Genomic DNA, 72089 nt, shown 5'->3' with positions numbered 1-72089 from the left:
ATTTAACAAATAGTAATTGTCTCACTAGCGTGTGTGATTGCTTTTATAATTAAGCTAAGGGGATCTTAATAAACCAGAAAATACTGTCAGAAATGGTGGGTGATTTCTTTTTTTCATTGTAATGACAGAACAAAACTCATGAGATTTTACATTGAGAATTAATGTCCCATGTGTGAAAATCTTACAATGTCTGGGATAAGTTACAGTTGATGGCCCAAGTCCTTGCAACCCAGAGTCCATCAAGTCAGAATCCTTTCGAGAGTCTGCTGTCTTTAAGTGTGAAGTCTGCAAGGCTTCTTAATCAAAAAGCTGCAAGAAGCTCAAGTTTTTTCGTGATGGGATACAGGAGGCAGACTCTGAGACTTACAATTTTGGTGCCTTAGGATGATTCCAAATCAGAGGAAAATGTTTGATAAACGTAATTTACTGATTAATGAGCCTAAAGGTTTGGAAAATGTGCTTCTCACAGGAAGGTCACTGGTCCAAATACCCTCACCATCTGAGAAATCCGGGTGGTGGAACAGAACTGGAAATGACTCCACCCACTCTCAGCAATTGCAGTTGAAATGGCCTTTTTTTTAAATATAATTCTTTGGGCATTTTTGTGTTTAGTAGATAGTGGAGCTAGGCACAAAAGGCAGGAAAGAGAAAGGGGGATGACATGCACATACACATGCGCATATTACCTGTATGGAAACTCTGACACACGTTTTGGACATACTGATAAATGACAATTGATGGCAGTGGAATAAAGCAAAATGTTCCAATGACAATCAATTCTTTATGATCCATATCAAATTACACAGACTTCTAATGATCATATCCCAGAGGAACATCAAGATGCTGCCTAGTTAACCCAAAAAGCATCTCCCTATTTGCAATGAACTTTCATCATGGGTTCATAAATTGTATGTCCCAATTAACTGCAACAAATTCAAGGTGTTAAGCAATTGAACTGACTGTCACAGGGTAATAAAAGAGATTGCAATTATGGTGCGTAGCGATGCATATCTATACTGATGTGGAATATAAAATTTTACAGGACATGACCACATGACACGCGCCATGACCACCACTACCAGGATGTCCTTAATTGGCCTTTTTATTATTACATCCCACATCTGGAGAGTTGTAGCCTACTGTGTTAACTGTGTGTTTTTGTGAGTGCATTTATAAGTGTGCCTGTCCACCAGAACTGTTGAAGATAGATCCATGAAACTTAAAATGCTTAGAATGCTGAATGGCCCATGGGACAAATTTCAATTAATGGCATAAGCCCAAGTAACCTGAAGGGGACACTATAATTAAAAGATCATATAAATATATTAAAAGGTCATATCTGAACAGTTTCAAAAGGCTGTTACTTTCTCATTCTGGGTCCAGTAATTATGAAACTTGATACACAGACCCAGATGACCTTGCTCTACAGTTTTACACCATCACATTCTGTCATGATAGATTTTTGACCATTCTGAATTTTATAAAACCAGATATTTCCCAAAGAATATTTAAAATGTTCACGTCTCTGCCAAAATGTCTACATAATATTATTGGACTGATGTACAAAATCCTCCCTAAACTGGCCCAATTTGCTAAGCAATTTGAATGCTGTTAACCACTTGAACTGGCCTTGAACAGGCCTAAAAGCTTGTCCAATCATGAAACCTGAAACACAATGTACCTGTGTGTTGACAATGGGTAAGAAACTATGTCTGCATAAGCATTTAATCCACTGATAGGGAGCACCATATAGCAACTATAAAAAACAAATCTATTAATACGGTCAATTACATTTTATCACATTTGCTACACATATTATTGGGCCAAATCTTAGTTAACAAAACGTTTGTCCTGCACTCCTGATTAGTGTTATATGGGGCCTATCACTTAATGGCTTACAACTCAAGCTGGGTTTTGGACTATCATCATAATAATGGTAATTGTACATCAGGACTTGTTTTTAATGTACATAACAAATTCCATGCTCAAGTTACAAGATGTTCAATATTTACAGGTGTGCGGCTAACTGATTCCAATCGACTGTTGGAGTAGAGTGTTATCATGTTTTAACAAATTTAATTAGTGTTCCAACCTGATGGATGAAACCACTAAATCATTGAAACTATTGTGATCGAAAGCATGTGTGAATGTGCATATCAATCTTGTGCAATACTATTGTAGAAAAAACATTGCTCCACCAGAGAGCAGTGGTGCTCCAGGGACCACCGCCATTGGATCAGCCAGAGTTAATCTCTGTATTTTATATACAGTATCTATATTTTTCTTACTCTAATGACAAAGAAGAGGTTCACAGACTGTCGCCTCTAAAGTCAATACTGGTAATGGTTGTAAAGACATTCTCATTATTCCTATGAAAGCATGTAGCCTACAGCAGTCAAAATCAAAATGGCATTCAGGAGCACACAGAAACAAGTATTGCAATATAGAGCATCCTTGGTGTATGTATTTGGAAATTGCAATGTGAAACTGTAATCTACCTTTGAAAGGATAAAGATGTAACTGTATTACATAAATGCTGAATGTCTTACTAGACTCATGTCTCTTTTAAATCAAACCTCAAATCCATTTGTCTGCATCCCTTTATTTGGTCTTTAGTGAGCACTGCCTCTGCAGAGGACAGCGGAGTCCTCCGTTTGGGTTTTTTCCATTTTGTGTGCTAATTGAGAAACAGTGCTGCAGGCGAGGTGATAGAGGGTGACAGACAGCAGCTTTTGGGGGGAAACTAACATCTCTCTAATAATTGCACAGGAGGGAAGCAAGGAAGGAGAGTGTTTGTGTTAGTCATGTTCAGTGAAAGGAATGCTATATCCTTTCCTATTTCATTGCAAGTACAAAGTCTTTTAAGAGAGCCACAGACAGGATGTGTTGCAGAAGGAAATTTGAGGTAATAAACCTCGGCCGTGTCCTCACAACATCACACTACTTGACAGCAGCCAAGTGAACATGGAAATAGAAGAAATCCCACAAAATGAGTGCAGAGTGCTCCACTGAGCCCTGCAACATTCACAGGTAGGAGGACTATGCCACTCCTCTGGGATGTTCTGCGAGGCTGTCTCTGTCTGCAGTGCCACTCTCATTTTCTCTGACTCAAGCCCCTATCTGTCCTTTCTCTAGTGGGACAGCAGAGTATGGAGTAGGCTAATATTGAGAGCTCAGGTCCCCTCTGGCCTGTTATGGCTCTGCTGAAGTTAAGACTAATATCTCTTGGTCTCAGGCACAGGTAGCTCTGCATTATATAACTACTTACACCCAGAAGGCTTCACAGCTTTTGCCAAGCAATTATGTTAATTGTATAAGACTGGTCTTTCCTGTACTAACATATATGTATATACAGTATACATATATATATATATTTCTATATACGTATATATAATTAAAAGCCGTTCTTAGACTGCAACACCCATGGGCCCTGTAGTGAACCTGGTCGCTGAACCAAAATTACCCCCCCCACCTCATAATCTTCAAAGACTCTCCTCCTCAGCGGGTTTGGTGGTGGTTGTTGGAGAGCCTGGAGTGTCTGTATGTTCAGGGTTACAGTTTGTATGCTTTGGAAAACGCATTCAGGGTGTGCTGCATCACCTGGCATCAAAGATCAGCCAATAGCAGATGGCAATTTTAGTAGCATGGTTTCTACCTTAAGATGTCAGGCTGGAGTTAAGTTACTCTTTAAAGGTGGGATCACGTGGTTTCATGCTGCACAAATTAAATACACTAGCAGACTCAACAGCAGAATAGAATTTGGATTCAGACCTTCAAAATAATCCCAAACGGGAGTCTTGGGATACTCACTTGGGATACCCAAGTATTTTTGACATTAGTTGTGCAACAGCGATGACAATGACAACGCTGGCACGTCCTCCAAGAGCAAGATGTGCTCACAAGAAGGTCTATATCACCATCTCATGGTACATTCAATAAAAATATAGCCAATAAAACTCCACCCAAAATGTATTCTCTTTTTTTTTACCCTGCACATTAACAAAAAGATAAAAACTAAAAACTCTTCACACACATTTTTATTTTGGTTAGTTTTACAAGTAGAAAAGTTTTTTTTTTCCACAAAGTCGACATTTTATTTTATTTCAGTTTATGACAATGTTTTTTAACATCTAGTTTTTGTCTTAGTTTTAGTTTACTAATCTTATGTTGACACAATTCAAAAGTGGGGCAAATTCAACATTTCCTCAGTGCAATTATTACGTGATGCGATTACATCTACATCGGATCCCCAAGTTATGCTGGAGAGGGGTATTTGCAAAATGAGTACTTGGTTCAAACACTTAATTTCACAGAATTATTCTGCTTCTTCAGGACCCACCTAGTATTTATCCCGTAGGCTATTGATATGGCTTTATACAGACTTACATAACTGTCTGAATATTGCGTCCATGACTTACCATAATGTTCTGTCTGGGGCACACACACTACATCTCATTTTTGAGTTTCATTCAAAATGATATACTGTCTAAAAAAAAGCGACACCTTCTCTTGATTGATTAATTGATAGCAAAAAAATAAATGATGGAATTGTTTGAAGGAAAATTGGATCTTTGGTTGACAATATAACACCTTAACATGCTAAATCCTCCATATTTTAGAAATATTTAATGATAAACCTTTTCAAAATGGATAGCATTTTGGAATTATTATAATAATTTGTTGTTCCTACTGTGACAAAACACATGAGAGCTGCCCATTGGCCCGATGCTTAACATGACCCCACTGGTGTATCCAATCAAATGTGGCATAATAATATTAATCAACTGTAATATCCGAAAGTGAAGTTTTATGTGTTTTATCATTACAAATAGGATAACAATATTAAAGGAATGCTGAGTGCTGCAATGCAGCTTTGATTGAATTCAGTCCAAGGTTTGCAGCAGCGTTGAAGGGATTCTCACTCTGTAAAGTCTGTTAGTCAGCAGAAATGTCCTAAAGAGCCGGTGCACTATGGGAGCTGCATGTGTGACACCATCAACAAATGCCACTCTGTAGTGTTTCACAATGTTCATCATGCCCACTTACTGGTAGAGATCAGGTCATGATCTATGACTATCTGCTCATAACATCAGTTTCCATTGTCATTTTAACTATGTCAAATCCTATAGTTAAAGTCACCCAGTCCATTTGGAAAAATGGCACTGCCTCATCTTCCTATTACTTCGATGTATCCAGCAGATATAAATTCACTGCATGTTGCTTTGAATGTAATAAAACCAGCAACAGAGAGTAACGCTGATACAGGAGGAGCTTCCTCCTCCTCCAGCATAATTGGCTTTTGGCAGAGCTGTCTTCGGGATGCAGTGGTATCTTCCCCCTCTCTGCCCAACATTCTGCCACACTTACTATAAATATGACCCATAAGCGCATCATCACGCAGCTTTCCTCGGCTTGGGAGGCTTTTGAGAAAGGTGTTATTTCTCAGCTGGCATGTGCAAAGCACATTACAGTCAGGAGCCATTCCCACACTTTCAAGAGTGGCAGAGAGGGAGAGATGAAAAGTGGGAGAGAGAAAATCAGGGAGGATGCGGCTCCCTGAGGACGGTCATGGATGACACCTGTCTGTCTTTTTCTTTTAACTTTCCTGATACAGAGTTTGACAGGCTTTCTGGCCAGGTGACACTGAGGGTTGACTAAACTCTGATGCAGCAGTAGCATACAGTAAGAGTCCTGGATACAGCATTGCTATTTTCTGCTCTGATATTCCCACTCATATTTTATTCAGACCTGGGATGCTTCAGCACAAGAGATGTGCAACCATGTAGGAAAGATGGATGCTTGCCTTTTTTATATATAGCCTATACATTATATGCTGTATATATGCGGGGCTCTTGGTCCATTGTCTGATGGCCTAAAATAAGACAATGTTAAGGGTGTGTGTGTGTGTGTGTGTGCGTGTGTGTGTGTGCATGTGTGTGTGTGTGTGTGCGTGTGTGTGTGTGTGTGTGTGTGTGTGTGTGTGTGTGTGGTGCAGAGGGGGGAGTGAGAGAGAGAGAGTACTGATGATATCTATCTATTACTACTTTGCTGAACATGTTTGCTAACAGCCCTCTGCGTTGCTGCCAAACAGCTACAAACATTGCAAGTTCAGCAGAGTCCACTCTGGCTCCAGTCCAACAAGTCAATCCGAAATGTGCTTTCCCCCTCGACTGGAACAAGAATTGACAGGTCAAAACTGATGACTGCAAATTCCCCTTGTTCTTGACCTTGCAAACACCCTCAGCTGCATGACTGAATTCCAACCAAAGTTACAAAAATGGATAATGCAGACTATCATCAGTGAGAGTATACAAGCAAATATTTTCTGAATGATTAACATTGTATTCAAATTATTTAATCCTCATGCCGCTGGTAAACTAAAATCAGCATCATCTGCACAAAGGGCCATTAAGTCTATGACCAGGAACTTATCTGTAGTGTCAGAGGAGCTATAGTTTGGTCCTGCCTGGTGCCTGTGTGAGATGCTTCTTCTCTCTGACATACAGTAATTCCCCAGGAAGACCCAGTCGGCAGATAGAGCTCTGCGGCAGAAATGTGTTCGCCCCGCCGTCCGTCTGGTTCGTATTGATTGTACTCTCTAGGACAGCGGTGATTACACAGGGATTGCAAAACAGAACAGGAAGGAGGGAGAGAGGCAGGGAGAGGTGGGGGTGAATGAGCAGAGATCAGCTTTTTTTTTTTTTACGTAGCTTAACGTGACTGCAACATAGAGCAAGGGTGGTACATTGATTTGTGGATCCATGTGTGTATGTACATGTGCGTATACCATGTGTGCACACCCTCTGTGCATATGTACATATATTTCTGTATATGTGTACTTACATCCATATTTGTGCGCACATCTGAATATCAATATATGGTGTATGCGTATTTGTAAGGAGGCAAATACCCATCTGTCCATGAGCTGGGGAAGAACCACATATTATCTGTCATCCAACAGCTGCAATGCAGCCATGTCTGGACTCCAGCTTTGTCCATTTGCATTCAGGCCAGGTCTGATGATGGAGCTCCAGCCATCAGCGTCCCCACACCTCTACATAACACACAGCGTCCAGCTACTCAGCACAATGAACTTCTGTACAGTAGGTGTACTGTGACATCTGTTCCATATGACAGAGCAGACCTGAGAAGACCCGAGCCTATAAGAACAAGCTGCACTGTGAGTTGAAGCAGCACAATTCATCAAAAAAACATAAAAATGAATATCAAAATTGATCCAAATCACAGGGCATTGTTTTTAGCACTGTTGAAAGCTGAAAAAGAAATTGTTTCAAAAACTCTGGCAACATGTTGCAATTCATATTGCAATCACACTATTCAATAAAAGCATCTAGTGCAGCATCTATGAATAATCTCTGAGGCATTCAGTGTTCTACTTTGATTTTAATCTCAAAGGAGATTGTAGCAGCAGACTAGGAAGGCCCATTCAGCACTGTAGATCAAATACATCCTCAATAAAACACAGCTGTAACTGAACTCAACACAGCATAGGCCTAAAACTCTGATTACTCTTACTCCACAAGAGGCTTAGAGAGGTCACTTGTCTGCTATACTGCACCAGTCAGTTAAAGCCAGGCAGGGTTTTGTATTCTCTCTCTCTATCTCTCTCTCTGTACACCTATTTCTCACAAACACATACACAATGTAATGTACACTGAAAGCATAAATCTCTTTCCACCTGACCTTGTTTATAGAGTCAATGACCGCAAATTGTCATAGGGCTTTAAGACTAGATATTATTCATGCATTCAATATACCACAGGAACAGCATGGACATCCAGTGCTTATAAGGGTATAAATAGGAATAGAAATAAAGGCAGGGCACAGCAGGGAAAGATACAGGGAAAAAGGAAAAAGGAGTGCAATGACAAGAAAGAACGGAAACAGGCAGAGAGAAGAGTGAAAAAGGTTAAGTGGATCGTGTGAGTAAAGGTGCAAAAAACCCAAAGATGTATTTTCTGTATGGCAGGGAGGTGTAGTGGAGAATCAAAAGAGGTAGCTCCTGTAAGTGGGAGAGGTTCTTTGTGTATTTGTGTGTGTGTGTGTGTGTGTGTGTGCGTGTGTATGTGTGTGTGTGTGTGGCATGAGTCTGCAGATAGGAAGCAGATGGGGCTGTAGTTGAGCTGCTGTGCCTGAATGATGAGCAAATAAAAACAAGCAGACAACCTCCTCCACTGAGATGGATGCTGCGTCAGCAGGCGACACATACACAGCACACTGATACAGGACTCATATGCATGAACACAAACGTGCACATGGACACGTGCTCACAAACACACATGCTCATACCTCTGCTTTTTGGCTCAAAAATCCTTACAGAGGACCCTGGGATAAACAGCCATGATTCCAGTGCCACACACACACTATAATCCCTCAGCTGCTTACTGCTTGTCCAGATGATAGTGTGTGTGTGTGTGTGTGTGTGTGTGTGTGTGTGTGTGTGTGTGTGTGTGTGTGTGTGTGTGTGTGTGCGTGTGTGTGCGTGTGTGTGCATGTATGTGCACACTGCTGTTGACCTGACAATCTGAAGTTTCATACTGGCTACTGATGATTGAAATCAAACCCATGAAGTGGGTGAAGCATCCATCTACACCTACATCCCCTGATGTTTTGTCAGTCCGTCTTATGACAGGTGACACACAATGCTAGCTCAGTATAGCAACTGATCGCCATCAAATTGTTATGCCTGAACACAGCGTGACTATGTGCAGGGCCATTTAATTGCAGCCAAAATCAAATTAGTCCAGACACTAAACAGGCCAATGCAATAGAGCAATGTTTCATACGTGCTGTCTGGTTCCATTTGGAAGGCGACTGCTATCACGGCATTTGTATGCTACAGCCTTGTTTCTGCAAAAGTCAGACTTGCTGCAGAGCCTGAATCCCCACAGAGACAACTGATCCATGTATGGGCTAACAAAGCTAGGTTACAGCACCAGAGAATAAAGAAAAGCATCAACTGTTAAAACACTGAACAGTTGAGTTGGCTGTAAACCATCGGCTCAAGTCCAAAATGATCGCATACACAAACTCACCACACACCAAAAATGTTACACAACAGTACTGAGAATCTGTAATGCTCAGTATCAATGCAGCGGGCTGAATGGCTGTATTTTAATAACAGTAACCTGGCTACATTGGATAGGGCACATTCTCTGATCTCTGTGAAGTAGCGGTTCATTGATGGAAACATTGAACACTGTCATAAAACTTTAATTGGCTCCAAAATAATTGGTCTTTTTCAAAACCATTGATCTTGGCCTCCCGCTAGGTGAGTCCTTGCATGTGACGTCTAGCAGAGAAAGATTTGAGATTGTGTAGAACATTATCCTGGGTTTTTTTAAAACCATCACAATGACCCAGGCAAGTAAACATCTCTGCATAGCAAAGAGGAACCAAAGTCATTATCAAGTCCTGAACTACACAAAGATAATTGCTTAGTTCTTGTTTCACATTCTTGGCAGTCCTGGTCGTTTATCATTATCGAGCACCTTGGCACACAATCACAAGACTTTTGTTTCCTTGGCAATAAGCAAGCTAATTCCTACTAGACTTCTTCAGGTGGAAGTGAGTCAACAGTGCTCTTGTTGAACAAATCCCTACGCCTCCGTTCCTTCTATTCTCATGCGTTGCATTGACTCGGTGTGGAAGAGGGAAACAAAGAGGGAACAAAGGGACAGGTGACAAAGTCCCGGTCCTAACAACAAGCTCCTCTCCACAGGCCATAGACTCATTAGCATGAGCAGAGCTTCCTATAACTGTAGGTTACCTGAGGGCTTTTCTGGATTAAATGCATCAGAAGCCTTTTTATTTAACCTTTACTTATCCGGGGAAAGCCAGCTGAACACATTTGCTCTTTCCCAGCGATGCCCTGCTTTACATTCACACAGTTACACACTTTCCCACCTGGGAGTTGCCTGATACAACCACAGTCTTCTGCTGTTGGCCACTGAGCAGCTCCACTGGAGCAATCAGCGGTTAAGTGCCTTACTCAAGGGACACATTGATGGTAGATGTTGAGATGTAGGTGATGTTGTTCAATTTTCCCAGCCACATTCTCCCAGTCGCTCCAGGATTCACACTGATGACCTTTTGGCCACAAGCCCGCTTCTCTAACCTCTACAGTCTGTCTCAGAGTCAGGATGACACAAACTCTGCTTAGTGTGCTACTAGAATTGTGTGGTAAGACACACACACACACGTAATCTCTCTGCCTTGTCTCATTCAAGGTAGAAGCTCTGTCGTTAGAACAAAAGAGGATGTTACGTTGCATGTCTCTCCTTTGAACAGGTTAGTTTTGTGCCGCACCACGCCTATGATTCCTGTAAATAAATCTTGGCAATATTCCACAAAGAATGCTCAACCCATGCTCTTCCACAAAACAAAAAGAAATCAATGCATTCATTAGGGCAATACCTCATGTATCTAATAACATCGTAGGATATAAAACAAAGTGATTCTCTAAGAATAGATTGCAAAACATTATATTCCCTGATAACCAGCATGTCGGACGCTTAAAGAATGCCTGGCCAGCACCCAAACACCTATACTCCATAGGCGTGGTACTCATTTCACAAATGTTGCTATTGCTCTATGAGTGGAGGGGTGTGACTCTGGCAAGTTAACATCCTGGGGTATATAATAAAGTTGTAGTAGCTCATGGGGCTAACCTCACTAATTGCTGTCTATTTCAGAACATTTCAGCTTTTGCATGTGTACAAAGACGCTCAAAAATCATCCCAGCAACACTACAGTGAACGAGACAAATAGACAAAATAGAACAAGTAGCCTATTGACTGTCACAGTAAAAAAAATATCAGGCTCCGTCAGAGATTATTCATAAATGATGATTGGCACGACTGTGATGAGATTTCGTCGGTAAAAACAAACACTCCAAACACTTTGCACGGAGGCTAATTACACTGTAGTGCAAAAGATCTGAATCCTGTTGACTCAGCCAGAATAAAATGCCAAGTCACCATGGTAACAAGGGATGCAACACGCTTGTGTAAGGGGAGATGGAGACGTATGGACTATTCACCACGAACAAGCATCATCGCGGACCTTTTGTTTAAAATACAGTGCTAAAAATGAAAAAACGTAGGTTATAGCAAGATGGATATCCCGACAGATTCTGTAAACCGCAACATACTCCCTTGCCAAAGCCTGGACTACTACAGGTCACGTTGAAGCTCCTTCAAATTATGTAACTGCATTGAATTACCAGTGGTAGCATTACCAGGCGCTGACGAAATCAAACTTCACACATGATGGTGTATTGAATGCCGCTCCTTCAACTATAAACATGTCGTTTGATTTCAGACTCCCCCAATGCTGTTGCACCAAAGAAAATGTCATTAACCCCCAATATTAATCTACAAAGTTGTACGAGATTTCACTCAATATATTCTCCGATGCTAAAAAAAGAACTAGTAATCCTATAATCAATTCTGGAAGGATACTAGACAAATCTCACAGCAAAACTCCAGCCCAACTCCCTATAGGACTCTTATAGAGGCATTATGGTGATTTTTGTTCGAGTCAAACAGGCGCATAGGCTATCTTTGAAAAATATCAGCCGTCACTGTCCACCCACATTACCAGATCTGGCAAAATGTTATAAGAAGAAGGTTTCGAAACAGCATGGATGCGCCTACCTGTCCTCAGGTTGAAGGAGATTCGGGCTTCAACCAGATATGGGGTATCGCTCTTGGACCGGAGTCTCCTTATCGGTCGGCGGTCTGTTCTGCTGTCTGGAGTGGTCGCCATCAATTTGAACCAGTGTCCAGTGGTGACTGCTGGCCGACTGGGGCACACCAGACGCAAAGCCACGGCCACTCACTGGGTGGTATTGATGGGGAGGAGGGAGAGGAAGAGGGAGGGAGGGAGAGAGAGGGAGAGAGAGAGAGAGAGAGAGAGAGAGAGAGCGAGCGAGCGAGAGAGCGCGTTGGTGGCCCTAACGAAAAAGAACTAGCAATCCTAGAAATGAAATTATAAGGATTCTGTACCAATATTACACCCTGTATTATGGGAATAGCCTAAAATTATTATAGCGAGTATAGCCTACAATAGGAGACAAACAATATAAGAACGATATGATCACCATAAATTCACTATTGAGTAGCCATACCACAGACACACAGTGAGTTCATATATATTGAGCTATATTGATACCACAGGAGGCAAAAAATACCAAAAAGTACGACAAGGTCACTAAATACTCATTTCTGAGTAGAATAAATCCCTGTAGAAATATTATAGGAGCATAATAGTGATTTATTGTCTGAGCCCTATACTGTAGTCGTATACATTCCACCATTCTACAGAGAAAATGAGAATGGGGTGCTGACGCGGAAAAAAAGCCAATAAACCCCCAACAAAAAAACTCTTTATTTATTTATTTTTAAATCAAATCTGAGTATCAGTTGGAAATATAAGTGTTAAAAGTCTCGACAGTTTCTCTAAACCACCATTATTTCATTAAAACTACAAGTCCACCGAAGATTCATACGCTACAAAGGCTAATGAGAAAATAATTATCGGGCAAAGAAAGAAAGAAAGAAAGAAAGACAGAAAGAAAGAAAGAAGCGAGTGAGAAAATGGCTATAAAGGAGCGGGTGAATAAATGAATCATCAGTGACACAGACTGCAGTCTGCCACCAGATGGCTCTCCTAAACTACATTTTCCCTCTCAACTTTGCATTTTAGAGCAGGTTTTTGCGACAGTGTAGTACATTTTACGGCCTCTCAAATTAATTGCAGTGATAGAGGTAAACAAGCAAACAGCCTGGCTGTCGAACAGTGGAAACACCAGTAGCCTGAACGCCTGAGCGAGGTACGTGTGAGGAAGTTACTAAAGCAAATGCATTAAAATACGAGGATATCCAGACAGTAGCCGTGGTTTTGCAGGTGTGGATAATGTATGCGTGCTGCGTAAAGTGCGCTAGTTCCTGCTTGTGTGACTGAGATCATGACAAACTTTTTGACTGTCGATAGTTCGTGACAAACTATGATTACACGCAGATTATTTTGCAGGCACACGTGAGTCGTATCACGTATTATCTTATTTTTGCATCATGTAGCTTGAATGTAAACGCATCACAAGAGCGACCCACAGTAAGTGCAAAAGTAACAAACTTAAATTCCTGAATCACCAACAAACAGCCACCAGCGAGTGCGTTTTATAGGGAAAAACACATGCGGTTATCATTACCGCGTTTGAGTGAACTGCAGCCCTGTTAGGTTTGTCTTTACTGCCCATGACATGAGTCTATCTTGCAGAACCTGTTTCAACAGATTTGTTTTGCATTATTTGTTCAAATTCGAGCCTGTGGGGCGCGGCCGATTCAATTGTGTGCCAACATTTTTATAGATGGTATGTTTAAAGCGTAAAGCGAGTGAAACACACACACACACACACACACACACACACACACACACAAAACGTATTCCCGTCAGTAGGCCTTGTGTCCCCCGTCTATATTATCTATGGCTTTTAAACTATATAATTGTTGTATTTTCCCTCTAATGTCTTTGTTTTGGAGCTGATTTTAAGATTTAGCTTATTTCTACTGATACTTTGCCTTATTGGTGTCGGTACTTCTTCTTCTACTGTTCTACTTCAGTTTTGTCCACAGTGTCTAGGGAACAATATCACTGCTCTGATTGAATAGACAATTCATTTGGAGATTATGAATACATCTGTTCCAGTAGTTTGTGATTCATTTTAATATGTTGAAGTAGTATTAATATGCAACTAGATAGATCCTGATTTACTTTGCCCATTTACTTTGGTGGAAACAAGACCCTCACATGTAACAGTTTTGTTTATTATTCCCCACAGTTGGACTACTGTGATCGTGCAGGCCCACTAATAATAATAATCCAGGTACAATGCATGTAATATAATCTGAGACAAATCTGAATCACCCAGCTGAGAATAGCTGACTGATGAGTAGGCTATACTTGTATATAAACTATGACTGCACTATCATTTTGTAGGCCATCCTCCTGTGTTCCTCTTGTGTCCTGAAGCGACAGCAACAATGCTCCTCCGAAATCGAGCTGCCGTTGCACTTGGTCTTCGCATGTGCTCTACTCATGCCACAGGAGGGCCTGCGGTGGAGACAGCAAGGCCCAGCTCAGGTAAAATGAAAGCTTAAGTTTTGTATGCTGTGTGTGTATGATGATAGTAGGGTTAGGTGTTTGTTTACCAATATATCGGGCCAGTATTGGCCTTCTATTAAATATTGGATATCGGATAGTCATGCCACCCATCTCCGATATGATGGAGGTTCCTTCCTGACCACAGCAAAAAAACTGCAATGAAATATTATTTTCTTTATTTTCTTTTTTTAAGTTTTAATGAACAGCTTTAGTGTCACTTGATGGTATAAATGCTGTTTCTGAAACAGCATTTTATCAACACTGAATCCTTGTAATTTTTTGGAAATTCTCAAGGTTGGTAAGTATGATTGAATATCAGCACAAAATATCGATCATTGGCAGCTTCAATAAAAATACCAATATTGGTATATCGGCCTTCAAAATTGGTTGAACCATAGTTTATAGTAGCCTATGTTTATAGTATACCAGTGTTCTAATTTGTGTTCTAATGGCTGTTAAGGTAGAGAGAAATCATGTTAAGATCAATAACTTCCTGTGACTCTACTATTGATATACTGTATAGTAATCGATAAATTATGGCATAGTTTTGAGAGAATATCAAGCCCATAATAGGCTCCTAATAATATGTTGAATTTGCTTTGCTTCCCTAGACATGTCTGAATTCCGGAAAGTCTTTTCCAAAGCCAAGCACATAGCAATCATCACAGGAGCAGGTGTGAGTGCGGAGAGTGGGGTACCTACCTTCAGGGGAGCCGGCGGGACCTGGAGGAAATGGCAAACTCAGGTAATTTGTACAAAGGCTATATTGGCTATATTTGGCTATATGGGTATTTATTTTCCCCTTCTTCTTCAGGTCAAACTTTTGTCTTTGGTCTGCGTTCCAGCTGTGCTTCAGAGTTGTTGCTGTGGAGTGGGCGTATTTTATGTTTACATAATACATCTTCACAGCATATCAGTGGATTTATCTAGACAGCAACTGCCAGTAAAGGGAAAAATGGTGTTTCTTGCATAATCAGGATTCTTGTCGGGGGCCGCGGCAGCTTAATCTACTGTACGCACCACGGGAAAGATTTACCTTCAAGAGGAATCAAAAGAGGTCTTTCATGCAAAAAACTGTAATCTCTCCTAGATTTTCTCATTCATGCAAGCTAAACTCGCTCTCTGCTGCCTTTTATTCTCTGCCTCATTCTTGCCTCTGAATCCTACCCTTCTGATTGCTGCCACCTTAGCCTTTGAGCTTTGACCCAGAAACGTTAACCTAGTTTGCCCGTGCCCATGCGGATGTGTCCCCAGGACCTGGCCACTCCGGAGGCCTTCTCTCGCAACCCGTCTCGGGTCTGGGAGTTCTACCATTACAGAAGAGAGCTGGCGTTGAGCAAAAAGCCCAACGCGGCCCATCTGGCTATAGCCGAGTGTGAGGCCCGGCTGAGGAAGCAGGGACGCTCCGTGGTCGTCATCACCAAGACCATAGATGACCTGCACCGACAGGCCGGGTCCAAACACGTGCTGAAGATCCATGGTGAGAGGCAGGTTGGGCCACGCTGGCAAACAGCCACCGTGCAGTGGACTGAAAGATGCTACTGTTGGAAGAAAAAGTCACAATCACTTTAGAGTGATTTGATTGGCAAAGGGTTGCTGTAGGGTTGGGCGCCAAACTTAATTGAGACAAAAAATAGCTTTGAAACTAGCATTAGACTGATTTGATTGCAGAAGGCTTTCTTTAAGGATTCCTGAGTTAATTGTCAGGATAAGAAACTAGCATTGTCAGCACATTCTGTTGAGAGGGAGATGGTGCTGTTACTCAAGAGGGTCTGCATGACAGACAGCTGTGTTTTCTCTTCTGTGTGTGTAACTGCAGGCAGTCTGGTGGAGACGCGCTGTGTGAGTTGTGGACATGTGGCCATGAACCAGCGCAGCCCCATATGTGCTGCCTTAAAGGGCAAAGGGTAAGGGGTAGCGCCCCTCAAAAACACACACATTCATAAACACTAATCCCAAAGCACTTGTAGCCTGATCTCTCCTGTTTGGCCCCTACATGAGAAAAGTGGCATATAACCCACTGTGTTGCTGTTCCTTCTATGCACAGTGCACCTGAACCAGACATTACTGATGCCCAAATTCCTGTGGATAAACTGCCAAGGTGGGATTGCTTTGCTGTTATATTAACAACAATGAGATTTTACTGAGTTTCCACATTATTATGTACAGTACAAATATTTTATGAGGCACTGAGAAAACCTGAGGGTTTGTAGAGTGCATTCACTTCCCAGTAATAATGTTACAGTCAGTGCTTCCACTTGGAGGCAGTGATGTGCTGTGAATATTTTAACCTTCCTCTTAGACCACTAGCAAGTAACTGAAAACCCAGCCACAGTGTTGCACAGTGAAGTTGGATTGAGTTTAAGTTCAAATGCGGACATTGTGCACCGTAACACTGGCAGTTTTTATGAGGAGCCCTGGTTACACTCCATAAAAACAAATAAAAACATAAAACCATAAAAAGCAGTGGGGAAGTGCGCACTAGCGACTATGCTTTGATTTGTCTTTGTGATTGTCATATGTCTGACTCTTAATCAGTGTGATCACACTGTGTGATAATTCCAATATGACACATTTGATCCTGGAAGGACTCTCTGTTTCTGTTCTGCTGTCTGAAGGTGTCAGGAGACTGACTGCAGGGGGCTGCTCAGGCCCAACGTGGTGTTTTTTGGGGAGACTCTGGACTCTCATGTCCTGACCAAGGTGGAAAAAGAGCTGGATATCTGTGACCTTTGTCTGGTGGTGAGTTATGACACAGTATTTGTTTAGAATATCTCAAGGACAGGACCTGAAACACAATGCTGTACAGTAGATTTCAAGTTAAAACCAATGTCATTCCCCCCTGTTGTTTACCTACAGGTGGGCACGTCTTCAATTGTGTACCCAGCAGCCATGTTTGGCCCCCAGGTTGCCTCCAGAGGCATTCCTGTGGCGGAGTTCAATACAGTCACGACACCGAAAACGGAATACTTTACGTAAGTCAAACAGTACAGCTCAAACATAATTGTTTTGGTTATGTTAGCCAGCCAGTGTACAGTATATTGAAGGAGATAAAACCACGCCACGTATTTCAGTATACAATAGATGAAATTAGCATGAAAGCATGACAGAAGCAGAAACCAGACATGGGGTAAGTGATCCAGCTGGACCTGCATGAATGGTGTTTGGTGGTTTAGCGAGGTCCCATCTGGGCCTCTTGGTCCTTTGCAATATTTACCCGTTATCAGTTTCAACTCACTGAGTGACTGCGTAATATTGTCTGGTCTAAGCTGGCCCCTCCACATGTTGAGCAAAAATTCTGACCTTCAGTGTCTCCTTGTTTTTGTGTGTGTGTGTGTGTGTGTGTGTGTGTGTGTGTGTGTATGATGTGGCACAGGTACCACTTCCAGGGCCCATGTGGAACTACGCTGCCTCTGGCCTTGGCGCGACATGAGTCAGAGGTTATTTAAGAGCCAAGGGACTGACTTTATGGACAGAAAGCAGAGGCTTCTTCTCCTGTATAATGCAATCTGCGGCTGTTGGATTTCATAACAATGCTTTCTTATTCCCAAATGCTTGCCTTAAGACACTTCAGCTCTGAAGGCTTGGTAGAGGGATATATATATATATATATATATATATATATATATATATAGTTTAACTTTTTAAGAGAGTTTGAGATGGATTTCTCAGTACTTGAATTGTATGGGCTGACTAAACTGGAAATGGGATTTTGTTGTTGTTTGATGTATGTGGTCTTCAGATTCTTCACAAGAACTGAAATATGGACCTTGAATTAAGAAAGGGAATGCACTATGTATGTATGTCTTCGCATAGGAAAAATATCTCCTCAGATTATGGAGGTTATTGTTATTGCTTCACATATGCTAATGATATTGTTTAATTCTGGAAATACTCTAAGGTTATGCGGTACAGAGAAACAACATATATTGCTCCTGGTGACAACAGAGAATATTTCTCTTTTCCTTCTCAACTGAATGAACCAATGTACAGTTCAACACATAATCCAGTGCCTTCAAACTGTTTACACAACCTTGACCAAATACTCACTTTAAACCTCAAGTGCCTAGCAACCAATGTTACAGAGATTTAGCCAAGTGTACAGAGTTTGCGTTTGACTAAGGACAGAGGGGGTAGAGAGAGGGAAAATGTTGGCTTTTTACATCATAGCCCCCAATCAGCATTATTTCCCTCCTGTGCTGTTTGATTGTGTTTATCATGATGTCAGTATGGTTACATGTCATGGATTATCCATGATATATTTGATAATTTTTTTTACAAACGTATATGTCATTTTTCCCCAAAATGATTTTGTATTCAATCACTGTTGCTGGAAATTCTTTAGGAAATGGAAGAAACCATATTATGTATGTATTTTTTACAACTTGTTTCTGTCTCTAAGTGTCTTACACAATGTCTCAAAATGCATTACTATATAACTTACTATATAAAAATACTGCCATTGCAATTCTCCAGAATGCGGTACTATATTAAAACACTAAAAAGTATATTTGCTGTTTTTTTTTGTGTTTTATTATCTGCATTGAAACGGCATCCATTTCTTTTGCCGTCTTTAGCCTGAGTGGAGTGAGCTGTATGTGACCAAAGTGAACAGTAGATGCCAGTATGTAGCTTTCTATCCCAACTGTAGATTATACAGTAACACAACCTCGTATCCACTCAGATTCTTCTCTTAGTATGCATGAGCGAGAGGAAATGCAGACTTGAGTACCCCCAGGCCATCAGTTCAATGCGGTGTGAACTCGTCGTCGTTACGGCTGAGCCGAGCTGAGGAAACAGTATCAGCCTAAATCATAATGCTGCTGAAAATGGAAAGAGTATGAAGTGGAAAGCAGCCTGTGACACAAGGTGGCCCTTATTGTTCCCGCTGATCTCTTTTACACGGTGCCTGTTAAACTCATGTTGTCACTGTGCTCTCTTGTGTGCGTTTTTTGGTGGGTTTTTTTAGTTTTAGATTAACGCTTGAGTAGAAATGACTCATCACAGGTGGGTTTTCCTGGATTTTTTTTTTTTTTTTGGGGGGGGGGTGATATGGGTCCGTAGGTTGTGTCTTAGTGCAACCGAGAGGCTGGGATCCAGCTGCGGCTCCATCTGTCCTCAGATGTGGAAGCTGTGAGTGCTGATAGGAGTGGAGCAAGATAAGGACAGGAGGTCTCCATTCTGTCTCCATTCTGTGATCGACTGGACCAACATGATCAGGACATTTGGTGATAATGAGAGGGAGAGTGAGAGAGGGAGAGTGTGTGAGAGAGAGAGAGGGAGAGAGAGAGAGGGGTAAGAGTCGTTGACATTGACTGTAGAAGGTTATGTTCATCAGACAAACAGTGTTATTATAATGTAATAAAAGGAATATAAGGGATGGTGTCTAGAGAGCTAGGAAGTGTGTGTGTGTGAGAGGGAGAGAGAATGGTGCGGGGGTGCGCACGCTACACAAGTATGTAATTCATCTTTGGTATCTCTGGGGAGTCACACAGGCTAGTTCATTTCATGCCCACCGTGGTTTCAGCACTCTCATTAAATTTTTGGTCCACACAGCACAGCAGTGCCACAAAACAAAACAGCAAACACACACACACACACCTCAGTCACTCTAGAGAGGCGATACGGTGCATGTGCTGCGAAAATGCCCAGCACTATTTTCCACTCAGGTGTAATTCTGTTTCCACCATGGCACCTCACCACTTCCTTTCTTTACTCGACAATTAGCGTCCAAATCAAATCCCTCTGTCTGCCTTAAAGTATCTCCACCTGTTAATGTATATCATCATCATCATCATCACCGTTGCCATGATTCGATTTCCTCATTTCCTCTTCTATTACTGCTGCTTCCCATTAAGGAGAGGTAAGGCCAACTTCCACTTGTCATCAGGAGGGAAAGTACATGGAGAGCCACTTAAGAGAAATCTCAGCCGTTTGATACAGTCATTTGTGGCCTGATGTGAACGGGGCTGCCAGAGTGCAGACGACTCCACTCCCGAGGCCTGCAGCTCATACATGAATGTAGGAGAGGAGGATGAGATAGTGGAAGTGGAAAAGGTTCTTGTCTGACCCACTAGCCTTTGGGTTAATAGACTCATCATCATTGGTGGCAGCTCTGCAAATATCCCTCTGTCTCTTTGAATGAGGAAGTAGATTGACCGGGAGATGGCGTGAAGTGGGTGTGTGTATATGTGTTTTTATGTGTGTGTGTGTCTGTGTGTGTGTGTGTGATTGACTTTATGACTTATCTTGTTGGAGTCTTTTGAAAAAGCAGAGAGTGGTACTCGGTGGCCAGTGGGTGAGTGTTCACATTTGTGTGTGTGTGTGTGTGTGTGTGTGTGTGTGGAGTGAGGGGGTTATGTATCTGATAGTGTGTGTGTTTGTGTTGTGTGTGCACGGGTGTGATTTTTCTTTCTGTATGCAGACTGACAGAAGTGTCAGACCAAACCAGGTCAGGCTGGGAGAATATTACTCTGGCCTTGAATATTACACTATACTCATATTGTAGCTTCACGACTGAACATTGCTACGTTTCTGTCCATTTAATATCTCCTCAAAGTTTTCAAAGCCATAGTAGCTCACTGCCGAAAATCAGAATATACTTGTTAGGCAGGGTTTATTCTCTCATTTGAGAAATACCAGGCCTGTGTTAAGAAATTAAAGAGTTTAATTCCAAAATGAGATATCTACTATTTGAAAACATTTACAAAATGATTGATGCAATGAATGATTGTAAATTTTAAAGGATAGTAGGTATCACTTATATATTGGATACCTCTATGTTTTACAGATACTGAATGATGAACGTCAGGTAATGCTTTCTTTCCATCTAGTGTATAGCATTTTAGAAATAAACTCTTCAATTCACAAATGAATCTTTAACTCAGTGGTTTAGTTTACAGAAAAACACACCAGCAGAGGCTTATGAAGGCCTAGGTGTTTTCTATTTATAGCAACTGGCAATTCTCTTCACAACAGTGCAATGGAGACGGGGGCTGGTCTCACATGCAAACACTCACACACTCTCACGCACACGCACACACACACACACACACACACACACGCACACACACACACACACACACACACACACACACACAGTGCTAGCAGCACATGCTAATCTCCTCAGTCTCCTCTTCCTAACCTTTCCCTGAACTCCGTCTGTTTAACGGACTTGGCTGTGATAACACAGGTTTACGGCTAATCCCTCCGTTGCCATGAGAACCATCATTATTTAAAGCAGCAATGACACAAACCACCATCCCCCCAAACCCCTCTCAAAAAAAAAAAAAAACCCCACCTGTCCCCACCCTATAATCCCTTTTTTGTAGCTTTTTTTTTTTTTGCTCTTGCATGATGAAAAGTTGATATTCCCACAACGAGAAAAAAAAAACAAGAAGAAAAACAAAGCGACGCTAGAGAGTTAGAAAGAGGGAGAGGTGAGAAAAAGGTAGTTGGCGTTTATATACTGACTGAGGTGTCTTACCCCCACCCAAAGCATTTCCCTGCATTATGCTGAGGCTGGTGCTTCTAGGTAGGCTGATTGGGAGGGAGTTGTTGTCTGAGAAAGGCTGAGATAGGGGCTCAGGTGCAAGCTAATCTGCTCTAACCCTGCACTAATTAGGATCAAGGCTAGCGGCCACTTTCTCCTGGTTATTGATCACCGGCCCCACCTTGCTGAGAGAAGTATTTGGCTCATAGAAGAACAGCGTAGGGCAACACATAAGAGGAAACCCCACCCCACACACATACACCCCCACCCTGCCCGCTGAATCTTGTTTGTGTCTTTGAAATTCAATATCGAGTCACTGTTTAACATCCGGTGTTGTTGAGCCTCATCTGTTCCTGTCTTCTACCAACCTGCTCTGTTTTTGCCTGTTTCCCAGTACTCTCTAACTGACCTGATCTCAGCCACCCAATATTGCTATCACTCTGCTGGTCTCTATTCAGCAGTGTGGCAATCTCCATCTTTCTCTGGCTCCCTTTATTTCCCACCATCCCACTATTTCCCCCATCACCCTCTCTCTCTCTGTCTCTCTCTCTCTCTCTCTCTCTCTCTCTCTATCTTTCTCCCTCTCTCTCTCTCTGTTTCTGTCTATATCTCTGTCTCTTATCCTCTCTCTCTCTCTCTCTCTCTCTCTCTCTCTCTCTCTCTCTCTCCCTCTCTCTCTCCTCTCTCTCTCTCTGCCCTCATGTGCTGCGCAGTGAACACTAACCCTGCACTCGGGCACTCAAGTTCAGCGTAGGGCACGTGAGACTCTGGAGAAAAGCCATGGTGGGAGGGGACAGGGCACATGGACCGGGCACAAACACACACACACACACAGACACACTTATACACACGCACACACACACACACACATACACATTGGCCTCTCCCAGATTACTTGACCTATCAGGAGCTTTAAGAGGATTCCACCGTGGGAGGGCTCTGCACTTGAATCTCATGCACCTGATGGCTATTGATCCACCCTAAGCTTGCACATAGATACACATGCCCAACAAGCACAATTGTTACTTATTTTTGTCTGTCATTATAAACATGCTTGTGACCTTGCTTCTTCATTTAGCGGTGTTGCCAGAGGTTCTAGCCTGCAGTAGTCTGGTCCTTTGAATTCAGGTCTACAATACTTTAAAATAGCATAACCCGCCCTCCGTCTGACTCACCAGATTGAGTTTTTGGACAGAAATCATCCACACACTAATCCACAGCTTATTAAAGAGGAATAAATACACAGGCGAAGGAAAATCCTTTATATTTAGCCAATCTAAGCTCCTAAGCATGTCACTTTGTTTACACAGTTTGGTTCGCAGCGTAGGTTATAATTGAAATAAATCTGTCCATAAAGAGTATACACCAGCTGTTGGGTTTATTAGCAATGCTGATGTGAGTGAAAGATTAGGAGGATGGTGCTGCCTGTGATCAAGGAGACACAGAGCCAGTCTCTCACATATGAAGGCTGACAAGCAAGCAAGCTGTTATGCGAACTGGAAGATATAATGTACATTGTGTATAGGAAAAGGAAGATTCTTTTAGTAACACACAATTATTAAAGCATCTCTAAGCCCAGCTGTTTTATTTCTGACAAACCTTCATCACAGATATAACATGACATATGATGTAATATAAGATGATGTAATGTAAGATACCTGATGTAATGTAAGATGTAATAATCACTAACTTTAGGCCAGCGGTTCTCACACCTCTTTGGCTTACAACACCCAAAAAGGCAGCAATACCAACTCATAACACCCCGGTTGCGGCTGTGAAAATTCAGAATGTTGAACTTTGACACCAAATGTCAATTTTTACTTTCCCTTCTCAGGCTCATTCAGTTAATTGGTTAGTACTGGAAGAAGAGGCTGTAAATATTCATCATATCAGAAGTAAAGGTCACTAAGATCACAAGCATGATAATGCATTTGTGTATCGGAGCTATATTCTTTCACATTTCATCAATCATCTTGTGACCCCCACAAAATCATGTCGACTCCCCGACTCCCAGCTTGAGAACCATGGCTTTATAACATTTTTCTCTTCCTCCACTTTTTCCTAAATCAGATGTACTGTATTCTGAAGCTATTCCTAATAGAGATTCCTATCTCCATTTGTTATAGACAGTGTTATTGCTTTCCACATAGGATACACACAGGAAAAAAAATAACTGTCTCTCTTTTAATATATTAAACCTTATATGTTATTGAAATGACAACAAACTAGTCTACTTAATAGTGCATCTAACAGGTGAATTACATCTGAATCATGGATGTTATTGGGGTAAAATAGCTTCTTCATCTGTTGTGATAACATATGTCCTGAATGTGTTTTGGTGAGGGCACAAATCATTCTATGTGTTGAATGAGGACTAAGCCTGTGGATTTTTCCCTGACTCCGGTTTTGATTTGGTCATTATGTGTGTATTATGTTTTCACCCCTGACAAATGGAGTCTGCAGGCTCCTGCTCAAGGCTGGATTTGGACTCATTTTTTTTTAGTTCATGTGAAAAATGGCTGACTTGCGGCCATATTTGATTCATACTTTCTATTTAATGAGTAAAAGAAAAGAAAAAAGACCAGATTTATTGCCATATTACAGCAAAATAATGTGCATATAAAGCATATAACTACTCTGAGTTGAGTTTGCTCATTTTTCTTATTCTTCCAAGACGTTGTATTTCCTCTGAGTATACCATGAGCAGTACACCTGACTGACACTTGGGGAAAAAAGTGTTTTTCCTCAGCACATTTTAATTAAAGCTGACATTAGCTAATTCACAACATTTATTAGCTAATTCACAACAGCTTTGCCAGTCCCTCTTGGGTCTGGCTTGGCTGTTTCATTTGCTGGTGTTGAGCCAATCTGTCTGTGATTATAAGACCAGCAATGCTTTAACCACATCTGGACACTGGTGGGACTTGCCGGCTGCTCTGCTATCATCACGGATGATCACTTGATGACAGCAAGCGTACAGAGCATCATTTAGCTGAAGGCAGCAGTTGGCTCTGAGCCTTGTTTTTTATATGCTCTGCTTTTTCACCTTTATCCCCCTCTTGAACCAAACTATTGGTGTGTGAACTATCCTTCTCCAGCGTCAGAAACAACCTGCTGGTTGAAGAATTAAGGCTGTGGAAATCTTTTTGAAGCATTTCTCTGAGAGGAAAAGACAGTGACATTTTTAACCGCTCAACTGACAAGAGAAGCTGACATTTGAGACATCGACCGACACAAATTTGGTAGCAAGCATTTGATAAGATGTACCTCTATATCCTATATATCAGCTTTTGGAAAGAAGCTAGAAAACTGGTTGAGAAGATTTAAATTTCTGATAATCCTCAATTTATTGGATACTCATCAAGCTGTTCATTCAAATAATGATAAATTATATTTTGCGATGTAAATATTTAAAATATGTGCTCAGCTGTTTTAATTCATTTCAGATGTTCAGCTGCTTTATGTCATTTTTAGTTTTTGTGTGGGAATGAAAGAGCAAGAGACAGAAATAGAGAGACAGAGATGGAGGAAGTGCAGACGAGTTAGCTTAGTGGAGGAGCAAGCAGCAGGAAGCAGGCTGCTGTCTCCTTGTCCGATGCCCTTGGAGTGCAGCTCAGTGGTGTGAACTCCCATCAGACCTCTCTTTGTTCTCTGCAGATGAGGGCCGGCCAAGTGTGGCCGTGCACTGACACCTGAAGCCATCAAAAGCAGGGGGGATAACACTTTTATACCTTTACTATGCCTCTGCTTTCATCCCCGCTGCCCTGTGCCACAAGCAGGCCAAGAGGTCCTCCTGGAATACTGCGCACCTTCACAGAAACGCAAGGCAACCAACTGTCAATCAGTAGCACTCAAAAAAAAAAGAGTGCAAAGCTGCATGGACAGATAAAAAGCATTTTGAATGTCAGATTTTCATCTTGTTTGAATGCACAGTTTGACATTTACATCAAAGGAATGCGAGATGTCTTATGAAACTGAAAACAGCAGCGCTCATTATTGAGATTAATTTGGGAGCTAGCTACCATACCAATATTGAAATATTGATTAAGGTAATGACAGAAAATCAATGCGAGATTAATTACACTCTGGTAGGCCGACTCTAAATGAGGACACTGCTTTGTTTTATTTGCATGTTACCTTTGTGGGAGGTCAGGCCTTGATACAGTATCCCTCTCACTGACAGGCAAACTAGGCTAAAAACCTGTTAGATAAGACAGACTATCAGCCTAATAGAAATGTGTCCTACATCCTGCGTCCCACATCTTTCTCTCAGAGGAGCGGAGGATAGATAAATGACACAGAAGAATGAGACTGGCAGGCAGACATGAGGCCATGGGAAGGTAAGGGACACTGTAGTGGACACCTGCAGCAGACTGCAGGTCTTCTGACAAACACTGCTGTCAATCTAAATGGGATCTAGCCAAGAATGGACTATATCATTTACTACAACAGCAAGCATTCTGCAAATTTGTTTGTGATATCAGGGTTTATATCAACTCAATTAAGCTGTTTGTACCCAGTGAAGTCTATTCTAGATTGACAATGTTAGAATGTTATTTTTTGCCACATAAAACTGAATATTTTTGATGCTGCACTACTCTATTATAAAGCATTGCTCCTTTTTTTGACTCATTATTTAGTAGGCTGCCAAATACTGTGCTTTTTTTTTGCTTCTATTCTCACAGCACAGCATCCATTTTATCTCTTTGTTTACCTGTCACAGTGTATTCACTCATTCAATAGCTGAGTTAGATCACTGAAAGCTAAGAATACTAACAGCTGAGAGAGAGAGAGAAAGAGAGAGGGGGGAGTGTGTATGTCTTGGTAGCATGGTTGGGTGCTGGACTTTGGCATGGGCCATCCATCTGTCACTTTCTTACACCCTCCCTGGCACTGACGGGTCATGGCAGCGGCAGCCTGTGACGGATGACTAATCTTCCCCTGGTAATGAATGAGACGCCACCCTCTGAATGCCAAGAGGGTGGTGGTGATGGTGAGGGTGGCTGCCTCACTGGCAACACAGAAATCATATGACGGAAGGTATGCAAGCGTGTCCTCCCATGTCTCTGCCAGCCACAGCTGCCAGCGTAGCAGAATCTCTGTGGTGCAATCGCATAAGCTTTCATGGTTCTTTGATTTTTGATAGTGTAATGTAGCCTGCACTGTAGATACACAGATGCACAGGGGGAGAGAGAGAGAGAGAGAGGGAGAGAGAGAGAGAGAGAGAGACCATACCAAAGTATGGTCTGAAAACATTGATATCATATCCGTTAATTCTGCCTCTGTATGTGTACATGTGTGAATACATGTAAGTGTGTGTGTGTGTGTGTGTGTGTGTGTGTGTGTGTGTGTGTGTGTGTGTGTGTGTGAAGGAGCATAAAAAAATCTATGTGTTTGCGCACTAATGATAGAAATATGTAATTTGGGGTTGGATGTGAAATTGCACTGTGTGTGATGCATGCACTGCTCTGCTAGATTGACCAGGGAAGCTCTGCAGCCGCACCAGTCAAATTGTCTTGACTGTGTGTTGAGTAGCTGAGACCTGTCTTATCTTCACCTCATAATGCGCAGGCGTGATCCAATCTGAGCCCCGCAAAAAGCTGTTACCATCTGAACTAGACGTCGTGTGCGCTGCTCTGTGTATTCATGTTTTGCTCAAACGAATGCTAAAAAATCCCATATGCCGTATAGATTTTGCAGATCGTCCTCAAAGGAAGATAGGACATGAAGGTTTCCTTGGTAACTGATCCCGACGAACAACAGATTTCAACCTGTGGATAGAGAGCGTGGAGCGCGTCTGTGGCCACTGGCCAGTATCCGCTATCTGGGACGCTCTGCCTCCAGCCTGCTGCGCGCTTTTTATTGCTGGCTCCTGTCTGTGGCGGTGTGGGATCCGGTGCTCCGTTGCCATAAGCTGTGAACAGATTTTCAGTTTATGAATGGCACTGACATGGAGGAAATACCGTTTCAGAAAGTCAAAACCAGGCGGAAGAGAAGTCACTGTCCACCGGGTGTCCCTTTGACCACCATCGTCTGTGAGGACGAGTTCGACTGCAAAGAGCTGGAGTCTCTCTTCCAGAACTATAACCTGAAGCTGGAGCAGACGTCCACTCTCAAAGCCCTGGCCGTCCTCATCTTCATGGCATCAACACTGGCCGTGGTGGAGTTGCTGTCCGGCCCCAGCCTCACCATCTCCAAGGGGTCCCATCCGGTCCACTGTATCATCTTCGTGTCGCTGTTCATAGTAACTAACGTCAAGTACCTGCAAGTGACTCAGCTCCAACAGATCGTTAACCTGACGCTGCTCTTCGGCTTCACATTTTCTTTCCTCTGCTGTCCGTTCTCCCTCGGCGCGATGGGGATGGAGCCGCCGACGTCCCCGGAGCAAGGCATGTGGCAGCTCATACTGGTCACCTTCGTCGCCTATGCGCTCCTACCTGTGCGGACACTCTTAGCTGTCGTGTTTGGAATAATGGTCTCCATCTCACATATGATTGTAACCGCCACTTCGGTCACAGTAAAAACACAGAAACTGTGGAGAACGGTAAGCTATACCAAGCTCACGTTGACATGATTGTGCATTAGTGTCGTGCAAAATCAAATGTGCTTTATCAACTTGGATTCTCTTTTTCCATTAGTAGGCCCGTTTATCATTATGTGTGCCAGCTTCATCCCTGGCCAAAAGAAAAGCAAAGCCAAACAGACAGTGAAGAGTTCAGTTCAGCACTAAGGACAGCTCCCTGTTGTTAGACTTGATACGATTTGCAAAGGCTATAGGCTTTGACCAGATTGGACACATTGTAATTCTGCTGTTTTAGTCACAACAGCTGACGAAGTGGGTTCAAAAGCACAAACTCAGATACTGGATCAAGTTAAACGGGGGGTCATGTGAGCCCATATGAAAGGACAGCTGTATGGAGAGTTGATGAAAGGCTTGATCTAAACTTCTCATGGCGTGTGGACGATTTTGGGCTACAAACACCGGATAAGAGTGAATCAAACTGTTAACACTTCTGGAAACTCTTTCTTATGCACTCTGAATTATTATGCCTGGATGTGATACTACACATTTACTGAGATTAAGTAATAGTGGACTCTACCTTTGCTGGGACATACCTGTATTAAGATTATACTGTTGTTGCTGAGTTCATTGTATCATCACATTTAATGTAGCCTATTGTAGTGACACTCCACATCTCAGTCAAGACTATATTCTTACAATATTTATGTAGATTCAGAATCATATTGCATTGAACATTTAACTAGAAGGCACTATATATTTAATGTATAGTGGACAATCCACTCAATCTTGATGGATCAACTCTATTCCCTCTACATTATCTCCCTCAATAATAAATAAACTGTTCATTCCACACAATAACACATATTATATGTGATAAATGGTCATCATAAAAAAAATGATCTGAGGTTTTCATTACTCCAGCTCCTTTGAGCAGGTGATCATTCATTTTTCCAAGTTAACATCAATAGTTTTTTAAAACAAAGAATGACACCATGCTGCAGACGTCTCGCAGCAGTATACACAAAGAAAGAAAGAAAGAAAGAAAGACAGACAGACAGAAAGAAAGAAAATAGATGAGCAGAACAGCTCCTAAGCCCACACATGACTCTGTTTCCTGGGGAATAGTCTGGTTCAGCCCCAGAGGATCTGGCTGAGAATGAAGAACCAAAGTGACGGCCTGCTAGCACCAGAAGTAGGACAAGTCGGAGGGCCAGACACACCACACATCAATACTATGCAATGCTTCAGTTGTGAAAAAGAGGGCAAAGTCAGGCGTGTCATTTCAGAGCTGAAATAGAAATTGGTACACCGCTCTCTGTACATTTATATCTTTGTACCTCTCTCTGCCACAGACACACACAGACACACACGCACACATACACATTTCTGACTGTCATCAGGTGTGAGGAATGAAGATATGTCATATCAGTCAAACCCTGCAGGGGAAATGGAGCGGTTCTGCCTCTGTACAACATATGACATGAAGATTGTGTATTTGCTGGGAAAGAAACTGAGATTTGATCAGTTCATTTTTCCCCTCTTTGGATGAGGACGGCGTATTTGTCAAGTAGATTGTTTCCTGTTGTATGTATGCTGTGAGATACACGCATAGCCAGGACAATATGTGAAGGACAGTGTTAGCGGTGCTACTAGGGATAGCTAATCCATTCAGCTTAGAGATGAGCTCTGTGGCATGACCCTGCGTGGCCCAGGCTGCACCAACCGCCCACCTATAGGCCCCAAACCCTCTGCCTACCGTTTGCTTCATGGCTCAGTCTACCTCAAATATCCTGCTGAAGCAATACATGTTGAGTTTAGTAACAAGTGAAAACTAGCTTAGTGCTAGTTGCATGCTTGTCAGATGTGAGTGTCTTGGCAAGTAATGTAGCCTAATAATTAAAAGTCTTGTCTATAATGACTGTCATGGATACAGACAACACTTCTAATCTTTTAGCAACAAGCGTGGATTGAAGAAATAGGAAACAAAGATAACATCGCTACCATATTCAAATGCTGACCTCATCAGATAGTTGACTGAATGTGCTTACAGTCCACAAAATAGACAAAATCCGAAGAACCATTGCAGCTACAGCTACAATTGCTAAGAGCAGGAACACGTGACCAGTCCCAGGGAGTTCCTCTACATAATGCTACCCATAATTCCTTACAAACCCGAAGTACAGCTGAAGATAACTCCACTCTTTTATTATCAAAAGACATTGTACAGTACATTGCTATAGTTATACATCTTAACACATCTTGAAAGCGACTCCTCTACAGATCGAGAGGCATATAAAGCTTGTATATCCTTCACCATACAGCACTATGGGGAGCTATCTTATTGATAATATCTAATGCACAAGTAGTCAATCAGTGCCATTTGCAAGCCAGTAGGGGTTTCCACCACAGGTACGAGCACAAGAATCAACAGCGTTATTAGCTGGACCCTAACACTTTTATACCACAGTCAGTTTGTTCATGCGCAGTTCAACATTTACTTACTCAGAGTCCCACAGTCACTTGACCGTCATCTGAACATGTAGATGCTTGCCAGCACTGCTGCCAAGTATAGAGAAAAATTGCTGCCAACAACATAATCTTTTCAAGGCGCTCCATGGTTTATTGGACTGGGACACATGCTGTGTGTTTGTGACGTTAGTGGCATTTAGCTGTGTGAGTTTGCAGTTAAAAGTGGTCTTTATGTTTTATATGATTCCTCTCTTTATGTTGCTCAATGAAGCATAACTGCCCTGAAATTATACTACATTAATAATTATAATAACAATAATAATTACGTCAACCACTAATTTTATAGTCACGTGTTGCTTGATGTTATTTGTTATAGCTTTACGCCAGAGCCATTATCCTCCATCACTGACTGGCTGTAGCAAACACTAGTGATGAATGACGAAAGACATGTAAAGAATGAATGACTTTATAACAATATAACTATTGCTTAGGGTAACGGCTTGCTGGTGTATGCAGTGTTTCAGCTAGACTTGTGAATGCAAGACCTTGCTTGGTTTGTGTACAAAGTCATACTCAGCCAACCTCACTGAAATGGAAAACATTCCCTTTCTATCTGAAGCTAGCTTCTCTCCCCTCCCTGCACCTGGTTGGAGGCAGTCGTACTACTGTGCATCTACTGTGATGGATGAACTAGAGCGGGGGTTCTCAAATGTTTTCATGTCATGGACCCCCAAACAGAAAAATATTAGGCCCCGGCGGTTCCCATCTGATAAGATTTCGTCCCAGAGACTCCCTGCCCCGCCTCCCCATATGGGAAGATTTTTTGTTGTTGTTGATTTAGTCTTGAAGCGTATAGCTACAGTGTATATGGGGGAGATAATAGTAATGAAAGTGAAACCTACAATTAGAACAGTTATATTTTCTCCAAATAGGATAGAATGATTTATAACGTAAAAAAAAAAGTGCAGTATTGCTCTCTCACTCTGCATCAGCCTTATGTGTGAGCCAGATGGTTCAGATGCAGGTTTCCTAGCTTTACCCCTCAACTCTATCATGCATAATGAATGTAAAGCAACAGCACATATGTTGTGCCCCGAGAGGTTAGACCTGAATCTCAGACACCTGTCAGCTCAAAGTACTTAAAATTCACTGTCTTCGTCTTGATGGACAAAACAAGTTTGACCCTAGACAGATGCTTTCTTGCTTCAAAATAGATACTGTATGTCATTGCAGTGCGACACATGTAAGGTGTTGCGTCTATCTAATGTCTTGCACTGTCCCTTTAAAAATGACATCCTGATGTCCTTGTGCCAGGTGTATCATTATGTAATGTGAAACTCTGTAAGTTGTCCATATACTACCAGTCAAAAGTTTGGACACACATTATTATTTTTACTATTTTTCACATTTTAGAATAATAGTAAAGACATCAAAACTATGAAATCAAACAAATGGAATTATGCAGTGACCAAAAAGTGTTAAACAAATCAAAACTATCTTATATTTTAGATTCTTTACAGTAGCCGCCCTTTGCCTTGATGGAAAGGCAAAGGCTTTGGAAAGAAATTCATACATAGGCATCAACTTTAAGATAATTAAAAACATAGTAAATTCAATCAAGTGTGTCTAAACTTTTGACCGGTAGTGTACCTCTCTTCACCAATGTTGAAAATGTGTGTACGTTTATTGCACTTGGCAATAAAAATGATTGTAATGATTATGAAAGCCAGCAGCCCTAATATGTGTGTTTAACAACTGTGCTGAAGAACTGAGAGTGTGTGTTATGTTGCTTGTGTTTGCAGTTGGTTGCCAACACAGTGCTGTTCACCAGTGTCAACCTGTCAGGGCTGTTTGTACGCATCCTGACAGAGCGAGCCCAGAGGAAGGCCTTCCTGCAGGCTCGCAACTGCATCGAGGAGAGGCTCCGCATGGAGGATGAGAATGAGAAACAGGTACAGGCACACGCATACTGTAGAGAGTATGGCTGAAAATCAGACGTGTGCGTAAGCATTCTCTTTTCTCCTTTTTCTTTTTTCTCTCTCCTGCGCCGTGAGTCATTTCCACACAGTATTCATTTCTGTTAGATTTCATGCCTTTTTGTCTCGCACTTTCCTTATCGCTACTAACACTTTCTCCTATGATAACTTTGCTATGTGGCTATATATATAACTTTCTTTATCTCTCTCTCTCTCTCACACACACATACACACACACACAGGAGCGCCTGTTAATGAGTCTGTTGCCCAGGAACGTAGCTATGGAGATGAAGGAGGATTTCCTGAAGCCTCCAGAACGGATCTTTCACAAAATCTACATCCAGCGTCATGACAATGTCAGGTAAGCATCCCCAAAACAACGCAACACTAAAAGCAAACCTATCCACAATGATTATTAATACAAACTCCCCTAAGATGTGAATTGACTGAAACTGTGACATCTGGAGATATATTCTCGTCGTGGGAGGATTTCCAGCTGAAATAGAGGAATAAACGCTGTCTCTGTGTATTATAGTGCGTGCTAAAAATGAGCAGAATAACTTGACCAAACATGTCCTTTGGAGAGAACACTGAGGGCTACACAGTGTAGTGTGATTTGACCCAACAACGTCCTAAAACATTAAGACACCGCAGGCTGCAAAAACTGAAACATTTAATTCTTATTGCAGAATATCAAGGGTGAGACCCTCGCTCATTTACTGAAGATTTGATTATTCATCAGCCCAAAGAAACCCTGCATTATTTTGCACTTTTGATTTATTTGTTAAAGGCAGAACGCTACACAGCCCCTCATAGAATCTACTGTAAGTCAGCTAGTTCTGGTTCCAGGCAAAGACACAAATGTTGGAACAATGCTAGAATAATGCTATGGGTTGCAGTGAATGAACCCAACATCCTCTAATGTCAAGGTCAAAATCTGTCATGTGTTTGTTGGACTAAGGCTAGTATGCCATTGGTGTGTATGCCAACTTCTGGGCCGTCACATCTCAGCAGTCCCCAGGGGAAACAAGGCTTTGGGAGTTATGGTTCCTACTGGGTACAGAGAAAGGCGGATTAAGCAATGCTTAGTGAGCAGGAGATTCCTCTGGCGCTTATGCAATGTCCTGCCCGGTTGCCAAGCTCCCAACTGTTTCAGCTGCTCAATGTGTCCTATCTATAGATCATTACTTTACACTACAGGTTAATGGCCATTGAATCCCAGGCTAACTGCTATGTGTGACAAATAGGTCCACAGAAGCAGCGATACAATTTATCTTACAGACTTACAGAGTCGGTATATTATTTGTGGCTGTCAAAGCCATTCAATGCTCTCTCTCTCTCTCTCTCTCTCTTTCTCTCTCTCTCTCTCTCTCTCTCTCTCTCTCTCTCTTTCTCTCTCTCTGTCAGAAGTTACAGTAAGTGATAGGCTTTGTCAGATGACATTAGCTAACACATCAAAACAATGCTATCGCAGTTTGGGTTTGCGGGAGAAGTTCCAAGTTGCAAGAAAGCCATTATGGGTTTAATGAACCTCTGAATCCTCCCGCTCCCCTTTTAGTTTTCTCTCCTCCCTTCCTCCCTCCCTGCCCCTCTGCCTCAGCTTCCCTCCCTCCTTTTGTTCTGTAAACACACCAACTGTTAATCATTTAGGCCTGACGTTGGTGGATGAACCAGCTCTTCAATGATTTAACACCTCTAATGTCTCAGCCATTTATTTACCTCTGTCTTCACTGTGCTGCCGCTGCACAGCTCCGCATGTCACTCCCGCATCCTTCCCACTTAGCTGTGTGTGTGTGTGTGTTAACTTTCCACCCCTTCCTCACTGAAATGTACAGTATGTGTGAAAGCATGAAGTTTACCGCTTCAGCTTCCTCCCTGTCTAAGCCTCAGTATTCCACTTCTGACGTTCCTTTGATTCTCCTTTTCATTCCCTACCTTAATCTGCTTCCTTTACTGTCTCTCTCATTGTATTTTTTTGAAATTCTCTCTCTTATCATGCTCCAGCATTTCCTTGTTTCTTTTTCTTATCTCCTCCACTTCCTCCTTTCCTCTGTGTTGTCAGAGCAGCAGGGAGGCTTGAGGAGGAGAGTTTGCTTAGCCCTAGGATTAAGCTGCTGCAGGGGATTAAATGCAATGGAGACTAAATTCTTGTTGCATAACGCTGTGTGTGCGGTGGTTAAATATGGACACATCTCAGTGGAGCACTGCTGATTGCTTTTGTGCCTTGAACTCCTTCAGCTAGAGCCACCCTGTGAGAGTGATCTAGGCTCGATGCAGACATGATTTATGTGATTTGGGTGGGCTGTAATTAGAAAGTAAACAGTGTGCAGCGCAATTTACTCAATGTTTTTTTCATTATGTTCTGAGACCGTGGGCAGCGTTTGATTTGATTAAAATCCAACCAGGGGAATATGGTAATAATGATGGTTTGTGAAACCAGAACAGTAAATCAATAAAAGAACTGTATGATTCCAAAGTTACAAACCTGAGTGAGGTGTGTGTGGGACATTAGCTCCATATTTAGCACAACGCTTCTAATGGGAAAATATGAGGCATTGACAACAAAGGTGATGAATGAAAGGGAAATTTGAAATCACCGGTTAATTAATCAAATCGTTTTTGAATTTGTCACACCTCACAATTTATCACTCTCCTGTTCAACTCAACATGCTTTTTCATCACACTGTTTTTCATCACCTTTAAATTTATCAGTTAATTTTTGTTACTTCCACCCTTCAGGGCTCACCTTAAGTGATTAACGGCAATTTTGTTGTTAATATAATAAATGATGAATGATATAATGTGGTGATAAATGATGAAAATGACTCTGTTTTTTATCAAATAACCTCTGTTTTAACCAAATCATCTTTGAATTTATCAAAATCAATCAATTTTTCAATTCACATGCATTTTCATCACAGCTTTTTTTTTTTTTTTTTACCATTTCATTATTGTGACTTCCACCCGTCATGCATTAATGCACACAACATGCCAGTAAATTTCTGCCAATAAAGGCATCTCCTTGGCAAAATAGATAATATATTGCTCTGTTACAAAATAGGAGGCTTTCAAAGAAGACTTTTATTAGTCCAGTTAGTAGAACAGTTTGTGTGTTTGTGTAAGACTGTGAAATGAAGGATGAGCGCAGGATACATAGAAAATGATGTCCATGTTATTGTCCATTTTATTGTTTTCTCCCGGCACTTATCGCACGCTCAGCCGTCTTGGTATGGGATTCCTCTTTGAATTCGCCCGCCCAAGGTTTCTTCCATTTTTTTTTTCCTAATAAGGTTTTCTTAGGAGTTTGGGCTTGTTGTGTCTTTTTTGTGTCTTCTGTTAGTTTTGTTTCCTTGTGTTTTATTTTGTTGCGTACTGTATTGCATCATTTTGGTTTGTAATTGATTGTTGATTAGTTAGATCTAGGCAGGCTCGTTCTCTGTGAAATCCTTTGAGACTTGCTTGTGATGAAGGGCTATATAAATAAACTTTACTTGACTTGACAAGAGAATGTGAGGAATGAGACTGAGTTCACTGAGAGAGTCATCAGTATACGTGAGTTACCTATTACTTATTAGCAATGCACTTTCCCTAAGCGGTATGTTGCATACTTTTGATTTGATTTGTGTATCTGTTAGGATGTAATCAAATCCCAGTGAGAATATATTCAAATACTGACACTGGTCATACTGCACAGAGACTCCAAACAGACCCATGTGTATTTTTACAGATATATTTACTGTCCATATCACATCTAGAAAGAATGTCATCAGCCAAACCCCATAGAATATTTGTATCCGTCCAACTTGCAAACACAGAGTTGGGCTCTGTGTTTGCAAGTTGGACGGATACAAATATTCTGGTGACAGAAAGACAGACAACGCATCTGCGAAGTCTTTATAATGTTAGGCATACAGTTATTCTCTTTCCCAGCTGACCTATTTGGGTCACTGAGAAGGATCTCAGACTTGATGATGCTCACACACACACACACACCCACACAGAAGTAATTACAACCATTTCTCTTGTTGAAATTTGTTGTAGGCGGCTCATCACCTTGTACGGCTCTTCTTCCCTCGCCCAGCCAGGCCGGTGTGTGTCACCGGCCACACATGCTCCAGAGAGACCCGTCCAGAGTTGACCCCCGACTTGGCACAAGGCTTGTGTCTTGTGTTGTGTGTTTGCATTGTAATCACATCTGCCCAAACTGCTATAGTGCCTCCCACTGAGCAGAATGGGAGATTAGCATAATTGGGGGAATAAGTCTCCTGGAATGTGTGCCCTTGGAGGGGAAATGATGGATGAGGGTATGAGGGGGGTCAAATATGGCTTTGTGGTTCCAGAGTGCAGGGAGGATATATTTGTTAACACCAAGCTAATCATCTCTGTAGTAAAAGGCTTGAATAGAATCATTTGTTTTTACCCTGCATTCAAGTGATGTCGGGTCATACTAAGACGTGACAACATCTGAGTAGTTTGCGTTGCACGTTGCACGTTGCACGTGCTTTATGGTTGGAAAATTGGTGAACATTTCCTCATCTGTTTACACACATTGCCAGCCTTCTAAGCTAACATTAGAAATCGAGCTAGCGATAGCCTAGCTAGCAAGCAATCTTCAGTTATTTCAGGGGATTATGAATGTAAAAACCACAGGAAATGGAATGCTGTAGCACTATAGTTTTCAAGGAATATCCATGTCTTTTAAATTTGGATTGTGGTCTGTTCAGCCATGCTGGAAAGAGCAATTACGTCACAACTCAGCCAATTCAGTGATGCAGTGCTGCGTCTACAATCCCGATTTCTCTGACTTGATCATCCGGCAATAAGGTGTTCATGTGGCACTTCCTGGTCGGAAACTTGTTCACACCACAGATCCACCACTTGAATGCAGTATTTGTGCTGTGTCTAGAGTTTAGAGTTAGGCAGAGTTATCGGCTTGAGTTGGGGCTGAGGTCTTCGGCATGACCTGGGGCTGTGAACTCTGTGGTAGGCTGAAGGTGTGGCCTGGGCAGAGGGTCTGGCTGGTGCTGGGACCAGCACCGAAGGTGTATGTGAGGCTGGAGCTGAAGGCATGGCTGTGGCAGGGTCAGGGACAGAAGGTGTGAATATGGCTGTGGCTATGACCAAGGGTGTTGCAGAGTTAGTGCAGAGGGTACTGTTGGGCTGGACAGGGATTGAGTGTATGGCTGGGACTGGGGCTGGGGCTAATGCTGCATTCTGATATAAATGTATTTATGTATTTATGTAATGAATGGGACTTTTTTTGCAGGCTCCACGCATAACGAGTTGTGGAAGTGTGTGAACACAAGCGGGAAACACTGCAGCAAATCCACCAATGTCGACAGTCAGACAATAAAAATCAAAATTATCGGTTATTTTCACAATAATACAGTCAAGTCTACTTGCAAAAAGTGAGTAATGACTGCTGCATTTTGTTATGGTTTTCTTATTGGGGATGTGGAGATTAATTTTCTTACCGTGCCACAAGAGTACTTGAGTTTTGTTAGACTGACAGGCAAGCCCCACTGTAGGCAATGAATTTGTGTAGAGTGATGGCAGCCACCTCAAATTAGTTGCTTCTGTGTCAACTAGTGGGAGTTAATCAATTTTGTCCGACCCAAATATTTTGATATTCAAAGAGTTTAGATAGCTGTTTAAGCTTTTAATAAACAAGACATGGAGCTGGAGAAATAATTAAATTAATCCAAATTGATTGAGGAAACACTACTGCTAATGATTGCTGAATTCACTGGTAAATCATCTTAACAACACAGACCCACTGGGGACATCGACCATATCTTCCTCCAGGCAGGAGGAGTTTGTTAGCATACTTGGGAGCATCCTAATAAATGGGTGGAAGGCATCTTGCCTGTTTAATGTGAGACTCAGTTAAGAGAGATAGCATATATTGCTGTGAAATGTTGCAGGCTTACTGTGTTTAGTCTGAAAGCAGGACTCTAAGATAACTAGCAGTGCTCTCCACAAGCAAAAACAGGCAGGACTCGGCTGACAGCACCCTCAGTAAAGTTAGCTAGCAGCTAGGTTTAGGTGAAGGTAGGCCTACACGTAAATGATGATGATGGGTTGCAAAGCTAACAGGGTAACTAACTTTATACTTTAATATTTAAGTGTCCTCTTTTTTATACAAACCATCACTGTTTACTCTCTTGATCAACTATTCTGTCCAAGCTTGGCATTTGTGTTTGTGAGAATGTTTATTGGTTTCTTCGGAGAAGCTATTAGATTATATAATTTTTTTTTTTAAACTTTTTATCTGGTTTCATTTTTATACAACCTGGAGATGAGGATTGAAAATGTATTATGAAAAAGAAAACACTGGTGAATCAAACCAATCTAACATTCACAAAGAACTGACAGTTCTTCCCTCGCACCTATGATCGTTATACCATCCTCCATAGTTAAACCTCATCCACAGTCCACTATGGTTTTTGAATACATAATTGCTAAGGCTGGGGCTGGGAATTCTTGGTTAAAGTTACATTAAGCCTGTTTGGGTTTATATTGTGCTCCTGTGAGAGAATGTCAGAAAAGAGGCCAGAGACCTTTGGGTGAAAATCACCATCAGTAATTTGACTTTTAAGATTGTTCATGAGGAACAATTTATAAGGAAATTTGTAATTGTTTTGGCTTGGAGCCCTGAACAGGCATAAAACAGAATTTGTTGTGTTGGTTTGAGGGATTATATCACTGGGCATGTGTTGTGTAGGCTGGTCATTCAAAATCAATTTGGTCTTTATCCAGTTCTTCGCTCTATTGTCGCGCAATGTACTGCAGGCATTGTTTAGGGGTGCAACACACACAAACCTACATCCATGCAACTGTTGGGTGTTTTATTTTATTCACTGGTCTTAAATACAGTCCTATTCAGACTTCTAGCAAATTAAACTTTTAACTGTAAGTGTTTCCACTAACACAGTAGTTAACGTTCCAAATGTTTGTCAGTCGCAGATGGTCGCCAATTAAAACATTCACAGCAAATTGAATCCATTGCCCCTCATTATGTTGACATCTGTGAGACGACAAAATGACATTTAGCAACTCCCCTTCAAAGATCCAGCACTCTGTCACATCGCGAAAAGTCCAGCCCACATGAAGACAACAGTCTGCCTTCAACGCGAGAGCCGCAGACACGCAAGTGGTTCTGGCCAGTCACGGTTTGATGACTAATCCCCTTCACACCCTCCATTGCCACACGGCACTCAGGGCAATTCCTTCACAAGAAAAGTTCCTGTTCTGCTCTGATGCAGATTGATAATGAGTAGTCTCTCAGGGGCACGGGGACCATATTAAGACACCGGAGTTGTCAACCCAAGTAACCTTTCCTTCGGGCCCTGTTGTCAAGCTATAATGAAACATGACGAATAAGATAATCAGCACAAAATAACGAACAGCACAGAAAGCACTTAGGGTATATCAACAGTGAAGATAACCTCAGTGACCCTTGGAATGCAAAGTTCAGACATCAAGCTCTTTCAGTCCTATAAACCATCTGTCAGAGGGGAAGACAAGCTCACCTGGAGACTCTGACAGCGTCTACATGGTTGCATTATATCCCAGAATGTTGTCTCTCCGGCTCCTAACAGGACACGGCTCCACTTTGATCCCCGTGAGAATGGTCCCGCTTCTATTTTGAGTCGTTCTGCCTGACTGCGCTGCCAGTCAGTTAGAGAGTGGAGCGGGGTCTTTTCGCTGCCACGGGTCATTAATTTGAATGTTTGATTAGTTTGCGGTAAACACATTAACCAGAGAGAATGTTCAAATTGACTTTGGCTCAGGCTTCCTAAATGTCATTTTAAACAAATTCCTGACAGCTAATCTGATCAGGCACCCAATAATCTTGTTTCCTTGATACAGTCTAACATGCTGCTATAAATAACCTGAATTGACCCAACCCCCCTCTTTTCTCTCTCTCCCTAACAGCATCCTGTTTGCAGATATAGTAGGTTTCACCAGCCTAGCCTCCCAGTGCACGGCCCAGGAACTGGTTAAACTACTAAATGAGCTGTTTGGAAAGTTTGATGAGCTTGCCACGGTGAGTCTATTGTCCTTCCTTGAACACTTTGTTATCACTCAATTACTGTCAGTGGTGCCATTTGTCTCAAACAGGGCTGCTCTTTTGCTCCCTGTGTACACTTTGTCCAAACTCTGACCCAGCAAGGCTTACCAAGTGTGTGTGTGTGTGTATGTGTGTGTGTGTGTGTGTGTCTGTGTGTGCTGCTTTAAAGATATTGGCTATGGGCTGCTGGCACACGCCGCTATCATACCGGCTTAGCATGATGTCACAGTGAACACTGGAGGCCCATATGATGTTTAATATGATTACCCAGTGCTTCATTTGAGGAAGAGTTGACAGACCTCTTTAATCCACGCCAGATTTACCCGGGGCTAAACCTTGTCTCTACTCTGGCTGTCTGAATGAACTGAATGAAGGGACTGCTGAGTCGTACTTGTCCCAATCTCTTGGTTCGCATGAGGGAAAGATTTGAGCCCCCCCATCTGTCAATATTGCGTTCTTTGTGATTTCAGTACTGAAAATCCGCTCAACTTTTGCCGTGATTTTGACCATTGCAGTTAATCTAGTGGTTTCCTCCTGCGCTGCTTTCAGCACCAGTGTTACGAAATCTAATGAATCAAAATACTGTAGGTACTCTGACGTGCTTTAACTTGCCATTCTGAGTCAACGTGCCTCTTAGAAATGGTATGACATCGCTCCCTCTCCAGCTTTTCCATGGTGGCTCCATGCCTACGGTGTGAGTTTGGCTGACACATATCTTTGTTTGGTGAGAGGGTTGAGCCCCCTGGACCCTGCAGATCACCCTGCCATTGCCTTATCTACATGTAATCTGCCCTCTATTACTTACACTGCGCACATGCCCCTGTCAAATCCTTTAATCCACAGGATTACAACTAACCCTTTTTTGCTTTCATAGAACATTTTCTTGGCCTTATTGAGAGCTCTATTTTTAACTTGTTTGTTTACATGCACAAAATAGAACTGAATAAGAAGAAAGTGCCTCTCATAAGACGGATGTTTGGGATACATGGACGGATGTTTGTTTTTATAGATAGTTTTTCAAGTTGTGTTGACTTGTCATTGTCAAATAATTGTCATTTTTTCTAATTAATCTTGGCTCAGTTGGTTTACTTGGCACTCGCTGATTCATATGTCAGCAACAGTCTTTCTTCATCCCACTGAAAGTTGCATTTTACCCTGAGATGCTATTAGCCATACCAAATTAAGAAAGCAAGACGATTACATGCAATTTAATGCACACATTCTCATTTATAAGTCGAGTCATGCCAACAAGTCAATACATTTTCATTTGAGCTGTTTCATTTCAAAGAAGCTACATTTAATTTAGCTGCAAATTATACATTTTCACCCTCATCTCCCAGAGTAGTTAGGCTAGCAGGGACGCTTTCTTGAGCTGTGTCATTTCTCTTGCTGTTGTGATTTGAGCTGTCTCATTCTTTTAGCTACAACTGAATAGATTGGTCTCATCTCCCTTTGGCTGCTCGCTGGGAGCATGGTGTTAGACTGAAAGGCTGTCCCCAGCCCTGAATCTTGTCATCAACCGTTCTAGCCTTGCCCTGACCCAGAGCCCCACTCATTCTGATCCACTCTGGCAGGAAGTGGCAAAGCCAGTGACTCATGGCCGTGGTCACCGTGGGCACGCAGACTCTTCTCGTTCCATACGAGGAGCGGGCGATGCCACATGGCCACTGGGCATCGTCTCATCGTACCATTCCAGCACCATCCCCACACCACCTGTCCACTCTTTGGACTTGTCAAGCTGCGGGGGAAGTGGGCCAGGAACGCAGTGTTCTTCTAAACTGCTATTGATGTAGTAGACCAAGGCCCTTCTTTGCTCCTCTCCTGTTTTCTCCTCTCCTGCTCTCTCCTCTCCTCTCCTCTGCTCTGCTCTGCTCTCCTCTCCTCTCCTCTCTCCATCTGTTCGGTCCTGAAGCCATCTACTTCCATATTTAATATAGACGAAGATAAGACAGCAAACTTGAACTCAGCTTTATCAGAAAGCTTCCACTCTCTCAGTCCAGCTGCATTCTCACCACCTTTTAACCTCTGCTAGCTAACAATCTCACACCAGTTTCCAAACTTCACACAAACTCACTTCACTGAATGTTGCTTGAGATGTTTGAACATTTAGTTAATTTCTCAGGGAAAGAAATGAGTGAGAGATTTGTTTCTAAGCAGATGAATTGATTGATAACTATAATGTGATTTGAAACACCAACTAGTCTTCCTCAGGCCAATTCACTCTATTAACAGTGTGTGTCCCTAGATGAGTTTTCAACAGTCTGGCCGGCACCCGAAACAACAGTTTCTGTTGTGGAGAGGGCTCGCTAATTTATTCACGGTTGTTGTGATGCGATAACATTTAATGGCTCTGGGTTGGATGTGTGTGTGTGTGTGTGTGTGTGTGCACGTGCATGTGTGTGTATGCATACATGTGTGCTTGCGTGCATGCCTCTCCTCTGTTTCCATGGCAGAGTTTCATGAAGCTTTTCATCCTTGTCTTTCCTTTCTCTCCTCTCTCAACGCCTCCCTGCATCACAGCTCTCAGACTCCTCCGCTCCTTGTTTCTCAGCCTTTTGATTGACATGCAGCAGCCTACTTCCCTCAACTGTGTCTTTTATGCCCCGTGGTTCTCTGCACTCTCTTCCTCTCTCATGTTTCCATTTTTAGGATGACTCAATGATATGTCTATCCACCATCTTTTACTTTCTCGAACCAGTCAGGGCTCCCTTTTCATTCATACACATATAACTGTGAAAGCTTACAAAACACGTCACATATACAGTGCATGCATGTGTCCTGGATTTTAGACAAATTATTTCTATCCCTTAGTAATGATGTGTTTCACTACAATTTCATTATCTTTAAGAAAAAGTTACACTGTACATTTATTTTCATCAAAACAACATATCATTTGAACTAACAATCCGTATTTTAACACCATAACTGCTTCATCAAATGGAAGAACTGATAAAGCACTGACTGATCTAAAGTAGTTACAAGTAACCTGAGGTGGTATTATGTGATTTGACCTATATTGTCTGTTTGTGAATAAACTTTTTCATAAAGCTTCACTTCTCAGCTACATTGAAAGTGCAGTTACTTTGTATTGGAAGAAGTTGAACTACAGCAAAGCTACCCCCAAGCGAAATATAGTTTTGTTAACTAGTAACTTTGAGAAAGTAGCTCAAACTGCTTTGTGAAAATGATCATCTGCAGTGTTATATAATACAAAATCACATGACAAGAAAAAAATGCCAGGGAAAAAAATCCATCTGATTAGGATGTCAACAAAAATTGTATTATTTTGAAATCAAGTGCAAGGAGTGTTTATAATGCCCACGCTCTGACAGCTGCCTGCCAGGAAGTAGAGTCTGGATCTAAGCGCAATTCAAATAACCTTATTTGGGTTTGTCACAGGAAGAGGTGCAAGGAATGTTAACTTTCTTTTGTATGTCATGTCTATCAGTCGTGTTTTCCCTCAGCCGCCTGTCTGCCACAGACTGCAGACTGGACCTATAAACCCAAACCAAACAACCCACTTTGGATTCTTGACAGAAAAAAAGTGGAAGGTGGAAGTGGAAGTTAACTTTCTCTTGCATGTAACATTGAAATAAATAAGGGAGATTGAATCAAAAAGAGAGGGGCCACAATAAAAAAAAAGGAATAAAAAAATAATGACAGGATGAAAATGTGATTCTCCTCTTTTTTTTTTTATAGCCAGACATACTTGGTAGTTGCAGTAGTTACTATGGTTCAAAATTACCAAAAATAATAAACTACTAAAAAACAAATTGCTTATGGCTAGCAGAACCCATTGGTTTTAAAGAAAAATGCTAGCAATGCTCACAAACTGGTTTTAGGGTATTGGAAGGACAAATTATAAAACTTTTTTTTCTATGCTAATTAATTCAAGAGAGAGAAACATGATTCTATTAGAGAAAGCCCAGATTTTATCTACCATTACTTCGATAGATAACTAATTTGTTCACTTCATTATGGCTATTGAGTCAGAGAAACTGTCTGCTTTATTATAATCATTCGCTGATTAAGATTTTCTCATATGGCAGAATAATGTAGCTCTCTCAACACTGATGTGGTTGGGGTGCAAAGTTAAATTGTTTTGGCAATAATGACAGGTTGAAACAACCACTGAAAACTTTGCAGGGAAACATGCCGTCACTGCTTGCAGACAGAGGAGGAGAAAAGCCAGGAGTGTGGAGGAAAGGATAGGAGAGAGCTTTCTGTTAAGCAGCAGAACTTCTCTAATGCTTTTAGAGATTTTGCCCACTAGAGGCCTCTAGCAATTCATCACTCTCCGTGCCTTTATTAATGAAATATTGACTTGACAGAGCTCAGCATGCCATAGTAAATTGGAAGAATTTTAATTTTAGTCAAATATACATAATGACCTGATATAAAATGCATAAAGCAGCATGATTACCTGTGATTAGAATTTGGAAAATGATTTCCTATTGTGTATTAGGGATGCAGACGGAATTGCTTCAAATCTACAATGCTCAAACAAGCAGAGGTGGACAGATAGCCTGAATGGCTGACTGATTCACAGATAGACAGAGGCAAACGATGATAGAGAGACAGACTGAAACATTGACCAACCACCCGTCCCGTGTTTTAACCCACAAAGTTACAGGAGTTTTGGCACTAAACCTCAGCACCATCAATAATGTGTACGCTGCACTGATGTATGTAAGCTCCCTCCTTTATGGGAAATGGACTGCTGCACTCAGCTAGCTAGTTTTTCCTTGGTACTTAAGGTTCTATCTCTGTAAGGTATCTCTATCTCTCTCTCTCTCTCTCTCTCTCTCTTTCTCTCTCTCTCTCTCGGCCTGTGTGCACTGTCTGTTTTATTTGCATCCATGCATGTATATGGGGTGGCAGGTTGGCCTGGAAGTGCAGAGGTTGTCATAATGCCATAAGGCTTCATTAGGACTGACACCAGGTTGTGTTCCAGTTGTGAACTAGCGAGTGGAGCGTGCCTGGTAATACAGCTACAACAACAAGTTTTCTTTTGTGTGCTGCAAACTATTTGTTTTGACTGGCTCATAATGTATATTTACAAAACTTCCCATGCATTAGCCTATTCTGAAGGCACTGCACTCAACCTGTGGCTGTGCACTCTGATCTCACTGAAACAGATGACCAGGCAGGTCTGACTGAGATGCAAGTCTACCAGACTCTCTACATTTCTCGGTACCCATCTTTCTTTCTTCTACGCGGATGACCACCCAGATTGCCCACAGTGCTTGAGTCACATGATAGTGGTAATCCTGCTTGGGTCTGAATCAGCTCCTAAGCCCTCACAGTGCAGATTAGCACAGGAGAAGTACAGAGGAGGAGTGTCTGTAAGTACCAGGGTTTTCCTTGCTTCCTGTAGTTCAGCCATGCCTCACTATAGCCCCATCTGTTCCCCCTGAGTTACCCCTACCAGACCTCATTCAGCCCGCGTCCTGTTACGATCACATGAGGACTTGGACTTGGAGAGAGTACCATTAAAAGTGTCTTCAAAATGTGAATACAGAGGCTAAGAAATGCCTGTCCAATAAGGCATTGGTCTTGTTTTGTTTTTGCTTATAATGGCATTCATATACAGTATGTGAATATGTTATAGGAGCCAGGCCACAGGGATACTGTTTTTGAATTTCTAAATAAAATAGTATTGTCTTATATGACTTATGACTTTTCTTTTGACATCCTACCTAAGCTGTCTGTTTGAAATGGGGCTGTGTGTGTAGAGGGTCTTTGAAGACCAGAGGAAGGGAGTCTTGTCTGATCCTGGGTCTAATGGAGATTTATGGACTTCTCTGTTTTCTCTGTAATGCTCAGACAGATAGAGAACTCAAACAGAGGCCAGCTCAATGTTCAACTATAGAAAGTAAACACCATTGAAGCCATATAGGTATTTTGTTGTTAGTTTTAGCATTTAGCATTTGCTCTGATCCTAGTTGTTTAGTTTGATATATTCAGCCTGTTTCCAAGTATCTTGACCAATCCTGAATTCTTAATTAAGATGAATAAATGTTGATTCAAGTTTAACGTACTTAGTACGATTATTTAGTAGAATAATACATTTGTTAGGCATAGACATGTCATAATACCTTAGCAAGACAATGCAAGAAAGTAATTTTGTTACAGGAACTATCTTGTGAAATGGAGCGTTGCTGCACACTCATAGCATTGATGCATAATATATCTTTATTTGAGCCAACATTTCAAAAGAAAATGTCTTCCTCAGGGCAAAACTATGGAAATCCACTAAACAGTCCATGATATACTGTAGTTCTCTCTGTATGACTGCTGCAGCCTTACTCATAGAGTGTCCTTTACTTTGTGTACATTTGTGTCAAGAAAATATTTTACATGAAAGGCACATGTACTTCTGTGCCACTGAGCATTCAGCCAGCAAGAGGACAGCATGTAAAATTACATGGGCCAAATAGTTTCTATGCTACTAACAAGCCCTTGCTGTCTCTCTTCCCTGAAACTCACATGGCTTGCATGTTAAAAATAGAGCATCCATCTTGTCTTGTGTCCACCGATGTGCATAATTATGAGTCTTTGTGCTCTTCACATGCCTGGCCCGCGATCCCATTACCTCCATGGAAACAATAAGGGGTTACCAGAAGGCGTCCACGGTAGCCCAGTCTCCCTGGTAAAATGAATGTCTGTGGCTCATATCCTCTAATGATGGGTTATATTTGTAAGCCGCCTTTTCATGCCACTGCTCATTGTCCCTAGAGAGTGAGAGTGACTCACCTTATTTGCCAAAGTGAGACTGATATGTTGATTTAGCGTTGCATTGAGAGAATCATTTCAGTTCTGGTCTAAGTTCAAAGTCTTGAGAGTTTGCATGGGATATTGAATGTGCAGTACAGATATCAGCGCATGTGCAGATCCACAGCATTGACATGTATGTTTTTACTATTACCATACATGCAACTGTATAGGCTCTACACTGGCAAAATTTTCATTGGGGTCCCCATACCCCCCTAACCCCCTACCCCCCACCTTGTACCATGGAACATAAACATGACATTACACAAAATAATACTAAAATAATAATATTAGAACAAAGCGCAAATTAGAATAATGGGAATACTTAAAGAGTATCTAAAACCCTAAACAACCAATAAAAAAACCCTGATAAAAAAAAAAACCCATATTAAATTAGACATGAACAATTGTGCAAGCGAAAATAATAGTGCAATGTACTTCATTTGCAATTAATAACATAACCATTACACATACCTCAATCATGATTTCCGCTTTCCAGCCTGGCCTTCTTAACTTCTTAACTTCTTTTCACAGCTCCGGATGAATATTTTCTTGGCAGAGTTGCCATCATGTCATCATCAAGTAGCACATAATGTTTGATTGGATATCTGCTGCAGCACCTGCTGCACCAATCAAATCCTTACACTGATAGAATCTACCCATCAACATGGGGGCTCCTTAGCGAAGCACCATTGATTGGCTTTATGTGTTTGTGAATAATGTAAGAAACAAGAAAATATTTATTTTTTAGTTCTTCAAGAAATAAAGTATGCGCGGGCGGATCTCTGCAGTGGTGGAGGGCCTTATGCAATTGTGTATTCAGCATATAGGGAAAGATGTGTATATAGCCTAAAGGTACAGAGGGCACAGTGCAATTTGTCTTTCATCTTATGCACTTAAATACTTTTACTGACAAGTTCATTGACCCTCTCTCTCTCTAACTCTCTCTCTCTCTCTCTCTCTCTCTCTCGCTCTCTCTCTCTGTCTCATTCCCTCTCTTTTTGTACTATGGGTCAGGCTATGCCCGCCTGTCCATATGTCCATCCGGTAAACGTGATATCTCAAACATCACTGGGAGGGATGATTCATTTCTGTTTGGTGTTGGTGAAATTACACTGATTGGCCTAATGGCGCACTACAATTAAAGGTCAACATTTTTAACTCTAACGTGATATCTCAGACATCACTGGTCTGATTTAGACAAAACTTGGGGATGATACATCTTGGCATTGTGTTCCAGCTTTTTAAAAAAGTTCACTAATTGGCCTGATGGGGTAATTATAATTAAGGGACAGAATAAAGGTCAGAATTAACTCCTACACCATAAGTCAATCAAAAAACTTTTAAATTATATTGATTGACCTAATCAGGTCACTATAAATAAAAGTAAAAATGTTAAACTCCAATGTAATATCTCAGACACTGCTGGTGCATTTTTGAAGAAACTTTGAGAATTACACATTTTGGCAGTGTTTGTGCATTTAAAAACGTTACACTGACTGGTCTGATGGATGTGCTATAATTAAAGGTCAGAATTTCTAAATCTGAAAGGCCCTAACTCCTACACCATGAGTCCAGCTGACGAAACTTGCTGCACAAATCCAGCTATCATTACAAATTACACTGATTGGCCTAATGTGGGCGCTATAAGGTCAAAAATTGTAACTCAAATGTGATATCTCAGACACCGCTTGTGCAATTTTGACAAAACTTGGAGGGATGATGCATTTTGGCATTATGTTCTGTTCTAGTATTCATAAAATTACACTGATGATTAAAGGTCAAAATTTCAAAATTTTAAAGGCCATAACTGCTACACCACTGTTCCGATTTTGATGAAACTTGGAGGGAAGATGCATCTGGTTAAGGACTGACCCAAGGGCCTCTTGCATCATTCATGAAGGATGGCATATTTACTTGTTATCTCTTTTTCTCTCTTTCACTCTGTCTTTTTGATTGACAGGAGAACCACTGCCGGAGGATTAAGATCCTGGGGGATTGTTACTATTGCGTGTCTGGACTGACCCAACCCAAGACTGACCACGCCCACTGCTGTGTGGAGATGGGCCTGGACATGATCGACACCATAACGTGAGTGTTGACCCTTATCTCATCACTGAGCAGTTTTACATGAGTGGCCTGATAAATGACACTATTGCTTCTGTAGTCTTATCTGATTTAAATCATTATGTATTATCTATGACTGAACATCTACGCTACATGGTCATGGAAATAGGATGTTGATTGATGATGAATATGAATATGCTTTTGTTATTGAACTGTGGAGACTAAATCATTCTTTCTTTATTTTATTTAAACCACAATGTTTGAGTCCACAATAAATAAATTCTTTCCAGTAGCAGCCTGATTAGCCATGTCTGCTGTGAGTCTGTTCTGCACATTTGAGAGAGTAAAATTACATTTGGCTGCAAGAAAAAGCATTTATGGAGAAAGAAAAAACTATTTTATTGAGCATGAAAGTCCTTGTGTCCCATGCTTGTCCTGAACAGTTTGGATTAGGAAAAGGGGACTAATAGAAAGTGAGAGATTGAGACTCAGCAGAGCTAAGAAGGAAATAGGTACAGTCATGACTTGACTGGAAGCCTGCTAATTAGAACTACCATAATTAGCAAGTACTGACAAGATAGGATAGGATCTGACTTTTTCTCAACATGTATTAAATAAAAATGCACACCTTGGCACCTTTATTGGCTCTTCAGTCTATTTTTATACATGTTAGTGCAAAGTAGAGGTTTTTTTTTTGCTGTAGAACCCTTTTTGAACAGTCAGACAGTTAGAGGCATGTTCTAACCAAGAATCCTCTGTTCAAAATGGGAAAATAAAAAGTAATAAAAAGTAGCTGCAAGTGTTCCCCGTCCCTTATATGTGAAGCTATATCCATGTACAGGGAACCCTTGTAATTACTGATTTTGTATGACTGATTGTTAACGTTGTTCGGCCTGATATGAATCTAGAATCTTCTGACCACCTGTGCTCACCTGTCCCATGACACACTCAGCAACTGAACCACCCAGCAAATTTATATGTTATAGCAACAGTGGTAGTTAAAGTGGCATTACAATGGCTTAACTGCATGTTTTGCATTGCATTAATCATTCTTTAAATCCATGTATGATGATGAGAGTGGTGCGCCTATCTTTGGTGGATCTCTGAACTTTAAAGGTTGGATCTCTGTCTATTTTTTTTCTAGAACAAATATTCCTCTAAATAGAACTTATGAAATTCAACTTATGTAAAACCACATTTTCCCACAAGGTTTTCTGATGATTTGTTTGTCTGTGAGACTACTCTGTCAGACATCCAAATAAATTATCAATCACCAGAATAGAGCAGAACGCTGAATCTTTCTGAAGGATTCAGTGTAAGAACGCTGAATCTTGTATCTTCCACAGCTCTGTCTGATTCCTCTTTGGCGAAAATGTCACTAAACACAATGGGCCTCTGCTCACTTAACTTTACAAGAGACCTATTTTACATCAGAAAATAGCACTTCATCAAAATGCACTCTTTTGATTAAATAACAATTTTAACAAAATTATTCATTGAGCGCTTACTGTATGTTATATACTATTTTAAAGCTCTGAATGCAAAGATCACTAATCTATGGAAAACAAATAAAAAACAAACAAACTATCTCCAACAATGTGCCTGTTTTTCCATGCTGGGTCACAGATAATTTTCCAAATTCTGCAGAAGCATACAACCAAACTAAAAGCCCTTTTGGAACCCCTAGTTTTTTTGTTTAGTACTACAGAATGTAACAGCTGAAGAATTCATTGCAATCTAGTGTGAACAGGCTCATAACATGATTCAAGACACATTCAAGAATTGTGAATTAAGTTATGTTATTAATCTAATTTGATGAAGAAGCTGGTTTCAGAGTGAAAGGCCCCAGCAGCAATACAATTTTCAATACAGTTATGTTTTATTAAATTTTAAAAAACACTACAAATGTAAATAAACTGTTTATAGCCTATAAACACATTCAGAACTCATGTTTAGCTGTCACATACTGTTAGTCCGTGAATCAATAGCTCAGTCAATCAATTTGAAAAGAGTCAGTCAATCAATTTCTATAAAATAAATCAAAATATTGACAGAGTGATCAATGGGCTGACATTGCCTCTATACCATGTGCCATACTATCATTACAGCATGGGGCTATAAAACAGAATAATGTCACACAAGGCTTGCGCTTTCATTCCCTGTCTATTCACTATTTCTCAGCTGGTTTACTGAAAATTCACTTTAACGTCTTCTTTAACTTCCTCCTCTGTGAATTAACCCCATGTAGTTTTTGTTCTTTTCAGAACATTTGCATTTCTATCACCACACAGAGATAAAATGTGCAAGGAAGGTTTGGATTCACTCATTGAATCTCAGTATTTAAGAATTATAAACGTAGGTTTTAAAGTGCAATTTTCAATGGTTTATAACTAAAATTTGACAAGATTGCCACAATGCACTTTACTACTGCATAAAATCAGTAAAGAAAACACATAAAATTACTGTGGTGAGGGGATTATGTTGGGAGGAAGGGGTTAAGTAGAGTCCAGCAGCAACTACAGTAATGGCTCTTTAGATTGGATTGAATGTTGAAATAATCTCTGCCTCCCTACTTCAGTACATACACTATCCTAACAATGAGTATCTATAAGTCTTATCTATACTTAAAAGGCTTATACATCTAACATTGTTGTTGTTTTCTGCAGTTAGTTACTGTAATTGTATCATCGCTCATGTCACATGGCATTATGGGTAGTCCACTATTCTCTGCTCTGTATTTTTTTCTAGTCAGTCAACCCTGGAAAACAGTATAAAAAAACTGGCAACCTGGCATTTTCATTATATCTTATCATTTTCTCTGTATCATCTGTACTATGTATCTACTGTCTGTTCACTACAGCAAGAAAGTGCACATACATTTCTTTTGCTTTTATTGCCTTTCTCTATCTTTCTCACACATGCACACATACACACACACACACACACACCCACACACACACACACAGATATGCAGTCTAATCAATGTGTCATGCCCCTGCAGGTCGGTAGCGGAGGCCACGGAGGTCAACCTAAACATGCGCGTGGGCTTGCATACAGGTCGGGTGCTGTGTGGGGTCCTGGGTCTGAGGAAATGGCAGTATGATGTGTGGTCCAATGATGTGACCCTGGCCAATGTGATGGAAGCAGGAGGACTGCCTGGGTCAGTGCTATTCCTCTAACTGTGTGCCTCACTCAGCAGCTGTGGACATCAGTTTTCCTTGTCTGACAGCGGTGCTCTGCAAAAATATCTATCTTGACAAGTCATGTAAATTAGTAGTACTGAGTCTTAAAACAATTGTAAAGAAAAGGTTAAAAAAAATGTCAATGGGGTGATAATTCAACTTTTTTCCAATGCAAATCCACTTGAAACTTCTTGAACCAAGTGTAATTTTCTTGATGCTAGTGGAGTGATCTACATTACTTGTTTCAAGATGCTGACATGTAAGTTCCCGAAACAAGGGAAGCTGCAATTGAAACAAGCGCAATTATCTCAACCAATTAGCTGAATTTTTCACCTGTTTTCAGAAAAAAAACATACTACATACTACATGCTACATACAGTATGTGTTTCATTTCTCATGTTTGTAAAATCCCTGCATAAACTGCAGGATCCTTTCAGGAACAGGATTTTAGATCTGATTTTGAGTGTAAAACCAAACTAATTTCCAGTTTGCTTGCTCAGAACTACTGTCATGAACCATATCAATATTACCAGTTGCACTGAGTATTGTCCCGCCCAATCTGTCCCTGTGAACCACAGGAAAGTCCACATCACCAGATCTACACTGGAGTGCCTGAACGGAGACTACGAGGTGGAGCCAGGCAACGGACATGAGAGAAACGCCTTCCTCCAAAAACATGAAATTGAAACCTTCTTTATAGTGCCATCTCACCGACGGAAGGTATTGTGTTGTAATTCTGTGCGGAGGATATATATTCAAAATATGTATTTATATTAGCTTTTAGCTAATATAAATTTATATTTATATTATTATCCCTATTTATATTAGCTTGTAGCTAATATAAATTTATATTTATATTATATTATATTATATTTATATTATTATTATCCCTATTATTATCCCTATTTATATTAGCTTTTAGCTAATATAAATAACTTTAGTACAGTGACTATGAAACAGTTCAAGACTTTGACAACAACAACAGTTAATCTGCATCAGTTGTATCCTCAGGTGAACCCGTCTATAAGTCTATATTATAATACTGGCTAGTAGACAGTGTACGCACTGCAATGCTTCTGCAGGGCAAAAGCTAATCCATCTTAATGGGCCTACCTGGTAAGTCAGACACTAGATTAAAAAAAGCCTTATGTTGACCAGCTTTGACCTCTATGCAAAGATCTACTGTAATACCATCCTCAAAATAGAAATACAGTGTTGAGATGGATGTAAACTCTAGTCCATGGTAGAGTTCTCACACATTTGTTGTTGATATGAGCTCACTTCCAGCCTGCAATGTACTGGACTGGGGCTGTAAAAAAAAAAAAAAACAGCCCGTGGCATCTATCATCTCAAATCTGCACACTTCCACAAGCACACAGATACACCCATGGACATGTGTGTGTGTCAGTGCATGTGCAAAAACACACACACATCTCCACCAGATGTGCCACAAGCAGCTGGAGAGGGGATTTTAGTTTTGTCTCTGTATCAGTCCGTCAAGCTCCTTGTGTATCTCCTCTCCTCTCCTGTCCTGTCCTCTCCTCTCCTCTCCTTTCCTTTCCTCTCCTCTCTTCTCCTCTCCTCTCCTCTCCTCTCCTCTCCTCTTCTGTTTTATTATTATTACCTTGTGTCAGGTTTCATATTATGTAAGATTAGACTTGCATATAGGTTACGTGGGTCCTCATGTGAACCTTTGACATCCCAGTTACGTGTATTTTTCTTTGATATGCGGGAAGACTTTTCTAATCCTCTTAATAGTGCTGATGGTTAGACTTTATCAAAGACATGGCTCAGAGAAAGATGTGCCCTGACTAAGCTGTGTTGGATAGGCTGATACTCACTCTGGTATAGTGCCTTTAATTACTCGTGCTAAGGACACACTTCCAGCTTGGTATCAAACATACAATTTTTTCAAACCACCTTTTCTTATTATAAATGACACACATTTCCTCAAACCCATACCAAATACTTAATCTTTATTACATTTTCTAAAATAGCCTTTGAAAAGAGGAAAGAGGGCAGCAAAGTCCTAAAACTGTTAAAACTACCTCAGGGATTGACCTATTTCAACCGCCTGCTCGTTAAATTCCTATCTACATAGAGCCTGATATAGTGATTGTGTGTGTGTGTGTGCGTGCGCGTGCACATTGTCCAACACCTGTGCATTATTTAGATACATAGATAATATATAAATATAGATATATATTCCTAATACTGTGTGTGGTATCGTCTTAATCCTTGTTCCTATTTCTTATCTGGTGGCAGATATTCCCAGGATTGATTCTTTCGGATATAAAGCCCGCCAAAAAGATGAAGTTCAAAACTGTGTGCTACTTACTGGTGCAGCTCATGCACTGCAGGAAGATGTTCAAGGCTGAGATTCCTTTCTCTAACGTCATGAATTGCGAGGATGGCGACAAGGTAACTCTCGTCTCCGTGTGTTTTGAGTGTTTCTGTGTTTGTCGGTATTGTGATTCCCATAAATAGAGACAAAAAGCTAAACGCTCCATATGCGTGTCATTTCCTACGTCGTTTTTTTTTTTTTTTTGCTCAGATATAAATATATGGACTTCACAGGATGTATGCTTTCATGTATGTGGAAGATAGGGAGTGATGGGGAGATGTTATCTGAGTGCATGACCCTATGAGCTGCAATGACCTCAGCATGCTGCCCCAGCCACAAACAGCCGTTCCATTTCCCCCCCCATATACTATCAGTGGCACTGGCAGTCTGGCTAAGTGTCAAAGAGCGTATTTGACCTTGTGCGCCTGGAAAGAAATCCTGTGGCCTGGCAGCTGTACAATTCTTGCTCCAGCTGTTTGAATCCAGATGCCCAGGTGTACATGAGTGTGTGTGTGTGCACGTGCATGCATGGAGGTGTTTGTATGTGTCATACCAGTTTTTGGACAGAATCAGGCCAGGAAGGTGTTACAGATATCATGAATTGTTTTGCTAGAATCGAATTGGTGTGTTTTGCAATGCCTTAAACCATTTAAAAAAAACTTTGTTGGAGGATTCCGCTGAGCATAATCTTCCAGCTACTATATCATCTATGTCATATCATCTCATGCCCTCAGTAGTTACCAAGATCTTTACCTCACACTACATGAGTAAATCACCTCTTACATCTATATTACCACTAACGACAGCATTCTCACAATGTAGACGGAAGGCAGATTAGTGTAAAACGGAGAGACGGAAGAGGGAATGGAGAGTCGGGTTAAGTCTTACATACACCTTCCACTGAATGGTAATTTCACATTCAGACCACACACTCTCAAACTGTTTGAAATGACACATGCATTCAGGGCACGGAGGAGAGCGATATGAGGGACGGGGGATGAATGAACAGGATATGTGGTGCAGCAGTGGCAGGCATGGCTGTGCGATGCGCCCTGTGCTACGTGGAGCACAATATGGAACATGTACAGAGAAGTCTGCATCCGCAGGCCGGTGTGTTGCAGCAATATAAATAACACAAGAGAGAGAAGAGAAGAAAGGAAAGTGAAAATGGAAAGAAATGAGGAAAAAAGCAAGGAGGGATGGAAGGAAGGAAGAAAACAAGCAAGGAGGGAAGCAAGGAGGAAAGGAAGGAAGGAAGGAAGGAAGGAAAGAGGGGAGGAAGGAAGGAAAAAGAAAGAAAGAAAGAAAGAAGGAAAAGGGAAAGAAAGGAAGTCAGTGAGGTGTAGTCATTCATGTCATGTCATGAACACTCTGGTGATCCTCGCTCACCCATTGGCCCCCCCTACTGTGCCGCTGATGGTCTCTGAGCTACACAAGTCATCCAGCACGCTCACTTACATGTACACACACTCCACATACACACACACACACATACACACACACACACACACACACACACACGCACGCACGCACGCACGCACGCACACACGCACATCCACTCTGCCATGTTAACTCACTGGCTTTGCTCCAATGCCCAATGAATTGTAATGATGCTCACTTTGGCTCCCCAAGACATACTTAGACACAGTGGGGTGCATTCGGTAATGAAGTTAAGTGTGAGGGCAATGTCACAATTTGAATGTATAATCAGCTGCCAGTGTTTATTGTTGACTCTTCATCCACTCTTGTTCCTAATGCGATTCTAGCACTGTGCACCACACTGCAGTATATTCACCACAGTACTTCACTCAAGTTCAGGACTAATCCTTCTGCATTTACAGTGAAGGTTCATTTCTCTCCCCCCCCAGAGGAGGGCCATGCGGACGGCTCCAGAGAAGCTGAGGAATCGCACCAACGCTAACCAGGCTAACGCCATCCAGAGCAGCCCCAGAACCCGGGTCAACCGCTACATCGGTCGGCTGATTGAGGCCCGCCAGACCGAGTCGGATACGGCGGACCTCAACTTCCTCACACTCATGTACAAGTGCTCTGAGCGCGAGCAGAGGGTGAGGGGCTGAAGACGCTGAGCTTGAGTTTTGGGATTTAGCCACTGAGTGAATGTTGTTGTCGTGTGGTTTCACTTTACTTACCCTTACCCCCGATTGGTTTCTCTTATTACACACTGTAGTACCACCGGGTTCCTGATGAGTACTTCACCAGCGCTGTGGTCCTTTCTCTGATCCTAGCTGCCTTGTTCGGCCTTGTCTATCTTCTCATCATACCACAGTATGTACAGCAGTGACACAAATTCTCCTGTGTCCCCTCTCTATTTATTTATCTATTACACAAACAAATTCAATTTCAAACACTTGTTCCCTCTTTCTTTCTCCCTTTATGACTATTTCACTTACTCAGGTTCTTCGTCTCCTCAACTAACCCGGACTGACCGTCCTCCCCTCTTCTGTCTTTTCTTCTTCTCTCTCAGGGGCACAGTCGTACTGGTCCTTCTCGTCTTCTGCATCTGTTTCCTAGTAGCTTGTATCATGTACCTGCATGTCACTAGAATACAGGTAAACACAGCGGCTCTCTTATCCTAACTTGGGTTGAAGTCTGCTTTTGCTCATTCAGTAACTTTTGTGACTGGTAGATTGATCTTCTTCTCATTTGGTGTGCAGTCGAAGTCGAAGTTCATTTTAATTCTTAGGCTCTGAAAGCATTTTCTGCTGACCGAAGAGAAGCGATTCAAATGTATTTTTTGTGATGGTTTGTAATAATGGTTCCTTTTTTTCACGGGCTTCAGAAATACTTCTTAAGCCCTTATTTTGCATTTAAACTCAAATGGTGAGTCTATTAATTTCGGCTTTTGTTAAGGTTGACTTCCTCAAAGCTCCTGACCACCTCAGTTATTATGGGGTTTTTTTTAATACTTTTTGTGGTTCACGTTCTGCCTGGCAAGCTCTCTCTCTCTGTCCTTCCCTCACCTCACCTCATCTTACCTTGATCTCTGTCTCTACAGTATTCCTCTCTGTTTGATTTCAAGCCTATTGTTCTTGCACTTTTCTTATCAGTACTAACAATTTCGCCTATGATAATTTTGCTGTGTATGACTATATATATAAAACTTCTTTATCTTCTTCTCTCTCTTGCTTTCTCTCTGTCTCCTCTTACTACCTTTCTTTCGCTTCCTCTCTGTTTTCCTCTCAGTGTTTTCCAGGGTGCCTGACCATTCAGATTCGTACTGCTCTGTGTATTCTCATAGTGCTCTTAATCTATGCTGTGGCCCAGGCCTGTGTGGTGAGTGGACTGAACAGAAAAACAAAACAGGTCACACTTCACTTGGATGGTCCAGTGCTGACACTCAACTTAATATCAAGTGACTATAATGTGTCACAAAAAGCAGAGTTTCAGGTGATACTCATAATAGTGTGAAAAGTAGTCTATAGATATTCAGTGTCTATATTGACTTAATCTTAGGGTTAGACATAGGGTCAGGTCAGGGTTAGGTTAAAAAATTGTGTTAGGGTTAGAGTTAACATCTACTTTGTCACCTGATAGTGCAAGAAGAAGAACTGTCGCAACTTTGTCTTTAACAAGGTGCATGAACTGGAAATAACTGGAAAAGGAAAAAATTCAGCTACTCTTTGAGGCCGATGGATGTTCTTAAAAAAAACGTAATTTGATGCAATAAAAACCAACATGTTTCGGCAAAGTGCCTTCATCAGGGTTGAATATGAGAGTTGAATATCACCATTGGACTATCCAAACAGTGTTACTGCAAAACATAACATTCAAACGGGAAAAGCGTAGTGTATACATTTTATCTGTAGCTTTTACTTTGTAACAAATCTCACTGAACTCTCTGATTAGCCAAATATAAAAACACCTTGTTTGCCATTCCTCAAATACAGCATCCCACCATCTTTATGCACATGCCTCCCCCTCTGTGTCTCTGCTAGGTGGGCTGCATGCCCTGGCTGTGGGGAAGTAGTGCCAACTCCAACAGCTCCATCGTCATCATCGACGCGGACGGAGGTGCCAACCGCACCATGGTGGAGCTGCCCTGTGACGGCGCCCGCTATGCCTTCCTGTCCTGCGTGGTGGGCACGCTCACCCTGGCCCTCTTCCTGCGCGTCTCCTGGCTGCCAAAGATGGCGCTAATGCTCCTCCTGGGCGTGCTGTATGTCACTGTGCTGGAACTCAGCAGCTTCCGCAAGACTGCAGGGTGAGGGGCTCGGCAGAACGTACACGTGTACACACACACACAAGCATAAACAACACCCAGCAACACACACACACACATGCGCTATCCTACTCCTGCCTCGCAATCAGAGCTTAAAGCGAGAGCCCTCAGATCCAGCATGTTCGCCTGTCACTCAAGTATGGGAGGCGATGATTGGTTGCTATGCGAGTGTCAGCTGTGGTTTCCTCTTTGTTTGATCTGGAGAAGGAACAGATAAACAGGACTTAGAGGAGCATTTACATGTGCTGAGACGTGTGTGGAGGAGTCTTTGCTTGTCCTCAGCCCACACACTCTTTCATTTTCCACCCTTTGAAGCAGCACATGTGCTCATTAGTTCCAAATCAGAAGCCTGAAAGGACAATGTGGGCTGGATGATGGGAGCTTGTGAGCTGTTTCGGCTCAATACCCAGGGCCTGGCAGTTTTTAATGGAGCTCAAATCATAAATGTACCCTTCGAAAATTGATTATGTTGATATTGTTGAGATTATTAAGGTAAAGGTCCCTTTTGAGAAGCTGAATTCATTTTTAACCTTTAGTCACAGTTATGCATCAGTAAACGGCGCAATATTGTTTAGATCAAACCTCTGCCAGTTTTAAGCCCTCACACTTAAAGCTTTTCTCCGTAGTATATGTATTGGAATGGGCCCTTTCACAATTCTTCCTTTTAATTATTTGTACAATACTACCGTGTTACCATAAAGGTTGCACCGTGGGGGGTCCATCCACCCCCCTGTGCAGTTGTCTGTGTGGTCTGGTCCAGTGCTGCGAGGTGCTGACATGTGTGTTGGTCTCTTCCACAGTGGGGGGTCTCTCCACATCCATGGCTATGAACCTATCCTCTCCCTGCTGCTCTTCACCAGCGCCCTGGCCCTCCACTCCAGGCAACTCGACCTCAAACTGCGCTTGGACTTCTTATGGGCCGCACAGGTCAGGAAGTGTGTGTCTGAATGTGTCTGTGTGAGAGCGGATGTCTATTTATGATGATTTCCTCAAGTTATAGTAATTACAAAGAGCCTCACTGGATTATTTTGTTTTAATGGCCGGTGTTGTTAACGACAATCACCAGTATCAGAATCAATAGCATCTGTTTCAATTATTGCCACGTGTTTTCCTGTGATGTAGTTGATGATAGAATATGCTGCCATTTGGGGTCTTGTTACATGTAAACTATTGGGTTATGTGTGGAGGTTTACATATTTATAGGCTGCCAACTGTCTGCTTTGGCAAATTTGAGGGCAAGCAGCTTGTTTTGGCTTGGTTTTAATGTGGTGCCTGGAGCGCAAAATATGGGCATTATTTTTAGTGGGATTGAACTATATTGTAGTGAAAGCTGAATTTAGGCTATAAAACATCCATCTTATTAGATAACTAAGCAGTAATAGCAGCTGCATGTGCCCAAACCCGTTCCAAATTGGACTATGAGAGATAGATGTGCGGTCTGTGGTGTGACGCCCAGGCAGGTCTTTTACTGACCCCATGTGGTGAATATGTGGAACGAGCTACACACCGTGCTCGTGACTGTGCTCCTATGTGTGTGTGTATGTGTGTGCAATCTTCTGTCAGGCGGAGGAGGAGAGGGATGGCATGGAGAAAGTCAAGTTGGACAACAGGAGGATTCTCTTCAATCTTCTGCCCGCACATGTGGCTCAGCACTTTCTAATGTCCAACCCCAGGAACATGGTGAGCCCCGCTAACGGACAGGTAGATAAACTGATGCACAGACAAGTAGACACAAAGACAAACAGGTAGACAGAGTGTCAGACAACAGAACAAAACATCAAATGGACATCAAAATACATCATATTTCATACTGATTTATGAAGTATTAGTCACATCATCTACCGGCCCCTGGTTTCTAACTGTACTCTTTTTCTTTTTACACCAGGATCTATACTATCAGTCCTACGCTCAAGTCGGCGTCCTGTTCGCCTCCATCCCAAACTTCAATGATTTCTACATCGAGCTGGATGGCAACAACATGGGAGTGGAGTGCTTGAGACTGCTGAATGAGATCATTGCTGACTTTGATGAGGTCAGGCGCTGATGTTTTTTTTCTTTACTTTGAACATACTAGAAGATTCAAAATTTACATGTGTTGCATTATTCCTTTGTGTGGTTATTTTAATGTTTTTTTTTTCTTTGCAGCTCATGGATAAAGAGTGCTACAGAGACATAGAGAAAATCAAGACCATTGGCAGTACATACATGGCAGCTGTGGGTCTCGTCCCCACCATCGGTACCAAGGTGACACATGATTTTGTGTGTGTGTATGTGTATGTGTATGTTTCTGTTTGCACGTTTACATATGAGGAACAGAATATGAAGAATAAATCACGCATCAACACTAATCTCTTGATATACTTCCCCTCTTTAGGCCAAAAAATCAGTTTACGACCATCTGAGCACAATAGCAGACTACGCCATTGAGATGTTTGATGTTTTGGACGAAATCAACTATCAGTCATACAATGACTTTGTCTTGAGAGTTGGTACGTATATCTATCTATCTATCTATCTATCTATCTGTCTATCTATCTCTTGCACATTAAATTATCAGCCCATTTACAAAGATAATGAAGAAAGCAATCAGTCTTACAAGATGAGTAAATGACTATGAATGAAATAAGAGGTTCTGGGTTTAAGGTAAATCAGAATGAGACTATGAAAAACCTCAATATTGACAGTGTTCTGTATTTGTTAAACATGTTCTTGCATGGTGGTGGTGCAGGTATCAATGTGGGTCCGGTGGTGGCAGGAGTGATTGGGGCGAGGCGGCCTCAGTATGACATCTGGGGGAACACAGTCAATGTGGCGAGCCGGATGGACAGCACTGGAGTCCCTGGAAAGATTCAGGTACCCAAAGTGCTTTCAAATTCAATTTCTCTTCAAACTTTATTGTCCCATAAAGGAAATGTGGTTTGTAGCAATCAAAACACATAATAAAAAACAATAAAACAATAAAACCACAGTAAAACATATCATAAAAAATAAAATGCACAACAAATAGCTACAACACAACAATGTAGACCAGTACCAGTTGATAAGACCAGACAAGGAGTCGATATCTTGATAGAGTGCAATAAAAGGTTGCTTATCAGTGCAGAATACAAAGTTCTTGTACAGGCATAAAACGCTGCATCGTTTAATGTGCAAATTAAGCAATCTAACTGCAGCGGTGACTAATGAGTCCATGGTTCTTTTACTCTGGAGTTTAGGCAGCATCAGCTCAAACCCTCTGTAGTAGCGACCAGGGCAGCCCACAATTGAATTGGCCTTCATCAACACAGGCTGCTCAAAGATTTCAGTTAGTTGTGCCTGGCTCACACATCAGTAACCTTACTGGCTTTTTTAATCTCCTCTTTGCATTATTAACTCTTGCTTACATATAAAATAGGAACACTAGATGCATTAATAGAGGTGTTTAGACCAAACTATCATTTACCATTTGCTTTGTCACAGAGTATTATTCATTCACACTGATAAAATAATAATCATGATAATAATAGTGCCACAATGATGGCGTACAGTGCAATGGTTCCCTTTCTGAAAGCACTGAGTATTACACAGTATCATAGTTTTATTATGTCCTGCCACCATGGTACATGATATGTAGGACACAGTGTCATCATGGTGGCGTCTGTGTATCTGTCTGTCTGTGTGTAGACACAATAACTCAAGAACGATACCTGATAGAAACTTCATACTTACACCACTGGGAGCCACTTTGGAGGTGATGATCTGATTAGATTTTGGAGCATTTTGCTGCATATATTTGCATATAAATGAGGAAAAATAGCAGGACAATTGGCAGCTCAAGTGCCTCTTGTTTTAAGATTCAAATTAAGCTCTCTTTATGGATCCCCTAGGGGAAATTGTGTCTTTTCCTAATCTATGTGAATGTATGTATTTTTTCCTCATTTCTGTAACTCAGGTGACCGAGGATGTCTATCGCCTGCTGAACACCAACTATGACCTGGTGTGCCGCGGCAAGGTCAGTGTCAAGGGTAAAGGTGAGATGCTCACCTACTTCCTGGAAGGAAAGGTGCAGGGCGTGGGCACGGTGACCACCTCCTCAGTGATGCGCTCTGCCAGCCTGGCGCGCCGGATACACTCCTGCGGCAAGGCCAGTGTCCAGACCAAACAGGGCAGCGTCTCCTCCTCAGCCAGCCTGACTGTTCATGCCAGCATGGGTAGCACCTTTCAGATGAGCACCGCCAACAGCAGCAACAGCCAAGCGACTTGCCTGCACTCGTCCTGCGTGCCCACACTGGGTGAGGAGGAGGAGGATGACTTAGATGTGACAGAGATCAAGATTGAGGGCGCAGCGCCGGTTGCGGATGTAGCGGTGTAGGGGGCTGGGAGAAAAACAAGACTGCAAACTCAAACTTAGCTGAAAACAAAAGAAAGAACCTGGTTGGAGCCCAGCAAAAGACAGGGATATCCAGGTACTTCCTATGTATCCTGGGCTACTGGCAATACCCAGGATATGAACCTCGTGAGTCATGAGATGGTGATATGGACAATCGTATTTGCTATTGGGGGATTTCAACTGCACACCACTCTTTAGAGACACAACCATTGAAGTATGGAGTTAAGAAGAAAGGCAACCTGAATCTCAAATCCTCTTTTAACATCTCCATACCAGATGATTTGGCTTGTGGTTTACCTGGATTGCCTCAGATCCAGGTAAAGTGAGTGTCTTCTTTTGGTATGTACATATTCCAAGTAGAGGATATGTGCAGCTCAGTGATATCCACAAACAGACTGATCATGCTATTGCTTTTGTACTGTCTGTTCTCTCTGATTATGCCAAGGATACATTGCATTATTCACAGTGTAAAGAAAAAATCATATCTTGTTTCTTTTTGTCGTTGTATGTAAGCATGCATGTGTGTACTTGTATGTGTGTATGCATGTGTGTGGTTAATTTTGAATTGTAACGAAACAGCACAAAGTACTTTTTTATACTCCGAGCTCTTTGGATAATATGCTTTTTGAGACATATTCAATAGTGCATGACTTTCCAAGAGCTGACAGCCATAGGAACGGTACACCTGTTGAGAGAAAACCAAAGTAATGAGCTCTCCATGGGTCTTGGGGTTTTACTGCGTACACTGCCTCGCCATACAAGACAGAAGAGAAAAGGTATAGTAGACTCAAGGTCTTTGGCTTGTTTTTTTCTAAACTAAATATTTTCATCTACCGTCTGCAAGTGTGTCCCAGGGATGTATTGCACACTCTTTAATGTATCTCAGATGTCGCCAATTCACCTCAAAATCAGCGAAGAAGAGAAGGGTAACTGCTAGATTATTTGAACCCACAACTCAAGAGGAATTTATTTTTTTATCGATGAGGAAAGTCACAAGAAACACAGACATAATTTTGTTTCAAACCATGAATTTGGAAATCTCTTTTAGCCTATTGATCAATGCCTGATGTTCTTCCATTGTTTCCCTGTTTGACAATGGTGTCGCATTATGTGGCCTGTGTTAAGCATAAACACAGGGAGTGGTGGCTATGGCTTTGAGGAGGCAGTGAGGTCGGTGGGGGGAACAGGGGAAGAAGGTGTGTTAGACCTAAAGAGCAATGCCTTCTCCTGAGCTGGATGTGTGCTGCTATGGAAACTCTAGTTAATGCCAAACCTGGACTAGTCACAAAGTAGTATAGTCAAATACGTCACATAGAGGACATACACACCTTCACATGGTGCGCACTCACTCACACACACACACACACACACACACACACACACACACACATACACACACACACACACACATGCAAAGGCATTAAGGAAGGCATTCATCCACACAAAAAGTGACACACAGTCAAGCACATACACTAAGCACACAAGCTCTACAAATACACAAAGATGTAACCTAGTGCTTTACACTTGGCCTCTGCAAATGGTCCATGTACATTCATACATTTACTAGAGGCCACAGAAACTTTGGTGCGGTGTCTGGCTACTGTTGTCTTTCAGGCATACATTACATAGCTGTACTCCAGCTTTTAGCTATATTTAAAGGTACATTTCTAGTTTTCTTCTCAGACAGTAAGAGCGAGCTTTAGCAGGTCTTTCAGACACAGTGTCAGACATGTGGGGCGCTTCAGATATCTTAGCCTATCAGCATAGAACTTTCACTTGATCTGTAAAAGTGTAAATACGTCATGTTTCAAGTTTTTGCCTTACTTAAACAATAAGCTTACAGTGATTGCAACCTGCCTTTTTAGATATATTCACTTTGATATGCAGATCATACTTTTTGTAAATAGCCAAAAGCTGTAAACTATGTTGTATCTTGTACAGTGTAAAGTTGGGTTATTGAATATTTTGTAATAAAGACAATATTGGTGTACAAAATAACAAATTAGTTTACACTGAGTTTGTCGATTGTTTAGTGTCAATAGATACACAACAGATACAGAACTAGTAGGTACAGGGAACTGAGGCTGGGAATTTTAATCAGGGCCTTAAGGCTTATTTTGAAGCAATACAGCATTTGAGGGTTTCATTCTGAAAAATGATTTTTATGTTTTTTCCCCCTTTTTTCCCCAGTTTGAAAGTTACAAAAATTTGAAATCAAGTAATAAACATATAGTATCTGGTACAGCAGACTACTTCAGGATAACAACAAATACAGCCTTTTTTTATAGACAGTTTGTCTTGTTAGTTCCAGTCTATAAAGTTTAATGTCACACACCTCAGTTCTTCATGACCCTTACAATAACAGCTTTTACCCGACACAGCAAAATGTTACAGACAATGACAGGTTTATTATGCCCATCGGTATCTCACCACAACCCACGGGTAAACCTAAGGATGTCAACATGTCCCAAACACTGAGCGGGGGCCAATGTTTTCCCAGCGTTGATGTATAGTTTGCCAGGGGTTCACTCAGTGTAACAGTTATGTCAACAAAGGCCTGGCTTGCTCAACCATTTTCCCAGGCTCACCAAGTTCATTGGAATCTTCTTGCTTGGGACACAGGGATCAACCAACTTAGAGAGTCACTGTTGTAGAGAGTAAGCCACCATGCAATTCATTGTGCATGTGTTGTGAATTTGTGCTCAAGTATAAATCTGCATGTATGAAAACAATTATACTGTAATGAAAAAATGGCTTGTGAAGCTTATATTGGAGGTGAACAGGGCAGGAGCTGGTGCAACCACATATGTTTAGTAGAGCAGAAGAAACTATGAGACCGAGTAGAATTTGATGACATAAAACCAGAGAAAGAAAAGGCCCAGAATACAATGGCAACTTTTAAAAAAGAAATGGTGCCTGTTTCTATTTCCTCAAAATAAAATAAAATAAAATAAATCAATATTTGGAATTGGCATCTACTGTAGCAAAAAAGTAATTGGAATAATACAGTGTGCTTTATTAGAAAATATATATATGATATTAAAAAAATGGCATGTTGGCATGTTGTATCATGGCAGTAGTGTTTCCATAGAGCCTGGTGAATGAGTAGTGAAAAGACCACAGTGCCATGTATGATGAGACCATACCTTGTGTACAAAAAGGCTACAAATATAAAGAAAAATGCTAAATTATGCTGCAGAAGACATTTTAAAAGAGAATTCAAAAAGGCTTTACTGATCCTCAACAACACACTTGGCTTATATCCTTCCAAGGCTGAGCTAATCAACTAATTAGCGACACCTGCATCACTTTCCTCACGCTCTCAGTAGCGCTGCATTATGGTGACATTTAAACCACGAAACACGCAGAATTCAACAGAGCTTGTTCAATTAATAATTTTCAAATACAACCAAAAGTCAGTGTTTCTTGAAGGAGCGTCTGCTTCACAGAGAAAACAAATGAGCAGCCGTTGTTATCATGGTCAGGTCCTCTGAGTCCAAGCCAAGGTTGACATGAAGCAATGAAGGATATCCAAGGTAAACGATGGTGTGATGAACTTCACAAACAACACTCCCCCCGGTGTCATCAAAGCTAAAAGGGGTCAAGCCTGCCTGAGCAAACTGGGTCGTGACATTCATAAATACTTACATCTGTACTACAGTAGACCTCAGTCAAGAAAACAAGAGAAATTTATTAGATTTGTGTGGATATTTAAATTGATATTTCTTACTACCTAAGAATTTGATTTTATAGATTTTTGGTCAGAGTAGATGTTTGTTTTATGTTTATTTTCCAGTTCCTGTGACAAAATTATGTATTTACAACACACACTTTCACTCACAACCCCAAATGACTTCCATACCTCTTATCTGTCCTCTGTAGTCCCTGCACACCTGATCTGAGTTACTACTTAATTCAGAAAAAACCCTATTGTTCAACTTGGCAGCATTCAAACAAGTATTTTTCAGTTTCTTTATTGGTCACAAAGGCAGCAATAAATAACCTGTCATCTAACTAAATGGACAATCAGCAGCAATATGTAAGTTTTATTATCTAATGTTTTTAATAATTTATTATTTTTTTAATACTGTACATTTAAGTAATGTAAAAATCATACAAATTAACTGTTAAGTGGGTATGTCATGTTGTCTCTGATTCACATTTACACATGTAATGAATGGAAATGATGGAATAGAGGAAACAGCTGGAGATCATCCAGGAGGAGGAGGAGGAGGTGGAAGAGGAGGAGACGGAGCAGCAAGATGACATGGAAGGAAGCGAAAAAGGAGAAGGAGACAAGGAGGATTTAGAAATTGAAGTAGAAGCAGAGACAGAGGAGGTAATGAGAGAAGATGAGGGTGAAGAAGATCTCGGTGCTCCGTTGAGGGTGCTGAGACCCAGGCGCCTCTCTTGTTCCTTTGACCAGGGCAGCTCTTCTCAGCGGCTGTCTTCCTTCACCGACCAGGAAGAAACGGAGGAGAATGTCTCTGTGTCAGATCCAAGCTTCCACACAGCGGATCTAACTGATGAAGCCTCCCCACCGGGCCAAACCCCTCCTGGGCAACTGAGGTTAGAGAATGGAGAGAGTCGCAGCAGAAGGCATCTGGGAATAAAAGTAAGTATTTTGCCTTGCATTGCACTCATGACCGTTCACAATACACAACCTCAGAAGGAAATGAAATGTACAGTGCGGCTCTGTTGTTCCAAGTTCTTCCAGACCGGAGGAGGAAAACACAAGCAACTACAACAATCAGTGCGGAAGAGGAGAACAAGGAAACGACAGAGGAAGTTGTCTCCGGCTGTGAGTGACAATTAAAAGATATTGTCACTGTCGGGTGAAAACCTTGTATCTCCACAATGCAGTCTTGTTTTTAAGCTTGATGACAATGCATTTTTGACATTATCCAATGGGTTTTGAAAGGGTTTCATAAGGCCAGGAGTTCTGAGAATTTCCTCAACCCATAGAAGAAACAAGTAACCCTTCAATTGAGTGAAAACATGAAATAGCGATCTGTTTTAGCTTTAAGAAATATTGAATATACTTTTATATTTTTCCTTCTCACCTACAGTTAGGCCCAGAAATATTTGGACAGCGACACAAGTTTTGTTATTTTAGCTGTTTACAAAAACATATTCAGGATACAGTTATATAATCAATATGGGCTTAAAGTGCAGACTCTCAGCTGTAATTTGAGAGTATTCACATCCAAATTGGAGGAAGGGTTTAGGAATTACAGCTCTTTAATATGTAGCCGCCTCTTTTTCAAGGGACCAAAAGTAATTGGACAAATTAACATTACCATAAGTAAAATGTTCATTTTTAATACTTTGTTGAGAATCCTTTGCAGGCAATGACTGCCTGAAGTCTGGAACCCATGGACATCACCAAACGCTGGGTTTCCTCCTTTGTGATGCTTTGCCAGGCCTTTACTGCAGCTGTCTTCAGTTGTTTCTTGTTTGTGGGTCTTTCTGCCTTAAGTTTTGTCTTGAGCAAGTGAAGTGCATGCTCCATCGGGTTGAGATCTGGTGATTGACTCGGTCATTGCAGAATGTTCCACTTCTTTGCCTTAAAAAACTCCTGGGTTGCTTTCGCAGTATGTTTTGGGTCATTGTCCATCTGTACTGTGAAGCGCCGTCCGATCAACTTCGCTGCATTTGGCTGAATCTGAGCAGAAAGTATTTCCCTATACACTTCAGAATTCATCCGGCCGCTTCTGTCTTCTGTCACATCATCAGTAAACACTAGTGACCCAGTGCCATTGGAAGCCATGCATGCCCATGCCATCACACTGCCTCCACCATGTTTTACAGAAGATGTGGTGTGCTTTGGATCATGAGCTGTTCCAATTCTTCTCCATACTTTCTTCTTCCCATCATTCTGGTACAGGTTGATCTTAGTCTCATCTGTCCAAAGAATGCTGTTCCAGAACTGGGCTGGCTTCTTCAGATGTTTTTTGGCAAAGTCTAATCTGGCCTTTCTATTTTTGAGGCTGGTTAATGGTTTGCACCTTGTGGTGAACCCTCTGTATTTACTCTCATTAAGTCTTCTCTTTATGGTAGACTTAGATACTGATACACCTACTTCCTGGAGAGTGTTCTTCACTTGGGTGGATGTTGTGAAGGGTTTTTCTTCACCATGGAAAGGATCCTGGAAAGAGCCCATGCAGCCTTCTGAGTCAATTGTCCAAATACTTTATCGTCCCTTGAAAAAGAGGCTCAAAGGAGGAAACCCAGCGTTTGGTGATGTCCATGGGTTCCAGACTTCAGGCAGTCATTGCCTGCAAAGGATTCTCAACAAAGTATTAAAAATGAACATTTTACTTATGGTAATGTTAATTTGTCCAATTACTTTTGGTCCCTTGAAAAAGAGGCGGCTACATATTAAAGAGCTGTAATTCCTAAACCCTTCCTCCAATTTGGATGTGAATACTCTCAAATTACAGCTGAGAGTCTGCACTTTAAGCCCATATTGATTATATAACTGTATCCTGAATATGTTTTTGTAAACAGCTAAAATAACAAAACTTGTGTCGCTGTCCAAATATTTCTGGGCCTAACTGTATGTCACCAATATATTTCCAAGGAGGAGCCTCTCCCCCAGTGGTTGGTGGAGCTGATGTTCAACATTGAAGAGGCGACAACACACGAGCTGGTGATTGAGTAAAACCCTACAGAGGCCTCGCAAAATGGCTGTGGAAACATGTTGGACTTACTAAGCATTGACCTAGTTGGTGTATACTGAATGTAGTGCAACCTCCTTACGACTCACTTGCCATGTTAATGATTGGCACTGGCAGAAAGTAAAGTACATAAAGAAAATCTGCAAGTCAGTGTTTATTTTATGTTTGCCATAAGTGAATAAACCTACAAAAAAATAGCAGACATACGTTTTTGTATTATCTTCAATGAGTTGTATTTGTTCTTTCATTATCTACAGTACATCCTATACTTTCTACATGGGCACCATAAAAGTTTGATCTAGTTTATTGTCACAGGGACTCAAATTCACTCAAATATGTCCAGAAACATAGATGATAAAGCCACTGATGAAAGGAACCAGCTTGGCAATATCTGCAACTTCAAGCGCAATCAAATGTTATCAATATTGATTGTGATGTTGATGAAAGTATTGCTGCTGGTGATGGTAGTTTGGAAATGGGAGATGTGGGTGATGATAGATACATATTCCTCTTCCTCATCCTTGTTCTCTGTTCTGCTCCATTTTCCCTCTTTCCTCTCCTCTTCCTTCAGATCCACCTCCTACTCCTTTCTACTCCTCCTCCATCATCTATTTAAATGTCTTACTCTTCCTTTTACAGTAAATCTTCTGTCTTTTCCATCCTCCTTTTCCTCACCCTGTCCCCCCACCCCTTCCCCATCCACTTATCCCCTCCCTCCTCTGGCCTTCTCCACCCCATCCTCCTTTTCTTCCTCTTCTTCTTCTCTATATTCATTAATATTACTAGGCTAACATGAGCTTTAACCAACACTGACCTGTGGCTGCTCTTGTCAGCCTCAGACTCAACCCTTTTCTTTTTCCCAGTCGGGGTTACAGCATGCCAATGCCAGTGTAAAATGGTATTTGAGGGGCCAAGGCAGTCTCTGTAATGATATAAGGTTCCCTAAGCATAGACACTTGCGCGCGCACACACACACACACACACACACACACACACACACACACACGGTGGCTAGTTAAGGGCAGAGGTGATCTTTGATGGGAGGAACTTGTCTGCATCATTCTGTATGAACAGTCAAATTTATGATTGACTGTGCTTTATTGAAAGGATTAATTTTCATATTGTTTCAGTAGGCTCCAGTCACATTTAGTTCCACATGTTGCACTCAGTCAGTAATTGCTCTCTAATATATCTGTACCTATTGAACGATGGCCCAGAATGCCTTTTAGAGGCAGAGGGCTGAACTCATACTCTCGTTCCCTGATGTAATCCCAAAGGCCAACAGTTTGAACATCAGACAAGTGTGACCTCGCAACAGGATGCAGTCATACCATGACTTGACAATGTTGCTCTTGGCTGAATCCAAACAAGTGTTTTTTTCAGCATGGTCATCTGGGGATACACAAGAGGTTAAACAAGGTTATATAATCAACAGAGGGTGCAATTTCACAAGTTTTTCATGACCTCTTCTGTAAATCGGACAAGTAAAATCTTTTTACATCTAGTGACAGGAGTGTGATGATTTCTACTTTCTTTGAAACTTCAAATACCATCCTTAAGTCAATCACATATGCAAAGAGCACTCTGATAGTGAATCCACTCTGCACACTAAATATCTTACTGTAATTATATATCAAATGCTTTCAGCTAAATTTCTACAATTACCTCACTTTGATTGAATTGAGCTTTGTATGGAACTCAGACAAAACAAA

General features: G+C 41.5%; 4 protein-coding genes across 7 annotated transcripts in view; 3 read left to right on the top strand and 1 right to left on the bottom strand.

Annotated features, from left to right (window-relative positions):
* LOC139650792 (zinc finger protein 14-like) overlaps positions 1–70 on the top strand; it is a 5676-nt gene extending 5606 nt beyond the window's left edge. For all 3 annotated transcript variants that reach the window (XM_071527552.1, XM_071527551.1, XM_071527550.1), the window contains exon 7: positions 1–70. This exon is cut by the window's left edge and continues 2430 nt beyond it. The gene's annotated coding sequence lies outside the window, so the exon portion shown is untranslated.
* Positions 1–11765, bottom strand: part of LOC139650783 (phosphatase and actin regulator 1-like) — a 52269-nt gene extending 40504 nt beyond the window's left edge. Inside the window, exon 1 of the mRNA XM_071527537.1 lies at positions 11679–11765. The gene's annotated coding sequence lies outside the window, so the exon portion shown is untranslated. The remainder of the gene's footprint in view (positions 1–11678) is intronic.
* A 1005-nt stretch (positions 11766–12770) lies between these two features.
* On the top strand, positions 12771–18695 carry LOC139650784 (NAD-dependent protein deacylase sirtuin-5, mitochondrial-like). Of its 2 annotated transcripts, XM_071527538.1 has the most exons (10): positions 12771–12856; positions 13865–13909; positions 14023–14166; positions 14799–14932; positions 15442–15667; positions 16007–16094; positions 16235–16288; positions 16806–16929; positions 17047–17162; positions 17564–18695. In XM_071527538.1, the coding sequence occupies exons 3-10, from the start codon at positions 14067–14069 to the stop codon at positions 17634–17636; spliced, it is 915 nt and encodes a 304-aa protein (XP_071383639.1). In that variant the 5' UTR covers positions 12771–12856; positions 13865–13909; positions 14023–14066; the 3' UTR covers positions 17637–18695. The 2 variants fall into 2 exon arrangements, with proteins under 2 accessions (XP_071383639.1, XP_071383640.1); XM_071527539.1 differs by lacking the exon at positions 13865–13909 and having other exon boundaries at positions 12776–12856.
* An 8919-nt stretch (positions 18696–27614) lies between these two features.
* LOC139650789 (adenylate cyclase type 1-like) lies at positions 27615–63679 on the top strand. Its single transcript, XM_071527545.1, has 20 exons — positions 27615–28223; positions 32474–32623; positions 32890–33008; positions 40586–40697; positions 49459–49586; positions 52564–52722; positions 53323–53464; positions 55010–55165; positions 56957–57154; positions 57277–57374; positions 57574–57658; positions 58293–58382; positions 59045–59310; positions 60129–60255; positions 60892–61053; positions 61214–61360; positions 61474–61572; positions 61703–61817; positions 62057–62181; positions 63260–63679. The coding sequence occupies exons 1-20, from the start codon at positions 27615–27617 to the stop codon at positions 63677–63679; spliced, it is 3507 nt and encodes a 1168-aa protein (XP_071383646.1).
* Positions 63680–72089: the final 8410 nt, after the last annotated feature.

Source organism: Centroberyx affinis, unplaced genomic scaffold (assembly GCF_046629955.1).
Source record: "Centroberyx affinis isolate AG114_WGS23_722 - 3 ecotype Tasmania unplaced genomic scaffold, CSIRO-AGI_Caff_v1 ptg001544l_1, whole genome shotgun sequence".
NCBI lineage: Eukaryota > Metazoa > Chordata > Actinopteri > Beryciformes > Berycidae > Centroberyx > Centroberyx affinis.
The sequence above is the reverse complement of the archived record's forward strand: the minus strand, read 5'-3'. Positions and strand labels throughout refer to the sequence as shown.

Excerpts from the sequence above, each read along its gene's own strand:
- LOC139650784 (XM_071527538.1), top strand. The coding sequence starts at position 14,067 with ATGCTCCTCCGAAATCGAGCTGCCGTTGCACTTGGTCTTCGCATGTGC. Across the intron at positions 14,167-14,798 it reads GACAGCAAGGCCCAGCTCAG|ACATGTCTGAATTCCGGAAA; the intron begins GTAAAATGAAAG and ends TTGCTTCCCTAG. Across the intron at positions 15,668-16,006 it reads ACACGTGCTGAAGATCCATG|GCAGTCTGGTGGAGACGCGC; the intron begins GTGAGAGGCAGG and ends GTGTAACTGCAG.
- LOC139650789 (XM_071527545.1), top strand. The coding sequence starts at position 27,615 with ATGAATGGCACTGACATGGAGGAAATACCGTTTCAGAAAGTCAAAACC. Across the intron at positions 58,383-59,044 it reads CTGTGGCCCAGGCCTGTGTG|GTGGGCTGCATGCCCTGGCT; the intron begins GTGAGTGGACTG and ends TGTCTCTGCTAG. Across the intron at positions 61,818-62,056 it reads TGACTTTGTCTTGAGAGTTG|GTATCAATGTGGGTCCGGTG; the intron begins GTACGTATATCT and ends GTGGTGGTGCAG.